The sequence below is a fragment of the Scomber japonicus genome, chromosome 2 (genome assembly GCF_027409825.1).
Source record: "Scomber japonicus isolate fScoJap1 chromosome 2, fScoJap1.pri, whole genome shotgun sequence".
NCBI classification, from domain to species: Eukaryota; Metazoa; Chordata; class Actinopteri; order Scombriformes; family Scombridae; genus Scomber; species Scomber japonicus.
In genome coordinates this window covers 16,642,292-16,714,380 of record NC_070579.1, presented here as the reverse complement: position 1 = coordinate 16,714,380, position 72,089 = coordinate 16,642,292, and the positions used below count along the sequence as shown (strand labels likewise).

At 38.9% G+C, this 72,089-nt stretch overlaps 4 protein-coding genes across 5 annotated transcripts in view; 1 reads left to right on the top strand and 3 right to left on the bottom strand.

The window, feature by feature from the left end:
• Positions 1 to 10,406, bottom strand: part of tbc1d9 (TBC1 domain family, member 9 (with GRAM domain)) — a 24,775-nt gene extending 14,369 nt beyond the window's left edge. The window contains exons 1-3 of the mRNA XM_053330147.1: positions 9,989 to 10,406; positions 3,059 to 3,169; positions 928 to 1,046 (exon numbers count right to left, since the gene is read on the bottom strand). Coding sequence (XP_053186122.1) covers positions 928 to 1,046; positions 3,059 to 3,169; positions 9,989 to 10,109 — 351 coding nt within the window. The 5' untranslated portion in view covers positions 10,110 to 10,406. The remainder of the gene's footprint in view (positions 1 to 927; positions 1,047 to 3,058; positions 3,170 to 9,988) is intronic.
• Positions 10,407 to 14,708: 4,302 nt separating this feature from the next.
• LOC128365518 (aminoacyl tRNA synthase complex-interacting multifunctional protein 1-like) lies at positions 14,709 to 23,975 on the bottom strand. The gene is made up of 4 exons (XM_053326273.1): positions 23,504 to 23,975; positions 20,139 to 20,347; positions 17,227 to 17,395; positions 14,709 to 16,224 (listed from the first exon to the last, which is right to left on the bottom strand). The coding sequence occupies exons 1-4, from the start codon at positions 23,973 to 23,975 to the stop codon at positions 16,058 to 16,060; spliced, it is 1,017 nt and encodes a 338-aa protein (XP_053182248.1). The 3' UTR covers positions 14,709 to 16,057.
• A 7,411-nt stretch (positions 23,976 to 31,386) lies between these two features.
• Positions 31,387 to 47,655, bottom strand: rnf150a (ring finger protein 150a). The gene is made up of 9 exons (XM_053326267.1): positions 47,639 to 47,655; positions 46,248 to 46,405; positions 45,574 to 46,120; positions 38,799 to 39,049; positions 37,031 to 37,102; positions 36,769 to 36,851; positions 36,489 to 36,585; positions 36,116 to 36,326; positions 31,387 to 31,550 (listed from the first exon to the last, which is right to left on the bottom strand). Exons 3-9 carry the CDS (start codon positions 46,025 to 46,027, stop codon positions 31,387 to 31,389), a joined length of 1,332 nt encoding a protein of 443 aa, XP_053182242.1. The 5' UTR covers positions 46,028 to 46,120; positions 46,248 to 46,405; positions 47,639 to 47,655.
• Positions 47,656 to 48,187: 532 nt separating this feature from the next.
• znf330 (zinc finger protein 330) lies at positions 48,188 to 59,804 on the top strand. 2 transcript variants are annotated; one of them, XM_053330990.1, is made up of 10 exons: positions 48,188 to 48,258; positions 48,632 to 48,809; positions 49,389 to 49,408; positions 49,629 to 49,699; positions 50,341 to 50,417; positions 51,513 to 51,639; positions 51,741 to 51,845; positions 52,008 to 52,054; positions 57,177 to 57,294; positions 59,353 to 59,804. In XM_053330990.1, the coding sequence occupies exons 2-10, from the start codon at positions 48,690 to 48,692 to the stop codon at positions 59,619 to 59,621; spliced, it is 954 nt and encodes a 317-aa protein (XP_053186965.1). In that variant the 5' UTR covers positions 48,188 to 48,258; positions 48,632 to 48,689; the 3' UTR covers positions 59,622 to 59,804. The 2 variants fall into 2 exon arrangements, with proteins under 2 accessions (XP_053186965.1, XP_053186966.1); XM_053330991.1 differs by having other exon boundaries at positions 48,205 to 48,258; positions 48,629 to 48,809.
• Positions 59,805 to 72,089: the final 12,285 nt, after the last annotated feature.

Below are 72,089 nucleotides of genomic sequence, written 5' to 3'. Positions count from 1 at the left end.
AACTATGTAAGATAATACGTGTCCATTTAGTACGTTTGCCATCATGAATATGTAATATGGGGCGTTTCAACCCCAGTGTGCAAAATACAGGGAGGAGAAAATGCAAATATGTTATTTAGTACGCGCATTGTGATTTTCTGATGCTAACTGCGTCTATAAATAATATCTTTGAAGGGTAGGTATTAACCGACTGCGCACTGCATAAAGATGACTTCTGTCACTGTGGTGAGGAAGAGACGGAGGCACAACGACAGAGTGGAATATTTTTGGTTTTACAAACAGCATTGACTTTGTCACCAATACTCTCCCACTGTCTGAAGTCGGTTTTTCTGGTAATATTTGTTTTTGTTATAACTCAATATAATTGTTAACCTCTTCCACTAGAACCTGATCACATTTCATTTGCGCTTGCAGCTTTCTGCTCATCCAAACTCTCCATAAAAACATGCAAAATCCTCATTTAAATACTGCTGTCTCCACCCTGTTGCCCCTGTTTTCATTTACGCAGTTATTCTTAGTAGATCACCCGCAAAACGCATGCAAACTAAAAGATCAATCTATTCCACTGTGCACGCAATTTAGTACCCACTATTTGGGATCTTAGTAAATCCGGCCCTTAGTCTTGTTTCTACATTTTATTTAGACCTTTTTTTCCACTGTATCTTTACATCTACTTCCTTCATTTTCTCAAATAGTTTGTCATTTTACAGAAGTTTCAGTGTTACTCAGCACTGCTCTGATTGGTCCAGTTTGCAGGCTGATTGACTCATACACTTGTTCAGTGCGTTTATGTCTATGTGAAATATACTACTTGTTCACCTTATGGTGTTTATTAGAAAATACCTCATATTGATCCTTCAATTTGTTGTTTGATCTATGACATCCTTAAACAAATGAATGTTCTGACTGTAGAGGATAGGTGGTTACCTGGACCTTTCCTTTGACAAAGGTGGTAATGTCATTCTCATTTTCAAAGATGGAAAGAGTCTGCAGCAGGTTATGTTCCAGCCACTCCCAGTGCTCCGTGATCTCTTTACGGGAGGTTCCTGCAGAGGAGGGAGGAGGGGAGTCAGAGCACTGAAGGTGTTATGTTTCAGGAATAAGTAGTTGCTATACTGTAGTCATGATCACACATATTCATTTCTAAAAGAAATACCACGCAATGATTTAGCATTTTCTTATCAGAGCTATTCAGATAGTTCATATTTTTAAAGAGTTAAAGAGATCCAGTTTGCCTATTTTAGGTCAGGTCCAAGCTAATGACAGCAAAAGAATGAGCTCAACAAAATGAAATGTGTATCTTCTCTTCCATGTTTAAACAGGAAGACTAAATGACGGTTTTGTCATTGTTATCAATCAGCAGTGAGGTTAAAACAGATTTTTTCGGCCAGAGGACAAATTGACTGCAGTAATGGCTGACATTGTGGGCCATTATCCCTCAACAGTGCTGCAAACAGCCCTTCAGTGAGTGCACATCTACTGCATTAGCCATGTCTTCCAGGCTGCTCCACTCTCCTGCTATCTCTGGCATGAGGAATTAAGAACTGGGAGGGGTGGAGAGAGAGGGGGGGGGGCATTACCATTTCATGTCTTTTTGTAGGCCTCCATTTCAGATTGGAAGCACGAATAATGTTAATTTCATATTGCATGGTTAATGTACACATATCCCTAAATTAATTCACCTTTGCCACAGTGTCTTAACAGTGTCCCATCTTAATTACATTTCAAACTACGACTAATAACAGCCTTCCATTACTTATAATCAGATTAAGAACCATCTTGATTCAATTCTATGCTTCCCAAAGGTTGTGGGGTTGCATGTGATTGCTCCTGAAATCACACATACTGACACTGTATACTGTATACTGTATGCAAACATATGTAATTAAAAGCATTTCAATTACGGTTAAACATGTAGAAGACATGAAAGCAGATACTGTACTGAACTACTGTACATGTGTAAAATGTAAAGTAGGTCAGCACACCCACATCACACAACACTGAAAAATTTGAGGTCAAAACCTTATTTCCAAAAAAAGGCTTTTAACTTATTTATGTCTTAAAAGAGCCCTAGATTTTTCTCTCTTGGTTATTTTTATTTTTATTCAAATGGTTTGTGTAGAACTGGAATGAATAGTCAGTTTACCAATAAGGAGTACATATGTCTATAGGTTTGTATCGATTGTTCTAGATTGTCTTGCATATGTTAATCGTTTTGGACATTGAGATCGGAGACACAGAATTTTGTTCTTCTTTGTATTCTTTGTATGGTCTTGAGTGATGAAGTTTAATTTGACTTTAACTTTTAAGGCAATCAACAGAAGAGGAATTAGCAACATTTTAGATAATCAATTAGTTGTTTGAGTCACTTTTTTAATAAAAAGTGTCAAAACATGAACTGGTTACAGCCTCTCAGATGTGACAGATCACTGTTGTTTCTTTGTCTCCAATGATAGTAAACTGAATATCTCATATCTGATGGACGTAACAAGCACTTTGAGTATGTTAATTGGGGCTTTAAGATATTTTCACCAGTAGACTCATAATAACTGATAGGCGCAGCCCTAGTTTTGTGCTGGAACTGTCAAAGACTGGGGAAATGTTATATCCGGTGGCTTAGTCAAAAAAGAGTGCCGCTTCTAATCAGTCGGGTGTGCGGTTCCTAATTTACATGATTTATTTCCACAGACTGTCTGCTGAGCACTCTCACTCGTAAAAACAGGAGATCACAAATGTCAGTACATCATTGTGTGAAAACCAGCAGATGCCATGAAATCATAATGAAACCCCATCAAGTGATTAGCAGAGACACACACATACACACATCTGAGTGTCGACTCCAGCACCCTGTCGCCTGTAATCCTGCCCTTTAAAACCACCGGGGCATGATGTAATGCTTGGCATTCGGCAGCACACATGGGAAAAGGCAGGATGTTACCACATCATGTGTTGTGGCTGTGGTGGGGGGCGGGGGGGTCGTGCAGAGGTGTAAAAATCACAGAGGGGCCTTCCCTGAAACATACCTGAATCCCTAAATTATGGGTTTAAGTGTACATACCATGAGCAATGATCCAGTAGACTAAAGAGTCAGGGGTCTGGTACAGAATCCTATATGGGGCCATTCGAGCACTCGAGTCCAGGACGACATCCAGGGTCCCTACCAGCAAACCTGTGAGAGCCGAAAATACTGATCAAAGACTGAGAAACACACAGATAAACCTTTGTCTTCTTCACAGAAGAGCTTTTATGCTGTTCCAAGTTCAAACTCTTTTAAATGAACCTATAAATTTGTTCAGCTGTTAAACAACAAACCCACAGATATAAATGCTCATAGGCATCACCAAAGTCATAAATGGCCATGTGAGATCCCTTACAAATCAAGTCGTTTAATAGTTTTAGACCAGTGTTTTTGTGCTCGGGGGAACAGGAAACCCATGAGGTATTGCGGTTTAAGATTTGAGTATATGAAACACATCCTAGGGCTTAACTGTCTGTGCTCTACATGCATTTAGGCCACAGATATATAAATGCATATTTCTTTGTTAGACTTGGTAAGTGTGTGATGTGATGCTTACGACTTCATGTGATTTTGGTATTAGAAGCTCTGTGCTAAAAACAGGCAGCGTGAAACTAATTGACAGGTTGATTGAGTGAAAGAGGATGAAAGACTCTTTGAGAAGATATGTAGAGCCACAATACATCCCAACAGACATCAGTGATTCTGCTGTTTGCATGAGTCACAATGAACAAGGCCATGTATAATGCAACAGAAAAACTAGTTTATAAAAGATGCTGCACTAGAGCTGCATGGCATTGACAAAAAGAAAAATGTGTTTATGTTTAATACTTGTTAGCTTGGATAAAAAGATCAGAATCACTTCTTAAATAATTCATCCTTAAAAAAATGTTTAAAGGTTCTAACTAATAGCTTAATGGTTAATAAATCAGCATTAAGAACCACTCTTGGTTTGCCAGGCCGAGAAAAGAAAAATCTTTTTGGCTGCTGTTTGTTTAACTCTGCTTCCAGACCTCTGAATCAACACCCACATCTCTGATTTGGTCAGTCTGATATTGTGCCCGCTGATGGCCATCTCCATTAGCTGAATAAACAACCGACCAATCAAAGCTTTGTAGGTGAGATAAAGGAATGTTGACAGCATTTTCCTGCGGAGCCAGCAAGCAACCAGGCCACCTTCATGACAAATAAGCTACAGAAAAATTGCCACAAGCACCTCATGTATTGAGTCCACATACAGAAATAATGACTCTTCAATCAACATGAAAAACAAACATGAAGTTAACTGCTCCCAGCAGCAGCTACGGCATAATCTTTGTCAAATAAAATGACATTGGCGGGACAGATGCTTCACTTACTGCTAATTAGATAGGACAAAACTAAACTAAATAATCCAGCTCCCAACAAGAAATCATCTAACATAAAAACAATGTCAGGCTGAATTAATGAAGTGACACTAAACAGCAAAATATGACTATCAGGCTAAAGTCATCTTCCTTTAGCTTTGTCTTTTTAGCTAGCTCTTTTTACCCCCCAACAGAAAATTTGATCAGTTATATTCAAAAAAAGAGCTAAAGAGCATCGGGACCACAATCCATCTTAATCAATTTATTAACAGTAACAACAGCAGACTTGATGGGATATTATATATTTCATTAATGGTTTATTAAAATATATAAGTGTAAAATGAACTTTGAAAAATGTCATCATTGATCATTTTTAAATGACTTATGAATTTCCATTTTTCACAACCTTACAACCCAAACACTATCATTTCCACAGTTTATGGCCTATGAATCACCTCAACTTGAAAATATTTTAGAAATAAAGTACCTCAATTACTTGCTAGTTGGAAACCAGTTAGCAATACAGCAATCGTGATACCATTTCCCAAGCACTTGAGCATCCCTGCACTGTAGGCTGTTGATGAGCTCTGCCCTTGTAACTGTGAATATTCTCCATAGTTCAGAGTAGCTATAGGTTCAACTGCCATGAGAGAGACAGGTTATTTTTGTTCAGCAGCTCATCAGGGCAAAAACAGAGTGAGTCACGCAGAGAGAGGAGGATGGGGAGAAAACAAGAGAAGTGAGACGTTGAAATGTTTTCAGTATTTTCAGAGGAAAAACAAGCAAGACGGAGGTGTCGAAAGCAGTAAATCGGTGCGATTCACGCTCACTGATGTTATTAAAAGACTTTGGGCTGAATTCTTTGCTTTAATTGTCTCCCTTCTACTTTGACTTGTCATATACACTCCCGCTGTGCTCCTTTTTGCCTTCTTTTCTATATTTATGTATCTTCCATTTCCTTTAGTCACACTCAATATACCACTAAAACTGTGTTAAAGCAACTTAGGCCTTGAAGAACAGGTGATTATCATGCTAAACTGTATTGGCCACCTTCCTGTCACGTGTCATGATGGGAACTGCTTTGCATACACAAATAAGGACGGCAAAAATAACTTGTATTTGTTACTTAACCATATCTACAGGGTGAAATTAATATATAAAAGACTATCAGCTGCAGTTGACCCTAAAACTAATGAGATAATACAGCATAACACTTTGGTTAAGTGTCTTTCTGAGAAACAAACAACTGTTGTTGGTGTGAAGACAACTTCCTCTTTAACAAAAAGGAAAAATCACAAGGTTAGCAGTCATCACAGCACCACAAATAGTCAAACTGCAACGGTTGTTAACACGTTGACCACAGAGACGGGTTTGTATGCATTTGCCAGTAAGCTTCCTTTTCACCCTATAACAATACTTAGATAACAATCTAACAGCCCTGACTCGCAAGCAAAGATCACAGTATAGGTTGAAAATGTATCCAACAAAAATGACTTATAGTTAGGCTACATTTACACCATCCAGCGAATGGAGTATTTATTACCCAGGGAAGTGACACAGTGCAGATCACGTCAATATAAAAAGGTGACACATTTCCATTTAAATAACTACAGGACCAGTTCACTTCCAGTTTCTTTGTTGTGGTGATTACTGTTGCCATGATGAAGTAGTATAGTTTAAGAAAGCCCCCAGCATGTGTCAAGTGATCATTTTAACCAAAACCATGACCTTTCCCTAACCCTAATCAAGTGGTTTGTGTGCCTAAAACTAACCATCCCATAATCACAGTTCTGTCACACCATAAAAACATCATTTTTCTGCATGTTTACTGTTGATAGAAGCATATTCATTGAAAACACTCCTATGGGTCGTTCTGGGGCGCAGGTTTAAATGGTGGGAAAATTCATGAAAAGCAGTGATTTTGGACTTTCACTGAACTGCATGTAATGAATGGTGCAGCCTACGACACGCACATTGAGGTTTGACGCAGGAAACTCGGGGGTTACGCATAAGAAACAAGACCGCCTAAGAGGTGTAAGACCACTTCACAACTTTTTATCTCTTTTGTTTTATCTCCTCTTGTCAGAATTATGCAAGCGGAAACCGAAACAGAGAGCGGGAAAGCGAGTTGTTCTGTCACATCTGTGTAAGATTCGGGAGTTTTCCAGCAATTTTAAATTTTTTTATTAAATTTAATAACATTGAGTTTGTTGTTGTTATTCAACAGGACACCCATGAGACTACATATTCCAACTCATAACCTCACACCCTTTTACAGTGATAATTTCCTTCTACACGCTGTATGAGTGGGTGCACCACCAACAAAACAAAGAAACCACCGGCCCAGAAACAAAGCAGCTATAAGAGTAGATGTTCCATTTATCATCTCTGGGTTTCTGGAAATACCTCATGGTGAAAAGCCTCCTCCTGAACAGAACGAGCTATAAAATCATGTGATGTTTTTGAGTTTCTTCTCCACTCACATACAAAAAAACGCAGTCAGAGCTCAGTGTTTTAAAAGGAAAACAGACCGTCTTCTCTGTATCATCAGTGGGGAAAAACAACAAACCAAGAGCATGAAAAAAAAGCTACTTGTTTTTTTGATTGTTTATCTTTCTATTAATAAAAATATCTGCCTGGGGAGGGGAGGGGGGGGGGGGTGTTGGTTACTGGTGGAGGATCATAATCTCTCCCAGACTTAAAATCGATACCGTTTCAGATAACAGGAACATGAGCCAATTCTGGATCATCATCATCAACATCACCATCACATGCATGATTCAGTGCATCCACACTTGTAATTAAAAGTTTTTTCCACCATTTCTCAACACTTCTACATGTACTGACATAAAGTGCCAGTCATATTCAAGATTACCGATTGGCTGACAAAGAACAGGGTCTGTATCTTTCTGACATAACACACTTCTAAACATACAGTAATTACCAGATGGATTGTGAAATATTAAAATGATTGCGCAATTTTTTATTTTTTGCTATAACTGCCCTAGTGTGCAGTTATCCAACAAGTGACATGATGGCCTGTTTCTGAGGATTTGTTGTTTATAGTTCAGTTTTCTCCCTTTCAGAAAGACATGTTTATGAACACATTCAGAGTGTGGATTCAGGACTTCCAGCTTCCTCTCTGCACCCCATCTGCATTGTTATTAGAACTGAGCTTGCATGTGCAGTCTAAGATAAGACTCAATGACAGAAGCTGGTAGCATGGCAGCATACTATATACAAATAACATCAAACTTACAACTGTGCAGACCTCTTTTGTAAGATAAACAGTGTCTTCATGTAGTATTTTAAAGAAAGCTGCGTTATCATGTGAAAGCAGAACATTGTTAATTGGTATGAGCACCATTTCATATAAGATAAATCCTTCATAAGGTTTGTTTAGATAAATGGGGTGAAGGGGAGTTAAGAAGGAGCAGATGAGGAGTTAAACACCTTTGAAAACAAAGACGAGGATCATGTTTGACTTATCAGCCTCTGAGGTTTCATGGGAGTCTGTAATTAGCAAAGAACCAGCTTCCATTTCTTATTATGTGTTAAAAAGACGGGGGATAAGCACATCAGATCCTTCACAATTTCCAGATCTCTCTCTCTCTCTCTGAAAATCGGAGGCTAGTGGTCTGCTGGGTAAAAGCCCGCCCACATTGGCCATTTTTCACCAAAACCCAGAGGACGTCTGCCTGCTCGCACATTAGAGCTTGAAACCCCCACAAGTTAAGTGAGATATGCAGATTTTGTTGTTGATGTCTTCCCCCTGACTCTGGAAGAAAAGCTTGTGGACAGTGCCAGTGTCGCTGGTCGCTGAGTGCCAACTGGCACACGGTACAAGTCAGCAAGCTCAGCATTTACATAACAATGACATCATCCCCTCGCACCACTTAGCACACTTTGTGATGCCACAGAAAGAACTCACCAGATAATTTTGAATAATTTATATCAAAGAGGATCAAATCACCAATATTCTATCTTAAATTTGCTGCCAGTGAAATCGATTGTGAGATCTAAAAATCTATTGTTCTCTTTAAGCCTTTATTAGGCGGATTAGAGCTCGGAAATATGGCGATATGAACTGGAAAACAATAACAATGTGTTGCCATCATCAGAGCCCACCATTACTTTATGGTTTTAGAGGATCTGTGTGTCAATGTTATGCAATATCTTGATTTACCATGTATTTAATTATCTGGAGAAACTAAAAACAGACATTTCCATCATGCTATTTCTCAAATGTGTGTGTTACTTTATCAGTGGTTCCCAATCTGAGGGTCAGGAACTCCACAAAGGCTCACAAAAAGAATCTAATTATAGGTGTTTTGTGTTTTTGCTCTTTTCTCATGAAATACTTTACAGTTTTATCTTGTCAGAACTCTTCAATTGAACCACTTTCTATTCCTCATTTTTATCCATATATCACCATACCAACCACCTCTAAGCCTGCTGGTCCTAAGAAGCAGAGATTTTACTCGCATCATAGTTATTAGTGTTAAAGCTCAATAAGTAGTGGCACTGATTGACACACAGTGAGAAAATCTCTGCAGTGAACAGAAACTCGGCTAATCAACAGCGATCAATCAGCTATAGATTAATCCCTTTCAGTTCAGCTCTGAATCAAAAGGCAATAACAATAATCCTGGTTTCTATTGCTATAAAGTGTGACCTCTGGCTGCATGCTGAGTGTAAATGAGTGTACCAGATGTAAGTACCATAATTTAGACCTGAACAATTGAGGTTTTCAAGCATCAACAAAAGTTAATCATCCTCTTCATTTACACAGTTACACTTTGTAACCAGATCTGTTCAGTTTGGTCATAAACTTGAACCAGCTGAATCCAGGTCAAGAAAATAACATTTCAAGACTGTAAAATAAAAAAACAAAACAGTCGGCTGTTAGATGTGAACCTTAGCAAGTGATTTCTATAACCTGCCCTCACTCCTCCTTCTCCTCCTCTCTTCCTCCTGCTGCTGCTGCTTGACCCATTTTGGATAAAATAAGCAAGAGAGAGGAGGAGTGAGAGAAAGAAGAAGGGGAATGATTCAGCATGAGCAAGCAAACAGACCATGCCTCTAGTTGGTGGTCAAACACAGTAGATTCACTGTTGTTGAGACTCCTCGGACATCAGCAGCTGCACAAGCAACCCAAGTGCTATTGTCTGCATTGTTGTGATGCTTAAATTCACATTTTCCAAGCAGATAAGGACAAGTATTTTCCTATCTGCTAGGAACATACTTCCTAGCAAGCAGCTCATTTGACTTTTAGTAGAATATTTTATGGATGAATTAAGACTTTGTACTTTGTTATCACACTTGGTCAAAGGTTTTGGCCTTCTTTATTTCAGGCTGACAAGGGTGTGGACAAATCAATTATTATTATTTAAACAGAGACCTTAAGTCTTCTTTACTAAAGGCACATTCAGGCCACCTGTGACAGCTGATTTGTCACATGATCATCACATTATCTTTCCCATGTGTTTTTCCATGTCCTCCATCATCATCATCATCAACACACTCCACCTGTCACTCAGTCACCTTTTCATCGTGGCTTATATCTGATTTTTTAAAATAAATATCGTTTGTTATTCATCCATGAAAGCAGAAAGATGGGACTCACCCGCCAGTCCTCCGCCTCCACCCCCGTGGCCCTTCCGTTTCTGGAGGATGAAATACGGATTTGCTCTCTCTGTGATCCATAATGCGCCCGCCAGTAACACATCTTCGGGGCTGACCCACATAATTGTCCTGTTTGTTTTAAGGGGACATTGAACAGACAGGGTTGCAGACGGCGACCATAAAAACAAGCCCGATCTGGATGTGTGTGTGTGTGTGTGTGTGTGTGTGTGTGTGTGTGTTTGTGTGATTGAGTCCACAGAGGATTATTAAATTATTAAAAACATCGATGGAGGCCTGGTGTTCTCCTGAGCGATCCTCCTCTGACCCTTTAAAAAAATCGCTTAATTGATGGATGTCCGAGCGAAAGACGCTCACAGCAAGTGTCGCTACTATAATTAAACCTGTCCCACACGGATCGGATCAAAATGGCCTGTGACAAGCGCTATATCTCGGTCCAAACACCAGATTTCGTGCACGTAAACCTCCTCTTGCAGCAGCAGCGTCTCTATGTGCAACACAGGCTTGCAAATAAATGTGTTTATTGGAGGTTTCGTCGGCTCGGTTTTGCGTCACGGCGCACTGCTGGATCGGTCTTTGTTGTCCATGCTCCGTGTCAGGTGCGACTCAATGCAAGCCTGCGCCGATGTGTCGGTTGTTTTGCGGAGAATAAACCGCGATAAAGTCGATCGAGATGAGCTGTAATCACGTTGTATGATCTCCCAGCTGCGACGTCTGTACGTGTAGTGAAGCGTGAAGACGGCACTTGCACAGTTTTAAACCCGACAACACCACTGCGGTCCTCCTCTCCTCCTCTTCCTCCACTACTGCGGTCAAAAGCGCCCCTAAATGTTGTGTGCGCGCGTGTTCTGACATTTACGGTACGAGCTGACAGGAAGTGAGAGACTTTTTTTCCCCTGTATGTCATATAACACTGGAAGAGAGTTATTATTCAACTGTGAAATAATACACCCAGCAAGACAGTTCACACACACACACACACACACACACACACACACACACACACACACACACACACACACACACACACAGGTTTTCTTGTTAGGACATTGCATTGACCTCCATTCTGTGGACAGTGTAACCAAAACCCTAAAACCTAAACTTAACTTAAACTCTATTGTCACACCTTATACCAGAAATGGTCCCAAGAGGTCATAAAAACACTGAAACACACAGCTTGGCGGTGTGTCTGTTTTCTTTTATCTTCTTTTAGCTCCTGTGGATATTATATAATATATATTTAAAAGATACTGGGACTCAAATCAGCAGGTTCAGAGACAGTAGCTGTGACAGTCTGTAGCCTCAAGTCATCATGCTACTGAACTGCTGACCCTTTTGCTTGCACCCAAACACACCATACATACACACTATAGTAACAATGGCACACCATACTATGACCCTTACTTCACACATCTGAAAGGTGTTAAGATTCTGACAATCTTTACTGCTTACCATCTATTGTTTTGTTTACATTGCTTACATACACTAAGTCACTTTAAAAACATCAGTATTACACTGCATATCGGTTTTTACCAAGAATATTTAGTATACTTAAGGTATGATGATGATGATGATGATGATTATTATTATTGGTATAATTATTATTATTATTATTATTATTAGTAGTAGTAGTAGTAGTAGTAGTAGTAGTAGTCGTATATTTTCTTAGATATATTCTTTAGGTGAAGACATGTATATACTATGTAAACACTATTTTATTTTAGTCACTAAATTCACTAAATAGGCAAACTTTTTATGTATTCCCCTCTTGCCTCTTTGACTTATTTTACGTTGAGTTAGCTCGGAGTGTTATATTTTCATTATGGGTAATGATATTGTATTGTTACAAGTAGGCTACATTACGATAAACTTGAAACTTGGAAGTCTGAATCGATCAATGTGTCCTATACCAGTGTTAACACCTTATTTTGAAAACCGGATGTAATCACCTTTTATAGCCTAGTGCGCCGTAAATTGTTAATTGTAAAGGAAGGGCTCGGTTAAAATAAAGGTGTCACCATATATGTCTATGGGTGTCACAGCTTCTCTTCAGCACAGAGTTTGATCCTGCAACACTTTTCTTTGGACAGAGGGACATCTGACTGAATCATAGGACTGAATAAAGTTGCTATGCATTTACCATACAAACGAGAATACGCGCACACTCAAATTTTAAGGGTGGCTTTTGCGTCGACTCGACTGTCAAACGCGCGACGTCAGCGGGCGAGAGGTGGAGGCACGTGAGAAAATAATCAATGAATCAATAAACTCAGACAAGAATAAACTCAAGTTATCTTCAGCTGTATAGTAGAATCAATCTTGTGTTTTATGTATGGCTCCAAAAGTACACTATGAGTTATTGTTCTTTGCCTGTTGATGAGCTGTAAATAGTGGTATAACCTGCCCACTCTTTCCACTTAAAGTACTCATCTTATGAGACTGTAGAAACAGGGCAGCTTGAAACCTTGAGGTGCACCATGTAACATTTAAATGTTTCCTGTTTATGTTTTCCTTTTCAAACCAGGCCAGAGCCAGATGAGCCTGGTTCAGAGCCCCGGGGCAAAAATGAGTGGGCCCTACACAGTGTAAGGTGAATAACACAACAACAAAACATCACTTCAAGTAAAGTTTCACTGCGCTAGATATGATATATTTTTTTAATTACTTCAGAGTTCATGGCATGGGCTATGGTTAAATATCTCCAACAGGCAAGAAGGTTCTCAGGGAGTGATGTAGGCTATATACAGCTCAGTGCATCTGAAAGTATACATACTACTGTTTATTCACACTAAAGTATGTTAAATGATAGTACACATATTGGGTATTTAGTGTATAATATGTGATTTTGAATGTAGCAACTGTCTTTTTAAATAGCTTATCTATAAATAAGAAACAAGGAAACCGCACCAAATACCACACAGCACGTAACAGCATGTATTTTACTACTACTATCAATGTGCTAAAATTACTTTAGTTGTCAGCTATCTAAATTTGGAGGCCAAGGCAATATCATGAACTCTCTGTAATGATCCTCACACCATTCCTGAAGTTTTGCTTTGTGGCATATTACCCTGCTGAAAGAGGCCACTGCCATCAGGGAATACCAATACCAATGTCATCTAGACCAGGTCACCTTCTTGCATTGCTCCATGGTTCAGTTCACACACTTGCCCATTCTGATGCTTTAGGCAGTAGATAGTAGCGAGAATGGGCATCAGACCTTCACTTCCCATGTGCATCAGCCTTGGGCGCCCGCCATGACCCTATCGCAAGTTCACCAATTGTCCGTCATTGGACCACTTTTGGTAGGTACTGACCACTATATACCGGGAAGACCCCAAAAGACCTGCCATTTTCAAGATGCTCTGACCCAGTCATCGATCCATCACATTTTGGCCCTTATCAAAGTCACTCAGATCCTTACGCTTGCCCATTTTACTCCTTCCAACCAACACATCAACTTCAAGAACTGATAGTTCACTTGCTGCCTAATATATCCCGTCCCTTGACAGGTGCCATTTTAACAAGATAATCAATATCATTCACTATGCCTGTCAGTGGTTATAATGTTTTGGCTAATCTGTGTATTTAAGCATGTCATGTATTAAGGTTCAACTATAACTATATAGTCTTAAAAAGACAGATTAAAATAAGTTGACCATATGAAAATGTACTTCATCACAATGTTCATTTTGTAGTATTAAATATACTGTGACTGTGAGTTTACACATGTAGCCTAGTATTAGTATTCTGAATATTCCAGATTCATTCAGGCTGAATGTGTGAAAATGTGTATAATATCATGTAACAATGCTTGTATTTGATCATAATTAAGGATAGGACAAAAAGAACAAACAGTAAGGCTACGCACCTGTGAAAGAGAGTTTTGTTGGGTTTCCTGCCCTTTGTGGTGTTGCAAAAACAGGATACAGAACGAGGGGGAGAGGGGTTTTCTTCACAGGTTGACTAAGTGCAACCAAAATCTGACTTCATGTGGTTGTTTACAAACTTTCCCCTCCAGTAAACAGCGTTGAGTTGAGCGGATGCACACTTTCAGGACGTATAGCGGTTGTTATTGATGGTGGGCCAGAATGAGTGGTGAACCTTTACAGTGCCTGCACTAACTCCAGTATGGTTTTCTCTATGGCTTTGCAAATGAATAGCTTGCACTGTAAGTGGGTGGGGGGGTGACATGACATTAATTTCAACTACCTTTTTTAGTATTAAATGGTTGTATTAGTCATCCTGTGATATTTAGTCTACACACAGTGACGCTTACGATGAAAAATGTCTTTCTCATGCTTCTGTGGGCGTACTTCCCTATAAAAACTACTAGGTTACAATAATCTGGTTGTATACGTTATAAAGTATAACAGCAAAAGAAAAGTTGCTAATAAAATCCATTAATACTTTATATTGTCACATAACAGAAAGAGGGATATGTCGTCATCCACTTTAGATTTCTAGCTTCCTATTCCAGATGACAATGCCAGTTTACAGTGTGACACGGTAAAGAAATATATTTTTTGTCCATGAAAAGTTATCAGCCCTCTTGTGCTGTCATATAATTACCAGCAGGACATTTTGTTCCATTTCTTAGTTCCTGAATCACATCCCCATTCTTTACATGCATGTTTTCAGTTCTTCCTTTAAAATAAGGAAAGAAGAACTTGGTGCGTTTGTCTTCGATGGAGTTTACTTTCTCTCTCCTCCACCCAAGGGAAAGAACAAAAGACAGTTTATTTAAACACAAAGATGTGTTGGTTTATTTTTCGTTTTTCACTCTCATTAACCTTTCTAAGAAGAGGGTTACAAGCAATCATGAAAGGAAGCTGAGACAAAAACATAGCAAACTTAAGGTTCAGTTAAGCGACTGTGGCTCAAGAGGTAGAGCGGCCGTCCACTTATCAGAAGTTTAGCAGTTCGATTACCAGCTCTTCCAGTCAGTCTACATGTCAATGTATCTTTGGGCAAAATATTTAACCCCAAATTGCTCCCGGTGGCCGTGCCAACGGTGTATGAATGTGAATGTTAGTCTACTCCTGATGAGCAGGTTGGCACCCTGTATGGTAGCCCCTGCTACATCAGTGTATGAATGTGACATGTAGTTTAAAAGCACTTTGAGTGGTCAAAAAGACTAGAAAAGCACTTCATAAGTACAGTCCATTTACCGTTTACCATTGAAACTGTAATAGTAACAATAGTAACAATCTACAACAGCTGCACACAATGCATCACAGGTGAAGAAACAGTAAATAAAAGTTCATTGCACATCCAAATCAATGATTCAAAACTGTATTTGATTTCCTGGAAAACTGCAGATAAATGCAGGATTATTGAGAACAACCTTGTCTGGATCATATATGTAATGAATTAGATAGATTACATAAATAAAACATGTTCAAAGGCTTACACATACTGATACATGCTGTGAGACATTTGAACTTTTCATCCTATCAAAAGCAAAACTATTAAGTGTTTCTGTTTTAAAAAGGGATTTCTGCACTGTGGATTTTCATCCATTGTTCTGTGGAAATGATCGCTGAGGCGTCAGGGGAAAGCCTTTACTGTATATATATCCTCGAACATTCCCCAACCAAATTCTTCTGCAGAATTTCATTTCCCTTGTTCATTTTACCATACTGGGTATGACTGTACCTATTCCTGGGAATAACTATACTTGCAGTACATTCTCATTCCCACATGCTTCACATCATCATTGGTACTGTAGTGCCATCCTCTGACCAAATACAGAAGTACAGCTTTTCATAAAAATGGTGCAGCAGTAATGTTCATATCTGTCCAACAGGGGACAACATACTGTTTTCACTTCTCTTGGTTTACACTACAAAAGTATGTGTACACTCAAACATGACACCCATGTGGTTGCTGGACGTGTCATTCCAAAACCACCAGCATTAAGATGGAGTTGCTCCCCCCTTTTTGTTGCAATAACAGCCTCCACTCTTCCAGGAAGGCTTTTTCCACAACATTTTGGAACCTGTCCGGCTGCAGGGATTTGTGCTTAGCTATTTCAAGCAGTTCTGTTCGTTTATTTGATTTCACTGTTGCTCATGGTTTGGGCTTTGCACACTCCCTTGCCATCGACTTGAAAGGCAGCTCCCTTGTAGGTTGCGACACATTGGCCGTCTGTGCGTAAATAAGACTGAACCTGCTCCCACACCTTCTTTCTAGGGTTCAGCTCTTTGTCGGGTTCACCTGCAATGAAAAAGTCAGTTTAATACATTAAAACCTCCTCTGTTCTTAAGTAGACCTCAACATATACAGGATTAATGGATCAAGGTCATATACTGTAACTCTTTTGTGGTGTCCTCGCATGACCTACTCAAACACCAAAACCACGGGCAGTAATATGTTACTGTAATAGCCTCCAATCTTCTGGAAAGGCTTTCCACAAGATTATGGAAACTGGCTGAAGGAATTTGCTCCCATTCAGCTGCAGGAGATCAGTGAAGCCGGCAGTGAGCTTTGGCAATGAAGCTTGGCTCACAATCAGCATTCCAATTCATCACAAAGGTGTTTGATGGGATTGAGGAAAAATATTTCTTTGTGGACCTTGTTTTGTACACGGGGCATTGTCTTTTTTTAAACAGGAAGCTGCTTGTGTAGTGTGGTGTGTGATGAACACCTGGTATAAACAGAATAAACTAATGTAAACAGAGACATGCTATTAACTCATATCATCCATCTGCACCCGCCTGACAATGTAGTACACAATAAACAAACTTTGGCCAGAGCGCTGCCACCACTATGCGTCATGGGGTGCTTGTGTTTAGCATTACAGCAGCCTTCGAGTGTACTTTGTCATTTCATGTTGTAATCTGACGGTAGCAGCAGTCACTTTGTGGTATTATGGGCCTGAAATCTGAATCAGAATTGACTGCTGTTGATTGACGCTTGGCTGTTTTTGGTTAGCAAGGCTGTAAATTGACAGCCAGTTGAAGGGTCTCATTGTGATGTAAGAACAAAGATTTCTGTCACAACTGTCAAGTTTTATCTGGAAGAGTCCAAAATCACACAGTATGAAGGGGCATCAAGTTGCCAAGTGGAATTTTGGAAATTTTGTGGAAAGTTCCTTCAGTTCAGTTATTCTGTGATAATCATTGATAAGTCACTTATTAGTGAGTATGTATCCCTTGTGTCTGGTTGGATGGAAAAGATTCATCAGTTTTTGGAGGTAGAGTATATGAGTAATAATACCTGGAAAACCCTGGAAGGTAACTCTGTCCCCTGGTGCTGCTCCACTCGGAGGATCAAGGATTTCGACGTTGTCTGGAGATCTGGCACACATGACCATTGCCTGGGACACAACTCCACTCATCTTGACTGGTTTCAGGTTGCACAGCAGAACTGCCATGCGGTTCTGCATCTGTGTGGAGGACAGAAAATTAAAAACATTTTTACAACCTAGATGATACAGAAGAAAAACAAATTATACCTAATTTACATAAACGAAAACAAAAACACCCTCAACTGATGTGGTCTCAGTACATGCCATGAAAATTTCATAATCCAACACAAACAATGAAGCCAATTCTAATCCCTTAATTCAATTTCACTGTCTGAGGGTCTATTGTTTGGTTGCCTTTTAAACCTGTAGCAAATAAAGAAAAGAAAAAAATACCAGAGGCAGTTGCAAGGGACAAATCCAGCATTTCATGAGATGATGTATGCCGGATCTTAGGAAATAATAACATCCCTTGAAGAACATCATTTTATGATTATATATGTTTATTATATGAATCACTTGTGTTGTCATGTTATGTGATGCAGGATTTGTGCAATTTTGTTTTATTTCTGTGTTTTTTTTATTAGCAATATGTTATAATTTGTGATCATTGGATTCTTTATTTAATTTATATTTATATATTAGAATTGTTTCTACTCTTTATAAATTTACTTTTTGGTATTTGTGATTGTATCTAACTTTTGTGTTCATGATTGTTATTTCCATTAATACCAAAATGATCCATCTATAAAATGTCTATATGGGGAAACCTTTTACAGTGCTGCATACTGCATATGATAATTATATATTTAGAAAGTAGAACTAAAGTGATTCATTACAAGATGATTAAAAGAATAGGGTGAGAAGCTCAGGTATCCGGAGGGAGCTCGGAGTAGACCCGCTGCTCCTCCGCATCGAGAGGAGCCAGATGAGGTGGCTCGGGCATCTAATTAGGATGCCTCCCGGACGCCTCCCTGGTGAGGTGTTCAGGGCACATCCTACCGGTAGGAGACCCCGGGGAAGACCCAGGACATGCTGGAGAGACTATGTCTCTCGGCTGGCCTGGGAACGCCTCGAGATCCCCTGGGAAGAGCTGAACGAAGTGGCTGGGGAGAGGGAAGTCTGGGCTTCCCTGCTTCGGGGTGGGGTCGCGGGGGCAGCCCGACCCCAGGTAAGCGGAAGAGGATGGTAACGGTAACAGTAAAAGAACAGTCATATATTTCCTCATTGTAATTTTCTTAAAAATATAGTTAAAATCTCGTCTCGTCTCGATCTCGTGAACCCAATATCGTGTCTCGTCTCGTGAGCTGAGTGTATCGTCACACCCTTAATAATAGATAGTTATAGAGTATTTCCATAAAACACATAATGTATTTATTTTTTGCTTGACACAAATTCCTAATGGGTCATATAAAAAGAAAGTCAAACAACAATTTTTAGATTTATATGTGCTTTAGGTCAGGACTCTGAACTGTCCAGTCAATTTTTCCAAAATCAACAAACCATTTCTTTGTGGGCTTTGCTTTGAGTGTGTGTGTGTGTGTGTGGGGGGGGGGGGGGGGGGGTTGTCATGTTGATACAGGAAAGGGCCTCTCCAAATTGCTGCTGCAAAGCTGGAGGACAGACAGGACAGCATATAATGATAAATATGTGTTCTGTAACATTAAGATTTCTTGTAACTAAGGGGCACTAAACAGACAAACAGTACACAAAAACACGTGACTGATAAACCATCCAGAAGGCAGCAGGAGTCTGCTTTGTATTTCCAGCTGCAGTCACAAAGCACCTATTAAGGCTGTTCTACTATATGCCATCACTGTAACCCTGTCAGCTGCTTAATAAGCAAATGTCTTATGTTTGTCTTTGTATGATAAGGCCACCCCTTTTCCCATTTTTTAAGGTTTTACAGCTTTTATGGCAAAATCAGTCGTACACACATTTCTGTTTTACATGACACATTATATAGCCAAAAGCATGTGTCCACATACCTTTGGCCTGGGGCCTTTTCTCTCTCTTTTTCTCTTTTACAGTAACAGCATACAATGATATTTTATTCAATAGTGTGTTTCCAACTTGATGGCAACAGGTTAAGAGAAGGATTTTCCTGTTTTATCATGCAATTCCCCATGCATAAGGAGCCTGTCTGCACCGACCGTTGATCTCAGTCCCACTGCAACTGGGACTGGGACTGCAACTCTGACAGTGACTCATGCCTAGGAATCAGAACCTGACCTCTGTAACACTCTGGAGGCTGAATGGAAGTCCTTGCAGCCAGGTTCCAAAACATAATGAAAAGCCTTCCCAGAAGAGAGAAGGCTGTTATAGCAGCATACTTGTGCTCATGGTTTTGTAATGAGATGGTCAACAATATTATCACATATTTCTGCAATGTTCAGCTGTAACCATGATTAGGTGTGTCTACACTGTAGATTAATCATTAACTGTCACTTTTCAAGCCATATATTTGCTGGTAAGTGTGTTTTTTCTTGCTTTTATTTGTTTTATATCATTGTTTATAGAATACATCTTGGTTTTGGACCGTTAGTCTGACAAAGTAAGCCGTTTTGGGTGTCATCTTGGCTTCAGGATGATTGTGATGGGTGTTTTTCATAATTTTGAGGCTAGATAATGTTTGAAAATGTACATATTGTATACTTATTTGTAATCATCTGTCAATGTTAGTAATCTTCTCGACGGTTTTGGCAATATGGAATTCTGATCTGTCATGCCAATAAATCTTAAAAAATCTCTAAATTTTAATTTGAAAAGAAAAAAAAACATTGTTAATCTGAAATAATTGTAAATTGAAATCCTATTAATCAAAAATAAATAATTTTCTAGAAACTCCTTAAACCCACTACACAAATGATACTGATAACTGTACCTGGTCTACAGGTACATGCTTGACCAGATCGCTGACCACCGTCCGTGGAGAAGCCTCTCCAACATCGACCTCCTCCCTGTACAGACTGTCAGTCCCTGGAAGCTGCAAGGCTGAGATTATACGTCCAACACGCAGGTCCAGATGAGACACATCCACCTGGGCCTCATCTGGGCAGGCGGCTGCCTGTTTCGTCTTTGCTTTCTTCCTTCCTGGCAAAGAAAGGCAAATGTTGTTCATATTTCTTATGTACACAAACACACTGCAAATTGAGCCTCAACATATTTTTTCATTGCTGTTTATTTGCTTTTAATTTGCTCTATACAAATTAACATATGCATATAATAATATGCTAAGGTGTTGTGCATTTTAGCACAACTCAGACAGCAGGTGTTCATTAATTATTGAGGAAGGGATTGCTGAAGAGAGCCCTTAGAGAGTTTTTTATAATACGAAATGTGCATAATATATGAAGTGCTGCAGCCATCTGGAATCTGCAGCATACAGTATTTTACAGTAGCATCCAACTTGTGTCAACTTTGCATCAGCAGTTAGGGGGGAAGACCCTTTCCTCTTTCAACCGACATTGCCCCTGTGGACAAAATGAGGACCATTACAGATGGTTTTCTCAGTTTGGTGGGAAGGACTTGACTTGACTGCACAGAACTTTGACCATAACTCCAACAGCCAACACCTTTGATTTGAAAAGCTGACAGTGAGCCAGACCATATTGCCCAAAATCAGTGTCTGACCTCACTTAGGCTTTTTTTGTGTGTGAATATCATTGCAAATAGACCTAAAAAAATTAAATCAGCTCCTGAATCATTTCCAGGGAATTTTTTATGTCATTAACCGATTCATTGGGTCTTTTTAAACTTGAGTTTTTAAAATCAAGGGCTTTTAGCGATTTTAATAACCCAGCAAACTGATGGTGTGAACATTTTGTCTATTTCGTCTCTGATTTTCATGTTTTAACCATCTGAACTAGTCTGAAACATCTTTTGTTCTCTTTAGTTTTTGTCACACTTGCATCATCCATTTCCTTTACGCTTTTCTGTGGTCTTGCTGGCCTCGGCTGTGGCACTTATCTCACCATCGTTGTGCTCAGTCACAAGACCAAACACCCAATTCATTTATCAACAAAACAGAGGCAAAACTAAGCTTATGCTACGTTTGTTTTAATTTGCATTATCTTGTTAAAATATCTTATAGGCTGTGTCAATATTAGGGTATTTAATATGTAAGAATTTATACATTTATTTATTTTGCATATTTCCCACTGGCCATTCTGGCCGACATTTTAATCTGCTGGACAATAACATGTGATACTGGCCAAAAGCTGGCATATAATGGCTAACATTTTAGACAATAGTGTGTTTCCAACTTTGTGACAACAGTTTAGGGAACTCTTTCCTGTTTCAACATGGCAGTACCCCTGTGCACAAAACCAGGTCTATGAAAATAACTTAAATCTCAATAAACACCTTTGGAATGAACACTGATTGTGAGCCAGGCATTATGGCCAAACCTCACTGCTGACATTACTAAAGGGCAGGTGCATAATTTTTCAACTCTGTCTTAAAACAAAAGTCAGTTTCTCAAATAAAGACTGAAGTAGGTTTTTCTTGCCTTTATTTCTCCTGTTCATACAGACCATTAGAAGATCCCTTCATAATCCACTCACAGTGTAAGTGATGGAGGCCAAAATCAATGTACAAAACTATATTTAAAAGTTTATGTGACACTAATATGAAGCTTCAGTATCCAAATAAGTCAAAACAAGAAGATATCTTTCAATGAGAGATACACTATATGGACAAAGGTATTGGGACACAACTCTTAATCATTGAATTCATGTATTACATTCAAACCCATTGCCACAGGTGTATAAAATCAAGCACCTAGCCATTAAGTCGAAATTTACAAACATTTGTGAAAGAATGGATTGTTCTGAAGAGCTCAGTGAATTCAAGCATGGTACTGTCATGGGATGCCACCTTTGCAATAAAGTCAGTTGAAAAGTAGAGGCGTTTAGGAACAACAACTCAGCCACAAAGTGGGAGACCACATAAAGACACAGAATGGGGTCAACAAGTGCGTAAAAGTCGTCACCGCTCTGTTGACTCAATAACTGCAGAGTTCCAAACTTCCTCTGGCATTAACATCAGCACAAAAACTGGGTCTTACATCATCAAGCACAATGCCAAGTATTGGACAAAGTGGTGTAAAGCACGCTGCCACTGGACTCTGAAGCAGTGGAAACATGTCCTGTGGAGTGACAAATCACACCTCTCTGTCTGGAGGTCTGATGGACGAGTCTGGGTTTGGTGGATGCCAGGAAAACGTTACCTGCCTGACTGCACTGTGCTAACATTAAAGTTTGGTGGAGGAGGGGTAATGGTATGGGGTTGTTTTGCAGGGGTTGGGCTCTTCAAAACTAAGACATTTTTCGACAATTCTATGCTTCCAACATTGTGGGAATAGTTTGGGGAGGGCCTTTCTCTGGTCCAGCATGTGCCCCTGTGAACAAAAAAAAGGTCCATTACGTTTTTGTTGTTTATCGTTAGGTGAGTTTGGTGTGGAAGAACTTGACAAACACACAGCCCTGACCTCAACCCCACTGAACAACTTTGACTGAACAACTAGAACGGAGATTGCGAGCCAGGCATTCTCGTCCAACATCAGTGCCTGACCTCACAAATGCTCTTCCAAAGCTACAGCTGCAAAGGGGGAACTGACTCCATACTAATGCCTTAGATTTAGAAAGGGATGTCATAAACACTCCAGTAGGTGTAATGGCCAGATGTCCCAATACTTTTGTAGCCTACATATAGTGTACTTCCACCAGCTCAACAGGGAAACACTCTCCCAAGAAACACACAGAGGGAATTTGATGCTAAGACTGTAAAATATGTCCAACTCAGACTGCTGAAGCCTCATATAAGCTCCAGGTCAACTTTTTAATGTATTTTTGCACAAAATGACTGCTTAAACACACAGTTATGTCTCCCATAACTTTGAAAACACATTTGAAGGAGGTATTTTAAAAGCCAGACTGAACAAGAAGAAGGATCATAGCGGGGAAGGTGGGTCTCTGTCAGTGTTCATATGGACAGCTGACTACTGTTTTAGGACATACTTTTAAAAAATGTGGACCTATCCTTTAATGCTCTTGTGGATGAATGGGAGCAGATGAGGTCCAAATCCAGCAGAAAGCCTTCCTTGGAGGGAGAAGATTGTTGCAGCAGTACAATGGAGAGCACCAAATGGAGAGCAATGCACAAATTGCATAAGAGAAATGTGTGCATTGCTAAAACTAAACCCATATGTTATTGAAGCTCTCATGCCCCCAAATCATGTGAACCCACCTGCGGGCTTGTTATACGTAGATACTCTGCCGCGGAAGCCCATCTCCCGCAGCTCCCGGCGGATAGTCTTGGGGCTCACCTCGACTCCGGACGCGCTTTGAAACTCAGTGGTGAGAGCATTTACCGAGGGCAAACACTTTTCCACCGCGATCTGCTCCAGCATTTGACGGTCCTCCTCCTTCAGCTTGTGCGGTCGGCCGCTCCGAGGCAGAGCCGTGGTTATTCCACCGCGTTTCCACCTCAAAATGACGGCGCTCACTGTGGACCGTGGCAGGTTTAACAGGGCTGAAATCTCACGCACTGACTTTTTACACTGGTGGCATCCTACGACGGTGCCACGCTGAAAGTCACTGAGCTCCTCACTGCGACCCATCCTCTCGCCAGTGTTGTAGCGATATCGTCCATCGATCCGTCTGCTCCGATCTTCCGCCCACTCTTGCTCTTCTAGCAGTGCAAACGCTGCTGGGTGCATTACTGCCATCTACAGCATTAAAAATGTTACTGCAATTACAATAGCTGTAACATGCAGGAGCACAAAGTCCTTTCAATCTACAGTGGTGGAAAGTAAATGCATTTACTTAAGTACTGTAGTTAAGTATACTGTTGAGGCATTTCCATTTTACGCTACAATGTTGAGGCATTTCCATCTTACGCTACTTTATACTTCCACTGCAGGCTACTATATTTCAGAGGAAAATACTGTGCTTTCTACTCCACTGCATTTATTTGACAGAGCTGTAGTTACTATCCAGATGTAAATTTGACAGGGATAATACAGCACCACACTGTTGATGAAAAAAGATGAAAAGATGAAACCAGTCTTTTCCAATATTTTTGGATTTTGACACCTTACAAAAAGCAGTGTGTACTCAGAGTCACATTTCAGATGTCTACAAGTTGTCTATGACCCTTTTTCACACCTGGCATTAACATGCATCTCAGGTGATCCAATCCCAAGTGGACAGCACTAAATACATGTGTAAATGAACTCCAAGACACATTGTGATTTGATCACTCAAACCACTTGCCAAGGTCCTATGTGTAGTTTTCCAGCAGGTCTAGTAATATGTTCTGGTTGAGTGTGTTGAATACAGTACCAAGATCCAGTACTACTAAGACTTTCTGTTTGTGTTTAAGTGTATGTCATTGAAGACCTTGATAAGGAAAGAAGCAGTGTCAGTGCTGTTTCTAAAATAGAAAAAGAACAGATGTTTCCAGGACCAGGGAGACCCTGACAGTAAGATATTTTTATCCAGTGTATAGCTATGTATGTGTATACCCAGACTGGCCCACCAGGCAGTCATTGGATTATCCTGTGCTTCTCACTCCTCACCTTGTTGAACTGCAGTTTCCTGTCAGTTATTAATTATTTGATGACCTCGTCTGCTGCCAGCTGGAGGGCTGCCTCCCTCCTCAGAACCAAGGCCTCACAAACAAACTTTCTCCAACCTTCACCCTGTTTATGAACCTGAACACAAGACAGTGTGAAAAGGGTTGAAAAGTTACCCACTTTTGAATCTGAGACCAGGCATGATGTCACAACAATGTAAACGTGAGGATAACACAAGTGTGTATTGTATCTCCAAGACAGTTGCCCACCTAAAGGGTTGGATTAAAAACAGTGGTAAAGAGTGAAGGGACACAGACAGTAGTGTGTCTTTTCAGCTGACATTGAACAGAAATAGCTATCAACTTCTTCCCTGAGGAGAAAATTTACTACCACTGAAGAATGTGAGGTGGGGGAGAACAAAGAAAATTACAGATTTAGAGGGGGTTGAAGTACACAATACCCTGGGTCATGTGGCAGGCCTGTTTGGCCAGTGATGATGAATTTGATTGAGTTCCTGTTGTGCTGGCTGTACATCAGGACAGACACCAGATTCTTCCCACAAGGCAAAAACCAGGACACTTACTGGTGGGGCCCCTCTGCCATCCCTATCTCTGCCACACTACCTGTCCTGGGTGGCTGCAGCAGCGTCCTTCTTTGCAATCTTCTTATTGCAAGCTTCTGCAACAGGAAATGTTCCCATTGAGCATCACCTGCATACGTGATCTGACACAGGGTGAGAAAATATATAAATGAGACAGTGAGCTGTCTGAAAGGCGATTTGTTTTGCACACAAGCCAAGTAATTTTCATTCTTGATGAAGCCTCATGTGTCTTCATTAAGGCAGTTTTACTTCACAGAGTTTGAATCAATAGATTTGCCAGCAGGTGCTTTGCAGAGAAAAACAACCGCAGGTGGAAAAAAAAGCACTATAAAAATGCATCAGTATAGTATAGTGAAAACAACAGACAGCACTTTAAAGTGACACTCTTGAAGTGCCGTCTAGCTAACTTTTCAACATTACAGCATAAATACACAGAAATATTGTGTTGACTATATTAACAAAATTCATTTAATGTTTTACAGTAACAAATAAATTCTGCGACTAACCTTGCCTCATGGGAGGGTCCCACCTGGTCAAGGAGCAGGACCTCACACTTTTGGCCCAAATACTGTGTATTATCCATAAGACCCCTTAGGCCTCTTCAGCCTCAGCTCCTGTATTTATGCCCACAGGTTCAAGAGAGGTCCAGCAACAGTTCCAGCCAGTCTATCAGCGTCTGTCTGACAACAGAATACATTTCAGAAGTTTCTTACGCACAAATGTAGATAGAAAATATTTTGAAAATAATATAAAAAACATGTCTGACCCTCAGCTGTTGTGTTCGGAGGTGGGCAGGATGTTATAGATGCAGGAGTCATGCTATGATATTCTATCATCTGGTAGTGTATTTATAGAGGTCTTTATTATGGAACAGGTTGCTGATGAGGCTCTGGTCTGACTACAGCACACCTGTCCCATTCACACAATCACACACAAATAAAGAGACAGAGGGAGTGCTGGGGGAGTGCTGGAAGGTAAGGGAGACACAGGATGGGAAGCAGAGGGATTAGCAGGTTACATTGCAGGATTGACCTTCTTAAGTAAAAAAAAAACAGGTTAATCGAAGTTGAAAAAACCTGATTCAAATTTATTATAATTCACAATCATAGACATTCCTACACGTGCATCATGGTACAAGAAAAGGACACCGACACTCTTAATCATACTTACAGTTCATTTATATAACAAAATAGCAATGCTGATATTTCTGCTGGGTATAGTGTGCAATATATTGATAGTCCCCCCACCCCAAACACACAACAGTACAGATAAAAGATTACAAGAACATTACACAATAAGCAACACATGGGTCACGTGCCATGTTCAATACAATAGCCCTCATTCTCAAAAGCTGTACATAAAAAAGACTTTCTCAAGCTGTTCCCCATTCACTGGAGGGATAAAGTGCAATATAGGAAGATTTACACAACCAGAAGAAAAGAAACGTGACAAAGAGAACAAAAAGAAATGGATGACAGCCTTAATTATCTACCTATGATAAAACTATGTTGGGTAATGCTTTATCAGACAAGTGTGTAATTTCCAAATCATCTCTTAATACTTTATAAGACTTTTCTTTAATTCATGTAATTTGGTACAATAAGGAAAAACAGAGAAAGTGTCCATTAATTTCTATTTGAATGAATTGCTATGGTAACTTTAAGAGGTTTTTTTGTAAGTTCACAGGTCAGAAAGTGAACTTGTAGGTCAGCTGAAAATGCAACATTTATTTACATGCCAATCCAACCATCTTTGCAAGTGTTATTTTGTATTGCCTTACTTATGCAATGTGGCAAACTGCAGTTCCATCTGTTACACAGTGACATTATTTACTGGCGGATGCATACTGTAACATTTTGTGCATATTAATTATACTATGTGTATGAATTTTAAAAGATAAGCCATGTTAATACAACCAATGAGTGGCTCATTTACAGTTTGTTTTCTGTTGATTAATGTGTGCTGTCCCTGTCAGATAAACAAATAAAATATATACATTTTTTTTAAAAAGTTCAGATTGAGATTTTTTTCAAGGACACTCCTATTCTTATAATAGTACCAAATTACATAGTTCTTCGCAACAATCTATTACTTCATAAGTACATTGAACATGATTACATTGAGTGCACTCAGGTCTATTGTGTCTTTTGTGTAAATTACCATTGAATTCTATTTATTTCTGTAAGATAACTCCTATTGAAATGACTGAAATAAAACACTGTAAACAGGCAAAACTAATATCTTCTGTAAAAAGAAGACCTTGAATAAACTTCACACACAAGCACGTCCTATTAGGCAGGCCAGCCAGAATCAAGTGATCTGTTTGCTTTATCTTATCGCTATGGTAACCAAACAAATGGTCAGATAGAGACAAGTGTTTGGTGTAATTGTGTGCAAGTGTGAGAAGGAGTCAACAGAAAAAGAAGACCAGACCTCAATGTGTAGATACGCTGGGGTAGTGGCGGCAGGTTAGGGAAACACAAGATGGGAAGGAGTGAGGAACAAGACAAAAAGAGCAAGTGAAATCAAAGTTGTGTGCTTCTGGGTTATCTCAAGTGCTGTGCTGTCTCACCCATGTGAGCTGTTCTAAACATACAGAGACTTAAAGGTCCTGAATCTGCATTCATATCAGGCTAGCAAGAATCAAACCCTCCCTTCACTTACATATCCAAAAACTAGAGAGGTAAACAATGCTTGAAAAGCCACCACATTATCTAACAGACAGTATATGAAATGTACATTCATTAATGTTTCCATGATGCTACCACACATTTCAGTCATGTTACAATTGTAGATTACCTGTAGAAGTGGTCAGTGTGTAGTTGAATAAGTGAGGTAATGTGTTAAACTGTTAATTTTTTCCCTGGGAAATTTCTGCAACTGAAGACAGTATTTCACACTGAAACACTGCAGTCAGAACCAAAATATTTTAACTTCATCTATAACGCTGCTACAGCCAAGAACAAATTCTCACAAAACGCCAGAAGAAATAAAAATTGCAATGTGGCCCCTGCTAACACCACAGCTGTCATGAAACATCTGGCCATACATTCAATGATCCTTCAGTGATTAACCCAAATAGGGGAGTGTGGACATGTGCATGTTACATAACAGTCCCAGGTGGCTGCAGGACATAATGGAAACAGGACTGAGAGAAAACTCCCAGTTAGCTTTCAGTGTTTTTGGGTCTGTGCTTCTAGAAAGTCTGCAGGAATGTGAGAGGAGACCGACTCCATCAATTGTTCATATTACTGAAATGTGATCAAGAGGTGATTGACAGAACTACAACATGATAGAAAAAGGAAACAAAAGAACTGTAACATATTATGAATGTGAATTAACAGTCAGCATTAACATGGAAGGCTAAGAGTGTGTCCACACTAAGCTAGCTAAATTTGAAAATGCATCTTTATGTATCTGTTTGGGTCCTCTGTTCACGCTGCACACCATTTTTCTGACCCACAGGCAGAGATATAGCTAGCTGTGGTGTATGTCTCTGATGTAGATGCTACAAGTGTGTCAAAATGCTACAGTATATTAGCTGACTTACTCTCCATCTTACAGTTAACATTGCTGATCTTGCTGGTGGCGATAAAGGTTTGATGATGTTAAAGTAAAAATAGTAGAAAATAAAATGCTAATCAAAATGAAAGGATTGTTTATGACTCAAACTATTTGAAAAGTAACAAATCTGGAGGGTTAACTTTGTGTTACATTTTCACATTCAATTTATAGTTGATGGCTATTAAATCTGTGTGCTGTGTAATAGTCATGGCTCAGCCTGACTACCCCCAAACAATGAAAAATGGCATTATGTTAGCAAAGCAGAGCAGTGAATGTGTGAACTGTGTGTGGAGCTAAGGACTACAGTACATCCGGAAAGTATTCACACCTCTTCACTTTCCCCACATTTTGTTATGTTTCAGCCTTATTTCAAAATGGTATATGAAAAAATCATGAGCTAACATCAGCTCAGGCAGAAAGTAGAAAAAAAATGTTGGAAACTAAGTGTTCAGAACACTCTAAAACTGGTGCCTTTTGCTCATGGGGAGTACTTTGACATTTACACGTTGGCCACTTTTACATTCTGACTTTATGTGTCTGAAAATAAGGGAAAAAATAATAGGTCCCCTTTAAGTTAGGTAGCTACGTGTTAACTCAGTGGGGGGTGCTGCTTTAAAAAAAGAAAAGAAAAGGCTTAAATGTCAATGTTGCTGATGACACGAAAAAGATGGTTTCTTTCATTTTCCTGGATTAATTCTTATCAGGTGAATTTGCAATCATAAAATTGTGCTTTGATTTCAGTGTACCAGAGCAGGAATTGCTGCTTGCCTTATTAACAGGTAACATTTATGTTGAATATGTTCCTATTGTTCAGGTATTTTAATGTGGACAGATATCTTTTACCAAAAAACAACCTTAATCCTGAAAACAACAAGGCGCATGCATTGCCAAAATGAGCAGGCTTAGTGAGGATATCATCCAAACCAAACTTCTCAATTATTCTACAATTGTAAACATGTATGCCTTTTTTCATCATCTACACAAAAAAAGAGACAAGCTTTCTGTGCTATTAAAACATCATACTACATCAAATTCCTGAAATTAAAACCCTGACCATTTCTAACTTGTCTCATTTGACAGGTTTCCTTTTATACCAAAACACAGTTTGTCTTTCAACCGATGTAAGTCATCCAATTCTGTCTCCTTGTATTGTTTTGGTTTCATATCATGCACAGATTATAGTCTGTTTGACAGCCAAGGGAATCAGTGCGCATGAAAAAATACAACACTACTGATAAGCTTGGCACAGAGACTTTTTGACATATTTATATTGGCTGGCTTGACAAGTGAAGGTAATCCGTCTAAAGTACGTACTGTACACTCTGCCAGACATTTGGCAGCGACAACTTGATTTGCCAGCTGTATTTTTTCAGCAGTGAGTACATACAGTAGCTCATGTTAAAATGTCCCTCCTGACAGCAGGGTGTGATTACTAGCACGTGCTGTGAAAACTCGTAAATCAGCAGCAGTTTTTAAAAGGGCAGTGGGTGACATCACTTCAAACTGCTTGTGGAAAGCTACGATTGTCATACGTGAGGACAGAAAATATTTAGCTTGTGTTTGGTTATTTCCTCTCCACAACAGGAATATACATAGTTGGTAAAGTTAAAAATGAAGATTTCAGAAAATAGTGACAGGAACAGTTACATATAGAAATTCAGAAATTGTGCATACATATTCCAACTCCGCAGTGTCACTTGACCACATGAACTTAAAGACCAATGCTTTATAATTTCAAGGATAACAAGTCTAAAGTTGGAAAAATTGCCGGCGGGAATGTGCACCAATTCTTCAAAAAAACTGCTGCTTTAGGCTCTATACATATCACATCAATACAGCTTACTTCTGGAATATTTGGCAGTGATCTTAGAGAAATTAAACCATCTGCGCATGTTTTTACGTAATTAAACTGCAATCTGGCATTAAGGAGGTCCTGCTACATCCATGCCCTTTATTGTGTCCAACAGCAGTTTTGTTTGTTCCTAAAATGAGGAAAAACATATTTTTGCCATCTCAGCACCTAGAAGGGCTCAAAAATTGCCACAGCAGTTTCTGTATATAGAATTAAGGATGTGAAACAGATAACGTGGACACAATTTGGGCCACCACAATGTGAGAGATGTGATTGTCTGTCTGGTTGCTAGGTGATCAGCTGTCTGGCCATGGCAGTCAAACCAATTAGATGGTGAAGTGCAACTGCAAGACAACAAGCAAGCAACATGTCCACAGATGTAGGAACAGATCTGTTTTCCAGTCAGTAAAGACAGAAGGGGATGTTTTTATGTTGCTATGGATTGTATTGCTCGTGTGCTCGTCTCCTGTGAATCACTCCTTCCTGCGGTCAGAGACGAGGTGAGTCTCTGGGCGTCCCAGTCATATGGTTCTGCTTCAATCCTCCTTTTCCTGGTGAATTTTTATTTGGCTCCGATTAGCTGAGGATTTGGCCCCGTCACGTTCCTGTTCCGTGGAAACGTCAACTTCAGACATGCCTACCTCCCCAGTCATGATGAGAGAAGTGTCTGATTCACTGCTGAGTGGCAGCTGGTGCTCGCCTGAGGGAGTAAGGGAGATAAGTCATTAATTACTCATCAATACTTAACCAGGTATTGCAGGATGCAGTTATAATTAATCAGTTGTTGTTATACCAGTGCTTTTTTTATATGAATCAATACATTGCAGGTGATGGGGTCAAATTCACAGTATTTGCTTTGTGCAAAAACGCATTCTAAAAGATAAAAATAAAGTCAATTTAATGATTCATCAGTCTGAGTTAGACTAAACTAATTGGACAGTTTCAAAAGTTACAGGTTTTCTCGTTAAGGGGCTGGTATACTCTGTCAGATGTGCTTGCCTGATGGTTTAATTACTTCAGAAACCCCCTTCCCTGACACCTTTCCAAGGTCAGATTAGGGTGGGCTATGCAGGACCATTTCTATAACTTTCTGAAACAGACAATCTGACATGCCCACCCACTTCACGCTGAGATTCGGCAGCACTGTGTCGAGATGAAAAAGTCTTCACATTTTTAATATAGTACTGTACAAATACTGTACTGTATAAAACATGCAGTGTTATCCTCATATTTTAACAATATAATATATGCCCTCTCTATGACAGCCCACTTTTCACTCCACCTTCAGTGTAGATGAGTACTCACACTTTTACTGCTGCTGAATCCTCATATTAGCTTCAACTAAACCTTTTTTTTTTTACATGAAATAACTATAGATTTTGCATGGTTCAACAGTGAAGCTTTCCTGACCGCCCAGGGCAAGTAAAAACAACTAATCTAAACCTGATTGGGCAAGTGGTTGCTTAGATTTGCTTTGGGCATTATTTTTGTGCTTACAACATTGTTTCAATAATTTTTTTGATTATTGTGGTATCATAAATTATGATCGTGTTCTCTGTCACACAGCATAGACCCCCTCTCTTGCACGCATCGGAGAATATTGGTATGCACTGTTGGCCGATCAAGAATTGAGCAGGCTAAAAGTGTTATGCGTGAAACAAAGATCTTTCAGGATTATGTGAGCACTGCCAAATAGAGGTATCAGTGGAGCATGTACTTGCTCACTGCCATATATACTCTCCAGATCAAGAAACATCAAATCAGGAAGCTTCGAGTGGAGGAAAGCAGTCTAAAAAATGTATTTTCCATCGGGTTAGGGAATATACTCCATTATTTGAAAGAAACTGGCCTGATCAGAAAGTTTAAGTGAAATATTTAATGGGTCATACCATTTTCGATATGCAAGTAGATTTCTGACCCACTTGCCCAACTAGGTAAGTGAAAAAAACCCCCACTGTTGAACCCTGTTTTGTCCTTCATATGATAGAATGCAGTTGCACTAGGATGAGATCGTGTAATAGCCTTCAGGCATAGGAGGAATGATCACAACATTCAGTAACTCTTTCAAATGCAGCATGTAACTATTGGATTAAGAGAAATTTGAACCTATAATTTATTGCTCATTAGAGCTCTGCCAAATGGCAAGAAGGAAGTAAGAAAACATGTCCAACATTCCAGCAGCAACAAATCAGGCTTTTTTCCAAACCCTGACTGCAGCACACACCCAATAGCTGGCTGACTCTGGAAAGAATGATAGCGGTAATATCATTACTGACAGCGCTCATTATTCAGGCTAAAGATTCAATTCAACTGGCATTCCATCATGGCCAACCCACAGCGGCAGAAATCATGACAGATCTGCTTGTTCCTCTCATGCTAACTGCCTGTCAGTGTCACCGTCTTCTTTCATTTATTAGTGCTGCGATATACGACAGATGGTCTCCAATTTATATTCAAATTAGTCTTGAGAACAATATGAGCTTGAGGGGAGCTGATCTACTGCTTGTCAAACACATGAACGTAAACATGATTCTTTGTGCTTGCAGCAATACAGTGGCTTATGGTAATTGTAAGGCAAATTGGAAAGCAGTATATCTTAATGATGCAGCATTTGCATTTTTTAAAACAGTTGATTATTAAAAGATATGTTCACAATTTTTCAAGGTCAGGTGCCTAAACAAACACTGACAATTGTTTTTCTTGCTTTAATAATTCCTCCTGTTCATACTGACCATTAAAGGCCCAGTGAAATAGAAGTTAAAGTGTATTTAGCTTCTTTACTGTGATATATTTCCTTTGCATTTTATTGGACTGCTAAAAGGTTTCTCGGGTTTGAGCTTAGTGTGATACGGAGCTGCAGAGAGAAACAGGGAAAGGACTGTTGACTCCACACACATCTGCCTCACCTGTTGTTAGATCGAGTAATGGATTAATCAGACCTCACCCATATTGTTTTGGAAATGAAAACAAAGATTTTCCCACTGATATTCAAACACATCTCTTTCCATATTGCTCTGTTAGCTACAACAACCCACAAATGGTTAAGTGTAGTTTTATATGGCTGATGTAGATGGCTACTTGTCTAAAGTCCCATTTGATTGGATGTAATTTTGTAAACACCCTGATTTTTGACTATTTGACATATACTGTAACAAGAGATAAATAAACCCAGGGTCACCGGATTAAAATTGGAAAAAACATATTTTTCATTTCATGGAGCCTTTAAGAAATCTCTTCACAATGCAGTTCCAATGTAAGTGATCAGGGACGAATTTCACAGTCCTCCTATTGTATATTAATATCTTAAAAGTTTGAAACTAATACAAGGCTTCAGCTGTCCAACTTAGTCAAATCAATTCAATACTTTTTTTTTTTTAAATTACAGTCTTTTTCGTGCCACATTCCCTCTTTTTTGCCATCCTTTCACTGCTGCTGAACAGGAAATCACTGTCTGGCTTTGCATATAATCCATCAAGTAGTCACATGACATGCAAGTCACCAAATACTTAACAATCCTCGTATTTATGTTCTGAAGGCTAGCAGTCAGATGCTAGGGACCCCTGCTCAGATCAATTGGTTAGTTAAGCACCAGCCAATCAAGCTGGGAGGTAATTATTTTCTGGGTAGTTGCAGATAAGTTTTGGCATGGAGAGATAAGAGTTTTATTCCACAATACAAGGAAGCTTAGCCAGAATGTCAAAGGAAGTCGATAAGAGGCAGACTCAGAGGTTTGCTAAATGACATAAATTTGTATGGGAATATAAAGGATTTGATCCCTGTATTAAATCTGCCTGCAGATAAGGGTAAGGTTTGCCAGTTTTGCTGTAGTTATGTTTCAAGTTGTTATATTATGTAAAAGAGTTTAAAGGTGCAGTGTGTATAATTTTGTGGCATCTAGTGGAACAGACTTGGCAGAAATGGGATACAATATTTTAAATAGTGTATAAACACCTGCAAATAAGAATTATTGTGGTTTTGTTACCTTATTCTCTTCATCTACATAGGGAGCAAGTCCTCTTCTACTGAGCCTGCCATGTTGAACTGCCATATTTGTACAGTAGCCCAGTAGCAATTTTCGCAGCCCCAACAACACACATTTTTTGGTTAAATGCTTTCTCTTTATCGTGGTTTATAGCTATTAAAGATCATCAGTCATTTTCTTATCAATATAGGAATTTAAATATAACAGTTACAGCAATTTGTCTGTATGGGTCATAATATCCTTTATTGTTGTGACAGTGTGCAATTTATGTTCTATTCTGTATTATTTCTTGTACACCCACATGTGTAAATAAACAGGTGTGTAAACATAGATCTGTGAAGTTACACCTATGTTCATGTGTATTCCTACCACTGTTTCAAAGAAATCACAAAATTGTTAACCAACTACTCTACATGGAAATTAGAAGTCCATGTCATAATAACCTACTACAAGCTCTGTCGTGGAGATTTTTTTGGCTTTGGAGGCAAAGTGGCCCAAAAACACACACACTGCTGATAGCTAGGAAAACAGCCCTAAGGGTGGTTAAACAGGCTTTAGTTGGGCTGGACTAAAAGGGCTAAACTGGTTTTTTTTAACTGTTCTATTGTATTTGGGTTAGCTTGTGACTTTCTGGGAAAGGAGGACTATTCTTCCCCTCCTGCATTGCCCAGGAGGATTTAAATTGGGGAACATTGACCAGGTGGCCACTAACCTTGGTTTAAGCCTTCGAGTAAAACATTAACCCCTGAAAGCAAAATAAAACCAGAATGAGCACACTGGTAGAAAACTAATTTCCGCTGGCAAAGACAGATGTTTCTTTTAACAGAATTTAAATGTGTGAAACTGTAGCTTGGCTTCACTGTATTGACTAATGGAGGTGCAAAAATAGATGAAGACCATGTGGTGCTCATTTTGACCGAATTAAGACTGAATGTACCAACTTCTACGTTTAGCTGTTAGTCCTCCTCACTGCCTGCATTTTATTAACTGTATGTTAAATATATGACATCTGGGTGTAAACCAGATCCCCCTAATAATGACCAATGGTTGGAAATAGTGGAAAGAAATTTACGTGATGGAGAGGATGACATTTCACATGAGACTGCAGGAGGAGCAGGGAGAGCAAAAATGGGACTAATGGACACAATTTAAAAACACAGTTCCTTTCTGTCCTTTTGTTGTTGCTTGAAAAAAGGCAAAACTACTAAAAATGAATTACTTAAAAGGCCCCATGAAATGAAAAATATGTTTTTGTTATATATATATATGACATCTGTACATACTGCTGGCGATGATGTGGCTCTCTTCTGCCTGAGGTTCTGTCTCTGCATCAGGATGGAGCAGCTGCAGGCCTATTGCCCTTCCGGCTGGATCCAGCACCACTGAGCTCTCGTTCACTGTGATTTCGCTGGCACCACTGATGGGGTTGGCGGGTGGACCCCCAATAGACATCTCGTAGTCTGGAGGAGCATCATCAGAGCAGTCTGCGTTGAGCTGGATGGGTTAGGGTTAGGGTTAGGGTTAACACACCACACACATCACTTTTATGTTTTGCACTTTATAATTCAATTAAAGGTTTGATGAAAGAAAAGAGTGCAGTCAGTTTTATAAATATTTATATTTGTGGATATGAGTTTGCAAAAATAAGGAACTTACCGGGATTCCCAAAGCTTTGAGGATGTTCATTTTACACATAGGACACGTCCGGTGGTCCTGCAGCCACGGGTCTACACAGTGCTTATGGAAGACATGCCTGACCAAACAAGATGGCAGAACACAAATGATTCATATTGATTCACAATAATGTTACAATGCAGAGAAATATGAAATATCTAACATGTACATCATGTAGTGCATTCATTCCTTCATCCACAAAACAAATGGAGACAGTTTGTTCTTACTTATGTACATTAATGAGCAATCATGCAAGCCTTACCTGCACGGTAATATCCTGACAACGTCATTAGGCTTATAACCTTCAATGCACACTGCACAGTTGTCGAAGTCTGACTCTGTCTCCTAAAACACAGAGCAAAAGCAAGAAAAAACAGGCATAATTAATATTTCAAGAGATTAAAATATGAAAATAAATCTACATTTAAATAATTATTTTTGGTGAATTCATGTGTATTGTAGACCTTATTGTGCAGCTAACCATTTATATGAAATGTACTGTCTTAAGTCTGGGGAATATTCACCTTGTCTCCTTTCTTAATAGTGCGTACTTGAAGCTTGCTGATGGCCTTTTTGGCAGCGTCTCCCAAACGTCTCTGCAAAACATCAAAAAGTCAGTTTTTAACAGTGGCCAAATGCCAGTAAATGACACAGCAGTATGCAGTTATCTCACTGTTCTGACTATTTTACAGCTGGAAAGTTGAAATACTTTCTTCTTACATCACATCACAAGCCTAAATGTTTGTGTGAATGCACCATCCTGACTGAACATCATGTCTCCGAGCAGGGACTCCTATATGTCAACTTTAAAACTTTATAGTCTATAAAACACTAAATCTTTTGGCTCCCTAGTATATTTATGACCTGCTCATTGACTACAATCAAGTCAGATCTCTCAGGTCATCTTGTGGTGGTTTTCAAACTGAACCTAGAATAAGATTCATATCTGGTGATGGCACTTTAGCTATTTCAGTTACCTCAGATCTTTAATAAATGTGTTCACCTTCAAAAGTAACCTGAACATTTATTGGTAAGGTATTGTGTCTGTTTGTGTGTGATTTGTTAATGTCTTTTTTTAGGGTGGGTGGTTGTCATTGTTGTATGTTCCTAAGTTTTGTCAGGCGCTTTAGGAACTTAATGTTAACACACACTGAGGTTACTTATAAGGAAATGTACTACATAAATAAAACAGTCTTGCCCTGCCTTGCTTCATCATATTTGTTTAATCAGAAATGAATAGAATGTTGACATCACCTTCAGTGGACTGAGCAAATAGAGAGGAAAACACCGCCATTGAACCACAGTTAGAAAACCAGTGAACCAGTGACAGTAAATCAACACCAACCACTTCCTTTTAATACAAAGTGACTTTAAAAATGAGAAATTAGGTCAACTTCAACTGATGCTGCCAGGATAGTAGAAGTCCCTGCTTTGGCTTTAAAATGTGTTTTAGAGTTATTGATTTCCTGGTATCTAACAGTGTGTTACTTTGAGATTGTGTGTCTGCCCATTAAGTCCCAACAGAGGCAATAAACTGGGTAAATATACTGCAATGTGTGTGAATACAAGGGAGCTTTGTGTATCTGTGCATTCTCAGGAGTGTGAAACATCTGGGATTATCTCTCCAATTTAAATGATAACAAACCAAATACTTGTTTCTTTGCATTAAATGAAATAAAATAAAATAAACTATAAAACACTGGAGAAGTAATAAACCAGGATAATGGCAACAGATTCACAGAGCTGGCAGGCAAATGGAGACAGTGAGAGTTTTACAGTAATTATCTACCAAACAAACTTTTCATGCTGTAACCATTCAAAGTCTGTTTCACCTTACTTGACTGCATTGGAAATAAATTGAAAGCAGATTTGCTGCTATGAGAGAATTCCTTTGTCCAACATAAATCAAGATAATTCAAAGTGAAAACACAAACGCAATGGTTGTCACGGTACCAGTGCCTATCATAACAGGCACGGTGATGTATTGTCATTACAGACGTCACAAGAACGTCACAGGCGGACACTCATAATACAAAGATGGTGAGAGCAAGTATTTGCACTGTCGGCTCAAAGGGCCAGAAGCTGAGCCGGTTGATGGTTCACTGGTTTGCCATGTTTCTGTTCGGCCAGCTGTCGGGCTAATTCTGGCTTTTCGTTAAAGACTTACAAGGCCGACACCAGATGGAAAAAAGGCATGGACTAATAACAAAACTGAGACCACAGCACCACTGCACTGTCAATCTCCCCTTTTAAACAGACATATCAGCACAAACAACGAGCACACAGTCATACCTGATTTCGGTCTCTGGCATTAGCATAGCGGAATCTCTGGATATAGTAGAAGACAAGCCAGGCGAGGGAGATGATCATGAGAACGATGAAGGAGATGGAGACAAACACTACCGACGTTCTGCTCACATACTTCTGCAGGTTGCGGGTTCCTATAGTGATGTGCAACATGACCAAGATGTGCATATCCAGTAAGGCCACAATCTCCAGACCTTTAGGCTCTGGGATCATGATGACCACAACATCACCTGTGCCTGCACATACAACACAGATAGTAGCAGTTTAGACATTAGTGGATAAACAAGGTCATGCAGTAAGCACTGTGTGTGTGAATTTGGGAGTTTTAACTATTAACAATTACAGACAACATTATACAAAGAGGATCATGAAGGCTGATATTTTAATATTTCATATTTTCAGACTAACCAACTTAAAATAATGTGTTTTCTGAGACAAAAAACATCAAATTGAATTAAAATACAATAGAATAAAATCAAGCAATATTAGTCAAAAAAGTCATAAGAAATCATTAGCCAATAGAAAGTCAACTGATCCCAAAAATACCACAACAGAAAACGTGTTTAAAAGAACAACCAGGCTCAAGCTACAGCTTACTGTTCAAACTAGGGCTGCAATTAACATTCATTTTCATTAATCTATTTATAAAGTAAGACTACAAATGATTAGGAGACAGACCAACTAAAGCCTCACTCTCAATGTCAGAGCCCTCCTGCCAGGAGCCATCTGTTGCTTCGCTTGACAGGCACAATGAAAGCTTTTCGCATTACAGAGTCACCAGGCACCTTTCACTTCTCCCATCCTAAGGACGACCAGGAGGAACGCCACCTTTACATGATTTATAAGAGTTTCTAGCACCATAGAAAAATGACCGTTCAGGACTTAACAAACACATAAAATATATACTTTTCTGAGTATACTTCTTCTCACACTATTAGCTAACGCCTCTCAACAGTTCAATGTCCTTATGTGACATAAAAAATATTTGCACTCTGCTTCTTGAGCTAAAAGGCATCTAGTGTGTTATAAAAACAAACTGCAAATTTATTTCAGCTTCCATATCTGATCTAATGGGTCATTGTCACACATACTGTATGTCTATAGTGATACTGAATTTCCGGCACAAAGATATTTTGAGATCATTTAGGAAGTGTTTTTCATAGTTTCTCCATAAATGAATTAGTTTATTTTTCAGCTGTAAAATGTCCATGTTTTGTAAGTACATATTTTGGCCATAATTTTTAATGATCAAATTTAAGTCATCCAGAGCAAATATTTTGTTAATGTGGTAAGTGATTATTAAAAAAACAACAACATTTTATTTTTTAAAAAGATGTATTGCCAGTGTGGTAGTGGCAGAGAGGCCAACAGGAAACATTTAGAGAGAGAGAGAGGGGGGAATGACCTGCAGCAAAGGTCCCTGGACAGATTTGAACCAGGGACACTGCCTGTAGCCCCTAATTCCACAAGTCCTCCTAAAAAGTATATTTTGACTGATTTTATATTGGATTTTACAAAGCCTTGAGGACCCATTTCCTCAATCAGCTTCTTACTATGAGTGACAGCTTCCTATGAGAACACACGATTTTCTGCTTTAGTTAGAACTGTTGTGGTTATTATACATAAACAGATTTCTCTCTGTGCTTTTCTTGCTGGTTTGAAGTGGGCGAGAAATTGAAAAATAAGAGTGTCACATACATCTAAGCATAATCGAGATTTGGCAATATTTAAATCTAAATAATAGTTGCAAGATTGTTTGTTTATGTTGCCAGCATCGACAATCAAATGCCACTCAAACTTTAACTTTGAATGTTGCTAAATTAGTCATAAATATTTAGAGTTCACTCAGCCTCCACTGTACAGTTTTTTGAACTTGTCTGTGGTGAGTGAATGACACATGCGACATACAGTAATGACAACAACTCAACAATTTCTAGACATAATAAGAGAATAATCATTTTTTCTTTCGATGTAAAAAACTAGGTTGATATTTCCAGGAACTGCATCAACAGCCTGAGCACAGTTACATCATATTCCCTCTGCTGCCTGTTTATGGCTCTGGTTGCACGGAGTCACAGAGGCTCCCTGCGGTGCCTCACTCCCTCTATCAGTCACCATAAACAGTGGCTTTATTCAACCTGCCATCATCAACAGCTCCTCCTGTGTAGCCTGCCAGATTCACAGCGCTGTGACAAATCCTCATGCCCTGCACAGAGCTATTTTAACATTATACTCTGAGGTGATACTGTCACAGAAACACAGAGACAATGTTTTGTGTTTTCCTGAGGAGCTACACGCTTTAAGTCTGACACATTTGGTACATTTTCAGGCTGTAGTTGCAATGCAATGCTGCTGTCATGCTCATAAATCCCTTTACATAATCTGCACAGCTGCTACATTTTATGCGACCATGGTCTAGTAGTCATATTGAAATTATGTCTTTTAAACAGTTGTATTGTCATGCTTATGCAAGGATTATCAGCTGAGCTTCTTGAAATTCAATATTTAAATTCTTGAGAAAATACAATTCAAGAATATTACTGTTCATTTAATTACATTACACACAAATGAAATCAGTATATTTGGACAAAAGCAGCATACTTAAACACATTTTTCAATGAACAGCTTGTTTTGGTATGGCAGCATGCTTCATATGTACAGTACCATCCTCTGTTAAACCGCCAGATTCTCAACCAGGTTTATCCTTGTATGATGAAGGCTTCTCACTTAAACTTTGTGTGTTTTAGAGCTTTTAAAGCAAACTGTTCTACAAACAATGACAGAGAAAACAAAAGCTTGTGTTTGGACAGCAAACAGATGGTAATACGCTGCCAAATACCACGTTCTATACACAGCTGTCACATTTCTTCATTGAACTTGCCTGTCTGCTTGGTATGAACATTTAAATAAAAGGTAAGCATTTGGTTGGAAGATTATTTCACAGTTTTTATAATCTTTTTCTCAGCAGATGCAAAAATATCTCCCCCAACAATCCGCTTGAATGCAAATAAGACTCCCTGACAACATAAATATATGCTCTTTTTCTAAGCCTCTTTTTCCATGTGTGTAACCTCAGATACACACACTCCTGTTGACCATATGGTGCAGAGGGAAATCATTGTGATGTAAGAATTCCCTGTGTAAACACAAAATAAACCCACATCTAATATCAAAAGGCAAATAATTTCATGCATTAAACCAATGCACTCAAATTCTTTTAAAAAATGGCTGTGTATGGTCAGCTTCAGTAGAAATAAGTAAAGGCATAATAAGGCATGTAAGATTTCCCTAAGCCTCGACGCTTATCTCCTTCTTCTGTTCACTGTGACGCAGCCAGACCGGACAAAAATAGCTTCCTCTAAAAACAGGAGGGTAATGTCTGAGACTGAGGCTGAACTTGTTAAAAGATGGTTTCAAACCCACTAGGCCAAAATGTGGGGCAAGAAGAAATATATACTAAACGGGTAAACTTAGTGTATGCCAGCCTATTCCCGTGTAGTGAATTTGATTTATTTAGCAGTCTAGCTTCAGAGAGGATTAACACTCAGGCACAGATTATCACAGAATTAACTGGATACCTGTTCATTAACAACCACATACTTACCTGAAGCTGGTAAGACAAAGTAGGCAACACTGCAACCTTAATCACACAAGAATATTATACAAAGCTCCAGAGTATTAATTCATTAATTATTTAGCCTGATTGAATTGATGTAAAATGGCATCAAAATCGTGCTGGGATAAATTTTGCTTTTTAACAATGGGTCAATGCTATCTCAGGTCTGACACTGTTCAGCTTTGGTACAAAAGGGTTAAATTAAACCAGGGCTTAGAGGTTTGTGGCTCTGGCAACTGTGGATTTTACAGCCCAGCTGTGTTGGCTCTGGACAGAGAAGAAGTTCTCCATTCTTTTATTTGGCAGCCTCACATTCAGTCTAAACATTAAGACCCTTCCTTTTTGCCACTGCACTCTGTCAGACTGTGTTACCTTCCTCCTCTCTTCCAGTGTTGCCATCACACCTCCCCTGGCTGCCTTATCTGTCTTTTAAAGCGTCTCAGTTTATATTTATGTCATGGCTGGAAGCAGGTCAGGTCTTTGAAATAGTTTGGCGCTCTCCTTCGTCTTTTACCCTGCAATGTGTTACCGAAACTCTTGTTTGATAGTTCAAGAACGGAGGAATAATGTATGTTCAGTGGTTGAACACAGCAGATATCAAAGAGGACATGCTTGCAGACTTGAGTGAAAATAGAAATACATCAATGGAAAAATATTCCATTTCAAGTGAAAGTCCTGGAGTCCTTCTATAGGCCAAATCGTTCATGAATCCAGTCCTGAAGCTCTACAAGTTTATTTTTATTTAACCAGGTGATTGATGCAGGTATACTACACAAGATACAATAAAATATGATGAAAGTGGTACAATAAAATTTGTTGTGAAGTGTCTGTCACTGAATCTGAGCTGCAGAGGCTTCACACAGAAATGAATGATTTGCTTATCTTGACAAGCATCTGTGACACACAGTACTAAGGGGACGTCTCTTGTGAACAGCTTCTAGTTGAAAACAAGTCGCAGTCACTTGACTTTTATGCCATCAGGTGTTTGTATGCTTTTTGTTTGAACATCTGTTTCTGTGCAGATCCTTTAGTCAAACAGCCGTCAGGCATTGTGTTGTTGTCCAGCGCAGGTGCGTTGGTCAGCCACACCTTTATGAAAACTAGCAACAAGCTGAGGAAACATTTCCAATGGAAATATCTAGTCATTCTAGTAAAAACTTTTGGTCTTACAAGTAATACATTGTTTTAAAAAAATAGAGAGGAGAGAATAAAACTTAAGAATATTTTAAGTTTTGAATAAAAAGGTTAATCTTAATTCTTGGACAACTGCAAACGTATCACAAAATGCAAGATAGTTAATCTACATATATAACCTGCTGTTTTTCAAGAAATAACTTTTTTTTTTCTTTTACAAAGCAGATCCAGCACTCAAATATTCACTGTTTCTATGCTGATGAAGAGCACATGAGCTAAATATCATTGTCTGTGAGCTCCAAGAACAGTAACTTCCAATAAAGATCAATGAGGGGTCATATTATTCATAAAAACACCAGCTGGTTATTTTTACTTGACACCTTTTCACTCCTTGCATGGGAGTTATGGGTGCACACACAGTCAGTGTTTCCATCAACTCATTTTAAAAGGTATCTCCTCTGTGACTTACTGCCATCTCTTCAAAAAGCCTCTAGTTAAAGTAAACCGTGCCATCTGTATGTGTCTAAGATTGATTTTAAATATGATTTCTATACTTAGCACATACGTTTAGGCCACAGTTTTGACCTGCAAATTGAACAGGTAGCAGGCTGATCTCTATGCTACTTACACAGCAAGTGCTTGTGTGATAATGTATGCAGCAGCCTGTTGCCCCTAGCAAACAGTGGACAATGTGACTCTGCTGAGGAGAACCGGATAGTCTGGAGTCTGTGTTTTCAAGGATATTTTGCATGGATTTGTTAAAAGGTGTGTTGGGTGTCCTGTTTATTGTTTATTTACAAGTTTCGTCTCTAAAATGGGTGCTTTGAGCAGTAAAATGACAGCGTTGTCTGCAGCCTGTGCTTGCCCACAACTTTTTAAATTGTGTGTCTACATACTGCCACTAGCTCCTTTCTTGACTCATAAAATAATACTTTAGAAGGAGATGTGTGAAATCGTAAAGGGAGACGCCGCTCAACAAGTGAATGTAAACTGACCATTCCTGCGTTTCCTGGCACATCATGAAAAGAGTTCCAACAATATTCTCTAATATTTCTTTTTACAAAACAAAGAAATGAGTAGCCATTAATCTAATAAAAGTAATTTCATTCTAAAATTAGAACAGTTAAGTTATTTGTTCTTATCTTCTTCAGTGATTGAACACTTTAGGAAAGAGCTGCAATGATTAGTCAATTAATTGATTAGTCAATCAACAGAAAATTAATCAGCAACGAGTTTAATCAGAAACTAATCATTTCAGTCTTTTTTTTGCAAACGATTAAAAAATGTGCTGTTTGCTATACTTGTAAAAATGGACTTTCATGGGCAATTTTTCACTATTTTCTGACCTGTAGACAATATAAGTAATTGAGAAAATAAGATTAATCAATTGTAAAAAATCATCATGTGTTGCAGTAGGTTGCTTAGTAAATAATCATTATGCTGATACAGTTGCATTGTCTTGGACAACTACTGTTAAACTTAATACCCAATACTTAAACCCCACCAGTGAAATCTAGACACATGGAAGGACTGCAATGAAAAGGAAAGTATTTAGTAATGTTATTGGTATCCATGCAAATGTTTGGCAACTGGGGGGGAAAAACGACAGTGAGAAACCTCAACAAGACCAACAACAAATCCTGTAGCCAGTTTGCTAATTCAGCAGATCTACTGCAGCGGATGTCAGTCCATCTGCTCAGGAAGTCAGTGCATGCAAGTTTTCTACTTTAACAATTGATTATTTTGCTGATTACAAGCCGAAGGAGAGCTCTGGGGCCTCAGCTTGGAGATGAAAACCATTAATCGTTGCCAGAGGTGCTCAACACTTAAGAAGCAAGTAATGAATGGCACTTGTTCTCAGACCCCCATGATACTGGACACCTGTTGTAGGAGGATGCTTGGGCAAGAGCAGTTTTTTTTTTCAAAACTGTGATAAATGTCAGGACAAGAATAACAATGCATACAATGACTGTAAAAAGTGGACTTGCATGTTGTCAGGGTGTTTCTTACCTGGATGAGGCATGGTGATGGTGTCATTGGCACCGCTGGAGCCCACATTGTATATGATAACAGCAGAGGCGTTGAGATTTGCAGCATTACGGATCTTCTCTCGGTATGTACAGTTCCCCGCAGCCACCAACGCCACCCAGGCGGTGTTGGGGGGGACAGAGGGGAACCTGACGGCTGGATCGCACGCCTGTCTGTCCTGCAGGAGGGACGGCACCAGGACCAGTCCTCTTGCTTCCCTCTTGGGCGAGTGCTCACCATACCGACCGCACTCGGTTTTCTCTGTCCTGACTTCCGAGGCGACGGGGTCCAGGTAGGTGATGTTGACGAAAGCCGTGTACCACTCCTCCTTCTCTGCAACCGTGAAGTCCAGACACAGTAAGTGCACGAAGCAGAAGGACAGCAGCCACGTCGAGAGAGCCAGACTGCGGCAAGCTCGGATGAGGGACGGTGCCATTGTGCTGTTGGCTGGCTGAGGATGGATGACGAGCTCCGGAGGTCTCCACCTCAGCTGGAGAGAGCTCGCTCCTTCTCGTGAAAAGGAGGTTCACTTTAAAAAAAAAAAAAAAAGAAAAAAGCATTCAACTCATTTAACGTCACTTAACAAGTCAGCGCCAGAGAAACCGACGTCTTAAACAAGGTGCCCAAAGAGTTTGTGTGCAAAGTCTACTACACACCACCACCTGCAGGAGAAGAAGACGGTCAGTGTTGTTGTTCATCGTCAGCTGTTCACGGTGCGCGCTCAGGATTGGCTCCTCGCTCATCGGCACGTGATCTGGGCGTGGACAAGGTGCCAGTGACGCCACACGGCATGTGGAGCAGCTGTCATAAATCACTGCGCCCAAAGTACAAATCATTTTCTTCTGTGATAAGAGCTATACCTTCAGGTGTAATTGAGTTAATGAAATATCACTTGGTCTATCAAAGTGTTCAAATGCCTGATCTGATGATTAGGGGAATAGAATTAACTAACAGGAAGTGTACGAACAAGGAAGCATATAAGAGCTTCAATAAGATTACACTTAGAGGGAAACATTTTTGGAACTCACAATTAGACAACAAACTGGCGTAAAGCATGGATGTGTCCCTTTAAATTCGATATTTCAAATAAGATAGATAAGAAATTCATTTTGCATAAAATGTATCCTTGTAACATAGCCTAATAATTTCCAAATTTAATGCACCTTCTGTAATAGCTACTGACCCGGAGACTATCTTACATTTGTTTTATCACTGCCCATCCTCATCTGCTGCTTTGGAGTGATATGGAGAATTGTGTGTACACCAAAACTGGACTTTCTATAACCATTATGCCTAAACATATTATCACAAAATTTGAATCGGACAATAAATCTTTAAGTTACATAACAAACCTCATGCTTGCAATTGGTAAATTCCACATACACAAAGCTAAATTCTCTAAATCACTTCCAAACTTTTTTGATATATGTAAAAAAAAAAAAAATGTTTTAAAGAAAAGCAAGTAGGCCAAGGGAAATATTTTATTGGATGAAGTGGCTACACATCAAGGCTGAGTGTGTCACTGGAATAATTATGGAATTTGACAATATCTAATCATAGTTGGGTTTTTTTTTAAATAAACTACCACATTTAATAATAATGTCTTAATAAACAAACTCAAGCAATAATAATAATGTTAATAAAAGGAGTATTACATTTGCCATTTTTAATTAATCTATTTATTTTAACAAAATCACTTTTCAAAGGCTTCATTTTGACTTTTTGGTGTTCCATCTTATTCCATTATAATGAATACACAAGTAGTCTACAATTAATACAGACAGGAAAATTAGTCAAATCAAGTAGATATTTTTCAATGTTACAGTCTTTTTAGTGCCATACCCCTCTTTTGTTACTATTCTTCCACTGCATCTCAACCGGTAAAAACTGAATAACACAAAAGGGAATTTGATCCTAAACAGACTGTAAATGTGGCAGAAACACTTAATATGACCAATTCAGTCTGTTGAAGCCTCGTATGAGCTTCAGTTAAACTTTTAAATGCATATTTGCACAAAATGACTGTGTATTAGCCCCCGTCACTTACACTGAAAGGAGATATTTTAATAGTCAGTATAATCATGAGAAATCATCACAGCAAGGAAAATATTTTTCAGTGTTCGGTTCATATGGACACCTGGCCGATGTTTAAGACAATCTTGAACAACCTATCCTTTGACAAAATGTTATTTTTTATGACAATACAATTTAAGTGAATCTAATGGTGGACATGTACCCTGGACATATACATCTAAAAATCCTTTAGTTTTGACTTTGGGGAGACCGAAGTCCATTTCTGCCAGTGTGATGAAAAAAAAGCTTCTGTAAGTCAAGTTAATGAGAAACTTTTTCAAAATAATGACATAGTAACTCAAAAATAGATACGTCATTATTTTGAGACACTTTCTCATTTGAGATATTAAGGCTTTTGAGATAATATGTCATTATTTTGAGATAGTTTCTAATTATAATGACTTAACATATTTTTTTCATCACATTGGCGGAAATGAATTTCCGTGCAAAAAAAAAGTCCCGATGATGATAGCGACGTTTTTTCTATTTATGAACACGGAAATCAAAACTAGGAACCATTGTCTTTACTGTATGTTTCAACTCGAACTGATTTACAGGACGGACCTCGAAGCAATAACGGTGGTGATCATTTCGGTAAAAAATGCGTTCATCAGACTTGACATTTTAAATGACACTTTTATATGACATTCAGGAGTCAATGTAGATGCTTGACAAGCTAAATATTACTTTTAAACTGCGCTACTGAACGTTAATTGATTTGATTTGCCACGTGACTCTTCCTGTCAGCTAACCCTAACCCTAGCCAACATTAACCAAACACTTTATAAACATTTCTTTGTCCTTAATGTTCGTCACACATTGTTGAAAACCTGCCTTATTCATTAGATATGTGTATTTAATGATGACAGAAGTCAGTAAAAAGTGTTACAGTGATTAATGGTCGTTTGGTTAGCTTGTTCATAGATAGCTTCGTATCCTCTACGTCAGTCTGTCTGTTGTTCAGCAGGTGGCCTGAAAAAAATCCGACCGGCAGCTTGTGATAACATCAACCTGTTGAACCAGAAATGCCCAAAAAGAAAACAGGAGCCCGGAAAAAGGCCGAGAGCCGTAAGGAGCGAGAGAAACAGAGCCGGGCCAACAGGGAACATGTTGAGGTGGCCAAACACCCCTGCAACATCAACATGGTATGAGTAAAAGTACAGCAGTGTAAAATACCCCATTACAAGTACTGCATGAAAAAACCTTCGTATGTAAAAGTACAGAAGTATTAGCAGCAACATGTTGTGTAAGTAATACAGTAAAAGTAGTAGTTTGGTTAATTTAATATCAACATCAGTGTGTAAGTAGCATGTTACTGTTGTAGTTGCTGGAGCTAGTTTAGTCCAGTGGTCAGGCTCCTCCAAAGGGTCACAAGATAAATGTGAGGGGTCGTGAGATAATTATAATGGGAGAGGAAAGAAGAAGATACACAAATCTGTTTTTTGGACTGTTTCTCTAATCTTTGATTTTTTTGGTAAAATATTGGATCATTTAAGCATTTGATAAAATTACACCATGTGAGAAGTTTAGAGGGAAAAATCACTATTTGGTTGCTGTTAGGAGCAACTCATAGACATCTGAAATGTGACACTTGAGTAAATGTACCTATTTACTTTCCACCTCTGGTATGTAGCTTCTGAGGCTAATACATAATGGAAATGCTTTAAGTACCACAAGTACTGTTGTTTCCTACATCCTTAATTTGATTGTGTTCTGTGTTGTAGGAATGCGACAAATGTCAGAGGTAAGTACATTTATTACCTTATACAACATATATTCAGGTATAATTACACTGTAAAAAGTAAGCTCTTTCTGAGTAATAACAAAAAAACTGGTGGCAGAAAGGAAGCCCACAGATGTAAAAACAAAGACACATAAAGATGGGAAAATAGGGTCCAGGTTGAAAAGTGCAGAAATTTCCTTTTTAATGCATACATATTTGTCTTTGTAATGCTCCCTTATAGAAAACAGAAGAACAGAGCGTTCTGCTACTTCTGCAACTCGGTGCAGAAGCTGCCTGTCTGCGCTCAGTGTGGTGAGTACACTGCAGTGAATGTTTCCATCTGTTAATCACAAAATAGACAGTGGGTTTATCAAAAGAGGCACTTTGCACTTTAGTGTTGCACTTCCATAAAGTTGTGAGAGACAGATTTTAAAAAGAAAGGTAAAGATGTCCGGACATTTAGCTCTGAGCACAGGTTCCAAAAATGGTCCTACACTTCCCATAATGCACCAGCATCTTTTGTTAGACCCTTTCCGTCAGGTAAAGACCTATGTCTCTCAAACACCACACCTCTAGTTTTCAAAGCAGCTTTTCTGTAAAAACAAAACAAAAAAAGCCTCAAGTACAAGCCAAGACAACCTTTAATGACATCATCACTTTATTTTTGCAATTTATTTTACAAAGTTCCCAAATAAGCTTCAGTAGACATAGTAGCACTCACCATAATAAGTTAGCTAATCTTTTGTGGAAGTTTGCACCTTTAATGCCACTAATATTGTATCTCTGAGTGTTAGTATAAAAAAAGACACTTTGGCAGACAGTAATATGAGTTATGTATGTACTGGAAAGCATGCAGTATCAGAGTAATTTGAAATATGTTGTCATTAAAATACCTTATTAATCACACCTTATTAAACTATGACCTTTTTTAATTTATTTCTTTGTTTTATAAGGTAAAACCAAGTGCATGAAGTCATCAGATTGTGTCATCAAACATCCTGGGATCCACAGCACTGGGATGGCCATGGTGGTAAGTCAGCAACATTTATAACTGATATAATTTCATAGCAAGAATACATCTCCTGTCGACAAATCTGATTTTGAAAGTATTGAGCTATATAGAAAAATATTGGTAATATTTAGTCTATGAATCCCTGGTGCGGTCTTACATATTTGGTAGATTTATTGTGCAGTGGCATAAAATACAATGAGCAAATATCCTTCCCCCATATAGATCCTATATCACACAAATACATAAATAGGACAACATAAATGTGAATTGTGTTTTAATTTGGTAGTGTGACTCATTTTACTTTTTGCATCATTAGGCTACCATAGGTGCACTAGATCCCCCGCTCCTCCTACCCCAGGCTTTCAGTGTAGAGACCCGAGATCAATCTACCCCCGCTCCTCTCCTCATTTCCTACTTCTGACTGTGAGATCTTCTCAGCAGGTAGAAGCTGTTAGTTCACAAACTAGAATGAGGGCGCCCACTGCAACAAGTTTAAGACATTATAAAAAGAAGATGTGACATGCAAACGACGAACGAAAACTGATGAATTTTTTTTTTACGTGCCCTGTTTTGCCCCCGGTAAGATGCTCATATCTAAAGCTGCCACTGATGCTGCAGTTGGATACTATTTCACAAGACAGCTTTTTCCTCGATGAGAAATATTGTCATGTTTTAATATCGTAAGATCTTGTGGCACGGTATCTCGTTATACCTCTAGTGTACAAGAATATTAATGTTGAAGCTCAAAGTCCCTGAGGCTAATAGTAGTCCAATGATGTGTGTATAGCTGTATACTGCTACATTTAGCTTTCATAGTCAAGTCAGCATGAAGAACAAAGCTTAAACAAAGTTTAAAGAGGGAATTTTGAACAAAGAAGTTTGAAACTGTGGAAGAAAAATGACTCACGTGGCTTAAGTCTCATATCAGTTTCAGATACATTTTTAAATAGATTTTTGCACAAAACTGTGGATTTTGTCACATAAACAGGAGGAATGCTCACTTCAAGCAAAACCTGTTTCATTGTACATGTAGGCACCTTACTATTATTTTAAGACTGGGAAAACAGCTAAAAAAAAGCTAACTTTCATTGTAATTGTGTTCTTACCCATAAGGGTGCGGTGTGTGACTTCTGTGAAGCTTGGGTGTGCCACGGCAGGAAATGTTTGAGCACCCATGCCTGTGCATGTCCTCTGACTGATGCAGACTGCATCGAGTGTGAGCGTAGTGTCTGGGATCATGGTAAGAACCCCCCCCCCCCCCCCTCCCCCTTTGAAATCCATCAGGTCACATCAGTTTCACATGAAACATGACCGCTGGGTTTTTTTTAACTTCCTGTATAGGAGGGCGTATTTTCCGCTGTTCCTTCTGTCAAAACTTCTTGTGTGAAGATGATCAGTTTGAACACCAGGCAAGCTGCCAAGTCCTTCAGGCAGAAACCTACAAATGTGAGTCATATAGTTTTCTTTTCATTCTGTCATACATACAATTTTTGTGGTTAATTGGGAAAGTAAAATGTATCTTAGTTGTGCCAGAGAAAAATATCCAGAGGGTATATGTGCAGGAGTGACAACGTGGTTGTTCACATTTTGTCTCACATTCCATTTTAGGTGTTTCCTGTAATAGACTGGGACAGCACTCCTGCCTGCGCTGTAAGGTGAGAAAACATCTGTATTTACCTCAGAGAACACAGTGTCTATGTCAGACATTTATACAAAGTTTATTTGCACTTCATGCTGCACTAAGCATGATGTTCTGTGAAATTACACCCTTCATGTCAGCTCAAATCACAAATTGTGTCCCACATCTCCTAACTGATATTAAAATGCTTCCAGCTGCATCCTGCTTTTGGTTTGCTTTTGCTTTTAGTTTCCTTTTTAACAGGAAATAATCCCACCATGCATGAAACATTAAAATGAAACAAAAGGTTAATATAATAAACGGTTCCCTCCACACCGATAAAGCTGGACGTTCCCACATACAGTGGATACTGCTGCCAAAAGATATTTTTTTATTAGGCACTGTTAAATTATTCTACTTGGTTAAACAAGTCAGTTATGTCACGGGTTATTAATTATCAATAGCTAAAAGTGATTACACAGGAGTAGTAGTAGGCAGTAGTGTTTTACTGATGTGTCACACATGGGTTTTACATTAAAATGCGTACAGCAACAATCAGCAACAACACAATAGTATATAATAATAAATAATGAATCAAATCTAAACAATTTTATCTTCCACTTGCATGACAATTAACATCACTATCACATCATTTACATTGTATATCACAAAAACAGCAAAAAAGTCAGCAAAAGGTCAATTTGTGATTGGTTAAAGCTGCAGTTGGTAAGTCTTATAAAAGTAACTTTTTGTCATATTTGCTAAGACTGTCACTATGTACAGACAGCATTATATGAAACTAGTAATCTGTAAAAAAAAAAAACAGGCTCATTTAGCCCCACCTACTGCTCCTACTGCAAATTGCCAGAATCCACTGCGACCGGACCAAAAAAAACAATCAGAGCCAGGATTGTGTCTGGTGGAGTGTCTGACAGCTATCAATCACTGCTCACACGCACAGCCCCCCCCCCCCCCCCCCCCCCCCCCCCCCCCAGCTCGGTCAAGCTCATATCTCTGAGTTTCTAGGTAAGGTATAGCCATGTGAAAGTCACTGTAAAGCGTTTTATATCTAGCTGTGTGGAGTGTAGTTCATGTATTACCGATTGCGTGCACATCCATGGTAGCATGCCGTGTCGCGCACGTCAGCCTCCTCTGGGGGAGGGACTTTGGAGGCAGGGCAGGAGTGCAGCGGAGAGGGATCTGAAAAGTTGTACTTCTTCAAATTTGATGCTAAGTCCTCTCTCTAATCAAAGTTACCAACTGCAGCTTTAACACAAAGCAAAGCCAACAACCAAAAGCCTGTAAAATAAAAAGAATAACAAGAGAGCTCTGAGTGTTTTCAGAAACAACCATTCATCCAGAACAAACTGACGCGGGAGGTCTGCAGGGTCTGTAACAGATCAGGAGTCTGCATGTCTGCATCCAACACACAGACACAGATGCAGATAGCAACACACACACAGTAACTAATCCCACCATGCATGAAACATCAAAGTGAAACAAAAGTTTAATATAATAAACTGTTCCCTCCAAACAGATAAAACTGGACGTTCCCACATACTGCTGCCAAAAGATTTTTTTTTTTATCTGTCCTTGATTAGGCACTGTTAAATGATTTTACTTGGTTAAACAAGTTGGTTATGTCACAGGTTTTTAATTATCAATAGCTAAAAGTTATTACACAACAGTTTTAATTAGGCAGTAGTGTTTTACTGATGTGGCACACATGGGTTTTACAGTAAAATGCGTACAGCAGCAAATAACAACACAATAGTATATAATAATAGATAATAAATCAAATCTAAACAACTTTATCTTCCACTTGCATGACAATTAACAACACTATCACATCATTTACATTGTATATCACAAAAACAGCAATAAAAGGTCAATTTGTGATTGATTAACACAAAGCAAAGCAAACAACCAAAAGCATGCAAAATAAAAACAATAACAAGAGAGCTCTGAGTGTTTTCGGAAGCAACCATTCATCCAGAACAAACTGAGGAGGGAGGTCTGCAGGGTCTGTACCAGGTCAGGAGTCTGCATGTCTGCATCCACCACACAGACACAGATGCAGATATCAACACACACACAGTAACTAATCATCAGCTCAAAAAAAAAACTGTTTTTAATAGTAATAATGATGATAGAAAACATTTGCATCACAATGCGTTTTCACAGGATAGAAAAAGGAGCTGCAGAATAAAGAAACAATACACATATGAAGAATCCACTGCAGGAAAATTCCGTCTCAATTAAAGGATATTGTTGAGTACCATTAAAGAAAGTGTTTTTCTACTGAGGATTCCTCCCAGTCCTTCTCGAATCCTCTCACCAGGTGATTACAAATCAGAAGAGACAGGTAGAGAGCAGAGACAAAAGCGAGAAACAGAGACCCCAATAGATAGATCTAGAGTTACTGCTGTATATAATTATTCCTCCTCCTGTGTAAAAAAAAAAAAAAAAAAAAGCTTTCCAAATATCAAATACTTCAGTGAGGTTTAGCAGTTGGAGTCAGCCAAAATCAAGTTCTTATCTCTGGACAAAAAAAAACAACCTGCATGTGACCAGCAGGAGATATCGCTGCAACTTTTGCTGGGTTTGGGAAAACACAGAAGAGGGTATTTTGCACAATGAATAGTATAATTTGGAACATACCCACTTCAGCTGAATTTCAGCATATATTTTTGCTCAAAAACATGAGGGGAAAAATTGTTTATCATGTAAGCAGCCAAAAAAAAAAGAAAACCACAATCACAGCTGTAACAGGCCAACATTCACCAAAAGTGAAAAACCAAAAGTGTGAAAAGTAATTACCATTCATCCCTGTGAGGTTGTTGACTTTTGCTGTTACCCAGACCTGAAATATAAAAATATCAATAGATCAGATTGTACAGGAGTAGAAAAGAAATGTTTAAAAATCCCCAACAGGGCAGATGAGAAGGAGCTCAATGGAAAAACAGACATGAGTAAGTTCCTTTTAAATAGACCTTAGTGGTCAGAACTGGTCAGAATGTAGACTACCACAGTTATGAAGATGCCATGCAGATATTTAGCACTGTCCCCAGATGACTACAGTCCAATAGAGTCATTGTGTCACTGTTCAGAGCAGCTTCAATTAAATCAGAACAAAACTGAGGTAGTTGTTTTTGGCAATAAAGAGAAGAGGATTGCTGTCAGTACATACCTTGAGTCACTCTCTTTAAAAACTAAAGACCAGGTCCGAACCATTGGCATGCTGATCGATTCAGATCTGACCTTCAGCAGTCATATCAAATCCATTGAGAGGGACCCAACTGCAGTTAAGATGGCTGACCAGGGCGCCGCTATGTATCTAATCCATGCCGGAAGTCCCAAGCGGAAGTTTCTTCTTCGTGTAATGTATTGCTTTTTCGGCGTCCATAATACATCCATGGTCCATATCCATTAGCGGTTAGCACGTTATTTAAATATTGCACAGTGATGGTGATAATGGTGATAATGCAGTGAGTAATGAGTATGGACAATGAGAGTAATGATATTGCACAGTATACGGACATTGCACAGTATTAAATTACATTAAATATTGATAAATTAATATTCATGTGAAACATGAATAAACATTCATTTATTGGTTGTTTAAATATTGTATTAATCCCATAGACTGTATAGAAGATGAATCCTCGTTTTATTTAATCTGAGAACTCTATTCAATCTTAGTTATTATTCAGTCCTATTGTGAGTGTGTGTTCGTGTGTGTGAGAGAGTGAACCCCCCTACCACCACACACAAACATAATATTCACATTTGTATTCATAATGTTGATATTAAAGTTAAATCCATGAAACGTTAACATTATAACTTGATTAGTGTAGGCTGAGTTTTTACAGTAGCCTATAAACTTATGGAGTCAATTATACCGTTACGATAAACATGTAACTGCAACAATGTTCATAGAATTATGTGTAAACGACGTATGAGTTTTTTAGCCCTTTATTTTTGTTTTCGCTCGGAGCGGCGATTAACTTCCGCCTGACACTTCCGGCAAGGATTGGCAACATATGAGCGGCAATTGACTAACTACAGCTTGGGACTTCCGACAAGGATTGGATATATGGCGGCCTTGTTGGCCATCTTTACTGCAGCAGCGTACTCTTGAATCAATCACCAAAACAGCCTTCTACCAGCTTAAGAACATATCCAGAGTGAAGGGTTTTATGTCTCAAACAGACCAGGAGAAGTTGATTCATGCTTTCATCTCAAGTAGACTCGACTACTGTAACGGTCTTCTGACTGGACTCCCACAAAAAAGCATTAAACAGCTGCAGCTCATTCAGAACGCTGCAGCTCGAGTTTTAACCAGAACAAAGAGATCAGATCACATTACTCCAGTTCTAAAGTCTTTACACTGGCTCCCAGTCAGCTATAGCATAGATTTTAAAGTTCTGCTACTGGTCTACAAATCACTGAATGGTTTAGGTCCAGAATACATGAATGATATGTTAGTAGAATATAAACCCAGTAGAGCTCTGAGATCTACTGACTCAGGTCAGATAGTTGAGCCCAGAGTTCAAACTAAACATGGTGAAGCAGCTTTTAGCTGTTATGCTGCACACAACTGGAACAAACTACCAGCAGAACTGAAATCAGCCCCAACTGTGAACATTTTAAAATCCAGGTTAAAAACATTTCTCTTCTCCTGTGCTTATGATTGAGCTCTTTTAAAGCACTTTACATTTTAATCTTTCATTTGCACTCTATGTCCTTTTAATGATTTTATAGCAAATCATTATTTTATGCTGCAAACTTATATTTTATGCTCTATTTTATTTTATTTTTTATTTTTCTCTCTTTTTCTGTACTGGTTTTTTATATATTATTAGTGTTTTTTTGTTTTTAATTGTATGTTTTAATGTTTCCAATTTTTACTATTATTGGGTTTTATTTTTATTTTTTCAAATTGTACGTTTTTATGTTTTTTTGTTTCCAGTTCTTACTGTTCAATGTTTGTTTTTATGAAATGTGCTATATAAATAAAGCTGCCTTCCCTCGCTTAATCCAGCCTGAACAGAGACTATTTAGTGCTCATATTTCAACTGAAATTAAGACACTATCATGTGTGTGCAGTTGACACTAACATGTGATAATTTCAGCTTTTTCTGATCATGTCCTTTCAGGCCTGTTACTGTGACGACCATGCCAAGAGTAAGGTCTTCAAACAGGAGAAAGGCAAAGCGCCACCATGCCCCAAGTGTGGCCATGAGACCCAGGAGACCAAAGACCTCAGCATGTCCAGTGAGTTTCACAAAAACCTTTACAACACTAGAATTGTTTGTATATTAGGAGGAAGTTACATAAGACTTGACATCCTTCCTTAGAGCCCCTAAAATGAAAGTGAAACGGTGTAAAAACTGATGATAAATGAATAATTTCCCAGAAAGAGCTTGGTTTACACCGAGACTACTCTGACAATGATTAACTCACAGAGAACTCACTCTCACAGAGCTTTTTTTGGTGATACTGATCTTGTATGGTCTTGTATACATCAAATCCAATCTTGACATTTTCTTAGTCCTGCTCTGTCTCAAAGGGCTCTGCTGAAAATCTACTGATGAATCTAATAACTTAAATTACTCATAGAGCTTTACTGCAATGCATGGCAAAAAAAAGCAAAATTACAGTTTGAATAAATGAGTGTTAAAGCAGAAACATCCCGATCAATGTGCTGAAATATCCCCCTTAATTTGAGAATAGCGCTTTATTTGTCACTATAACAAGTACAAGTACAAGTACAGCGAAATTTCAACAATCACCCGTCCATACATATACAACATACTATACATAACAAGACAGAATCGGATGACTGAGCATATAAAGAGGGGGAGAAAAGGGGGAAAGAAACAAGGAGAGAGGGGTGATAAAAAAAGCAGCTCCCAGACTGTGCTCTCGGGAAAAAAAACCCCAGCAACATGAGCACATATAAGCACATTTTACAACATAAAAACACCACAAAAACTTTTGCACCGGGGGAGGGGGAAAGGGAGAGGGAGGTGTTCCAGTTCCAGACAGGCAGCCAGCCGATTGAGTAACCAACTAAAGAGTACTTGAATAGGCATTGTAACACATCAATAGCAAGACCTGAGAAGCATGTACACACTACTGCATCCAGTCCATTCAATCCACACTAAATCCATCGTCCGCCTAGTTGTCCTGGTAGCAGCTGCTCCTGAGGACAGTGGCTAGCCAGACTGTCTTTACCAGGCTCACTGACGAGAAATGTTCTTGACCAAAACAACTTTCCAGTACAGCTGCAGCAATTAAGCAGTTAGTTGGATTAGTTTTGATAATTGGTCAAGCCAGAGATGTTTTAAAGTGGGTGGTGGGCTTCCGCATTGGGGGGCTACAGACAGGCTCATTGAATGGAACTGAAAAAAATATTAGTTTAAAAAGGAGATCCATATTCTAGCCTAAATGTGTGAGATTTGGTTAAAAATATAATTTACAGATACAGTAGTTACTGGGACTTTCCATAGTCAAAAACAAATAAGTTAAACAATCAGATAGACTTTTTTATGTATTTGGTGTAGTCATAAAAAGCATGTTAATGTGGTGTTGGTGGGGTTTCCAAGCTTAGTCTCAGACTTTGAAAACCCCTGTGTTAAGCATTTTGAGTCATTTTTCTAAGGAAACAAAAGCTAAAACTCTTAGATTGCAGCTTTTGATATCTGAATGTTGTTTGTTCTATGATAATAAACTGAAGATCTTTGAGTTGTGGACTGCTGGTTGGGACAAAACAAGACTTTTTAAGTTTACATCTTGGTCCCATTAGGAAATTGTGATTGACATTTTATGGACCAAAATTGATTAATGAAGAAAATAATCAACAGATTAATTGATAATAATCATTAATTGCTGCCCTACGTTACAGTAGGCACCATGAGGCGAATATAAAAAGTAATGTTATTATTGTATATTGATTTGTTTATTTTATTTTACCTGTTATTGTAGGAGGCAGGTGAAATCTATCTATCGTAAATCTCAATCAGATCATGTCAGGCATCACCAACCAGAGAAAACAAACAAGAAAAAATGACAAGAAAATCCAAAACAATTCAAGGCATTTGAGGAGGTGTTCCAAATTTTGTGACTGCGATGACTGAACGACAAATAAACCTAATATGTCAAATTATCTACAACTATCCCTTGCAGCATCTCTAGAAAAACAGCCTATGTTTGCATGTACATAAATGAATAACCATCATCAGGCGGCAAATTTTGTTAAAAAATTTAAATAAAAAAAATAGTAGGTGCTTTAAACTCAGATTTAAGGTGAGCTCTGTGTGTTTTCCGCAGCTCGCACATTGAAGTTTGGCCGCCAGGCTGGTGCCGATGACGATTATGATGACGATGGAGCATCAGGGTACGATTCCTACTGGAAGAATCTAGCGTCTGGGGGGGGCAGAGACCAAGATGACTACGGTGAGGATGACGACTATGAGGAAGATGAGGATGACGAGGATTCTGATGATGATGAGGAGGAAGAGGAAGAGGAGGAAGAGGGTGAAGAGGAAACAGCTGCTGATTCCCTGGCCGGTCTCAAATTGGACGGGACTGCTACCTGAGATGGGACAAAGACTAGGGGTCCTGACTGGGGACCTGCATCTAATCTGAGGACCCCTCCTGGAGTTTGTCTCAATCCCCATAGTTCTTTCAAAACCTGTTTACCTATGAAAATATTTTATTAATGCCAATGTTAAATATTCAAATGTTACATTTCATTGCCTAAATAAATTGAGGTAACAAGACATCACTGGTCAGACTTTCTGTTTGATACCAAGCTCTAGAGATGACTTTTTTTCACATTTTGGTCTATTCTTCACGTCCTGTTTGTGGTAATTTAATTATAGACTAATGTATTTGATGATAAGGAAGAGGACACGGCTGTTGATTCCTTGGGTTGATCCTGTAACCTGTTTTATTCTGTACATTTGGATGCATAATAATAATCTTTGAGGCTGAGGTTGCTGTCAGTCAATCAATCAATCAAACTTTATTTGTATAGCAGGTACATGTGAGATGATGGAAAAACAATCCAGTCCGTCCAGTTTGAGTAATTAGAGCCATCAGTTTAAGATGTTGAAACACTGCACAGTTGTTCATAGAACTCAGCACTCTCAATACAAACTCTGGAAAGTTGATACAAGACAAACATTACATGAAATGTTCTCTGTCACTATGTAAAGTCTACAAAAATACAAGATAAGAGAGGGGTAGAGGAGGGAATCCAAAATAGAGTGAGAGCCATGAAAAAAACTTGAAACAACTTTTGTTCATATTTTATTGTCAAGTAAATAATACTTAGCAACAATAACAATGTGAACTTTGCCTCCCCCTGAGATGTTAACAACATGTGAGGACCACCTCTGCAGTACTGCATCCCAGACCACAGTTTACATTTCGAATAAACTGGGATAGGTCATATGTTTTGGACAGCATTTTTTCCCATCGGCAGCCATTGGATTTCATTCTATAAATGTCAGTGATGCATACATACTCTTTGACAGAGCAATCCCTCACATCATCCACTTAGTGCCTGTGTTTTCTTCAGCTAGCTTTTTAATTACATTGTGACAATGCTGGTGTTCTTTAAATTCGCTCCAGTATCCTGGTTATTATTAGATGTTTGATGTATGAAAATAACATCCTGTTTCCGAGTCCTTCCTGGAGTACTCCAATAGGAACATTAACACTTTATCCAGGCTTCTCAACTGTCTCGGTAGAGAAGTGGGGGCAAGGGGGTAAGGTGTTCAAGATAAAACAGACCGATGATCAGAAAACCTGTGTACTCTTAGAGTTACGAGTAACCAGGTTTCTCATTTTAACTGTAAACATATCCAAAATATGATCAAAACCAGGAAACTCATACATTATGATCTCCTTTTAATATGTTAACCCTATTCTGCTGAGGAATTACTCTAACTTATTGTGTTAGCTGTGTAAAAGCAACACAAACGTTTTCCAAACATCTTGAAATATATGATCCATGTAATTAACTGCACATGTTGATGTCAAATAATGAAATCCTATTTAACTGAGCATTTTTGAAATTAAATCAGTTATTACTATGACTTGAGGACAGGTTGGGTACACTTAAACGTTGAGATAAAACAATAATAAACTAAATGTATACTACTGTTTTCATTCACAGTGAAACCCAAAGTGCTATGGTATTAATAACAGAGAACACACAGCATACAGAAAACAGTAATAAAAATAGTGCAGCAGAGCAGGTAGCTTGATCGGCCATGGTGCAGAGCTAAGAACTAGGGGTCCAGATGAACATAGCTTGTGGTATGATTGGTTCCTGTAGGTGTTCCAGTAGATAGGGAGATGCATGTCTGTTGATGGATTTGCATATGAGGTGTATGACTTTTAGTCAACCCTGAAGGAGACAAAGAGCCAGTACAGTGGAACAGAATTTCACGCATCTGGATCCTGGCATGTCTGTTCTGGACCTGCTGGAGCTCCTGCCAGGGATCCTTGGAAATAAAGGCACTATTACGTTTCTCTCCATCTGACAGGGTTGGACAGGGGTACAGTTTGAGATTTGTTTGACTTGGTTGGGGTTGGGTTTTTTTTTTTGCATAGATGTCTTACCAACGACCTCTTGACAGCTCCTCTAGTCTATGCAGTCTGCAACAGTGACGAATCATAGGGGGAGTGACTGAGTCAGCATGACGATAGCTGGGCGTGTATAAGTCACTTTCTGGAGCGAAATCATCTGCACGCTCGCCTCAATTATTTCTCTATTGCTGGAGAGAGACCAATGAGACAAAACAGCTTTATGATCAGGAGTGAAATGCAAAAATGTGATCTTGAACTGGTGCTCCGCTGGTTAGGAGAGAAACCGCTGCGCAGATGACAGACTTCATGAAAGCGCTGCTTCAGTTTACATGTCCCGGAGACCAGCGAAAGGTAAGCTGACTATGTGTGTGTGTGTGCGTGTGTGTGTGTGTGAGAGAGAGAGAGAGAGAGAGAGAGAGAGAGGGAGAGCGGGATTACACTGTCAGCTTTCGACCTGTTGACGTAGAAGCTGCGTTTTCACGAAAACAGGTAGAAAGGTGTCAACGTTTTCACACCGGCAGGGAATACCTGGTGCGTAATGATCGGAGGTGTGTCAACTCCGTGATCCACGTGCGTTCTCTGAATACATGTCAGCTGCTGTCGGCGAAGCGTGTATCATTATGGTTATTTTGTTAAAACCAAACAACAGTTCTGACACTGGTTAGTTTCACTTTCAGTTGGTCAAAGGAACTTGATCTGCTTCAAACAGACTCCTCCTCCTGTCATCCATCACAGCTCTGAGGGTGCTACAGTACCAGTCAAATGTTTGGACACACTTTCTCAGTTGTGCCATAACCAGGATTGGGAAGGTTACTTTGGAAATGTAATAGGTTACAAATGACAAGTTACACTATTTAAAATGTAAAAAAGTAATGTAACTATATCAATTACTTAATTAAAGTAATGTAACTTATTACATTTGATTACTTTTCTGATTTTCTAATGATGGTGTTCAACTTTTAGGGTAGGTGTACCTATTAAGCCTACCAAAATCTAAGTGTTTTAATGAATACTGACATGATGTATAGGGGAGATCATTTCTTATGAGGCAAGATCTCTCATTTGAAAATGTATTCATTAGTTCATGTAGATTTTGGAATATAAAATTAATTGGTACTGTGACACCATTTAAGCCCATATCATGATTGATTCATAAAATATAAAAAGTATTGTTTTAAAAAAAATTAAAACCCACAATATATGTATTCAGTAACATATTAAATATTAAAAAATGAGGAAAAAACCCTCCTCCTGTGCAAAATCTTAACGGTCTGACTTCAGATGTAATCCCCTTTGTATTCATCAACATCTTATAAGAAACAAATTTAATTACACATTTTTTCTGTAACGGATTACAGTTACATTTTTTTGGTATTGCACTGCATGTATTTAGCAGCTTTACAGATTTATATTGATAATAAAATATATAATCAACACATATAAACTTCTGATGTATTATTATAGCTAAAGCTACCAAGAATTACATGGAGTATCACTAGTCCAGTGATCCTGTACTTCAGGAAAAGTAGTGTAATGTAAAAAATACACCATGACAAAGGTAAAATTTCAAATTTTACTTAAATTACAAATATTACCAGTTAAATGTATGATGGGTTAAAGCGACTCTTACCCTTCTTGCATTTCACACAGCACTTTGAAAAAACTTGAACAGCAACAACCCCTCCTCCCTCCTATGTCAGAGTTTTCACAACATATTATGAGAATGGAATAATGTTTAGTTTCTATGCCTGGTGGATCTCTCTAACATTTTAGAGAGCCATTACCTTATTAACAACATTTTAACCTAAACAAAAAAATGTGTAAAAATGTAACAAAGGTAAGGGTAACCACAATGAATATGCACTCCCCTTTCCTTTCAAAGTATATTCAAAGTATTGTGTTTATTATCATCATTATTATTATTATTATTATTGTTGATGCATTATCTTGTGAACAGCATTTTCAAGATCCCCTCCAGGCATGTTTTCAAATAGGCTGCTTGGAATAATATTTTTGTGTCTGATATAGTTTCAACACATAAAAAGTTTCAAGGTACAATTACCACGTTAAATTATTTTTTGGACATTTCCTCATACATTGAAAAGACAGGCAGGTGCTTTAAACTCAGATTTAAGTTGAGTTCAGTTAAACTTTCCTCCTTCATTGGATGAATGTGAAATGAAAAAACAATCCATTGTCAAACTCTGCCTATACATCATTCTGCACAGTGAAGCTCAAACATCTTGTTAAGGTAAAAGAGCAAAAGTTTTGTGAGTGCAGGGGGACAGATATAGCAGCATTTTGAGGGTATCTGACCTTTGTGTGGTGACGTATTTCTGATTGGAACAGGAAAGAGACAGGGACATGACAAAATGTTGAAAAAGACAAAAAGATAACCATACTGGAGGGGCGTGTGTCACACCTGGAACAATACTCCAGGATAAATGACGTAATAGTCAGCGGATTGGAAACCAGGCCCCGGTCAGATGCTAAGGCGTTGTTGTCAGTGGATGGAGAGCCTACCGAGCCTGACTTGGACTAAAGCACCCCTAAAAAAAGGGTCTAAAATCGCCCCTGGTTTAAACCTAAGTAAGCACAATGGATGTAGTATAAGTATACTGTGCTGTATACCATACCAAAAATGGTGGCCTTTCAGTTAGAACAGAATAGATCTTTATTGTCATTGTCACAAGTACAACGAAATTTTAAAGTGCTCACCAGTCAGTGCATCATTCATTCATAATAAAAAATAAAAATATAAAATAAAACAATATAAATAAATAAAAATGAAAGAAAAAGATAATCAATAGGCAAGGCAAGGCAGTTTTATTTATATAGCGCATTTCATACACAATGGCAACTCAATGTGCTTTACATAAAACAGAAAGAACATGCATGCATGAAAGAGAAATAAAATGCTAGAATAGAGCATTAAATATAAGATTGCAGCATAAAATAATGATTTGCTATAAAGTCATTAAAATGACATAGAGTGCAAATGAAAGATTAAAATGTAAAGTGCTTTAAAAGAGCTCAATCATAAGCACAGGAGAAGAGAAGTGTTTTTAACCTGGATTTAAAAAAGTTCACAGTTGGGGCTGATTTCAGTTCTGCTGGTAGTTTGTTCCAGTTGTGTGCAGCATAACAGCTAAAAGCTGTTTCACCATGTTTAGTTTGAACTCTGGGCTCCACTATCTGAGCGACCTGCCTGTTTTCCTCTTCCGTATTACATAATCGTGCACGCTCCCCCACCGCGAAGAGGGTCTGTTGTGGATCCACAGTATTATGATACATCCAAGATCCATGGAGACAGCCGTAAACAGACAGTAATGACTGACAATGGCCGACAAAAGCGGGCCATGGTTTCCACCTCCAGCCGCTCCCCCGGGAAAAAGAAAACTATATCAGAAAACTACTGCAGTGCGAGTTTGTGGAGGTGGGGGGGACTCCACATGTCATAGCCACTCGATCGGATTCATAACTTCCAATGGTCACAAAATAACTCAGCTCTTCCAAGTAGGACCTGAACCAGTCTAGGACTGTTCCACTGAGTCCTGCCCAAGTTTCCAACCTGTTCAACAGTATACTGTGATCCACAGTGTCAAACGCAGCACTGAGATCCAACAGGACCAGAACTGACACCTTGCCTGAGTCAGTGTTCAACCTTATGTCATTTAACACTCTAATAAGAGCTGTTTCTGTACTGTGGTTAGGTCGGAAGCCTGATTGAAATTTGTCAAAAAGGCCACTGGAGTTCAAGAAATTGCTGAGTTGATTAAAAACCACTTTCTCAACGATCTTGGCTATAAAAGGAAGATTTGAGATAGGTCTGTAGTTGGTTTACATGGAAGCATCCAGCACTCTCTTTTGTAAGAGTGGCTTAATGGCAGCTACTTTTAGGAGTTTAGGAAACGTGCCTGATTGAAGTGAGCGATTTATTATTTGTCGCCATTCTGTTTGGACAGAGTTCACAATAGTTTAAAAAAAATCTGATGGCATTGTGTCAAGACAGCATGTTGATGGTTTTAGATGCTGAACTGTTTCTTCTATGGTTTTTTGGTCAACTGTTTTAAATTCTGACATTGCAGTTATTCCTGGGAGGTCTTAGGGATTGCATCATTTTATTGTTTTGTTGATTTGTGTTGACATTTAACCTTATGGACTGGATTTGTTCACTGAAAAAGCAAATTCATTGCATTTTTCTGTGGAAAGGAGTTCTGGAACTATCTGCTATCTGGGGTGTGTAAGCTTATCAACCGTAATAATAAATACTATACATAAAAAACAGCCCAAGTACATCCTGTCATTGCACAGCCCTATTCCAGTCTATTTGTAAACAGTGTTAATTAGCAGCATTGAGTGTAGTGATAGCTGTAGGATAAAGCTGTGTTTGAATCTGTTTGTGCTTGTTTTAACTGATCTGAATCGTCTGCCTGATGGCAACAGTTCAAACAGAGAGGAAAGAGCTCCTCTGGAGCGCTTTCCTCTGAGCCACTGTGCAGCTGGTGTACCATACACAGATGCAGTAAGTTAGTCGATGGATGCTCGGTAGAAGGACACCAGCAGTTTCTGTATGATGTTATTCTTCCTGAGTACTCTCAGGAAGTAAAGCCTCTGCTGGGTCTTTTTCAGCAGGAAGCGGAAGTCTGCCACCCTCTCCACACAGTCCCTGCTGATGGTTAGTAGTGGAGTGTCCAATTTCTTCCTCCTGTAATCTATTATGACGTGGATGATGTCGGGATCATTTCAATGAAGTCTGTGAGTACTTTCAATACTACAGAGATCAAGTTTAAACTCAACAAGGAATTTGAAGAGATGAGAGATGAGACCAAGAGCATCTTCACTTTTGATCTGTTCTCTTTTTGATTTTTTTTTTTTTTTTTAAGTATATTTTTTTGGGCTTTTTTGCCTGTAATGTACAGGACAGTGGAGAGAGACAGGAAACAGGCAGAGAGAGGGGGGAATGACAAGCAGGATAAGACCGCTCGGCTCGGGATTCGAACCGGGGTCACCTGCAACGAGGACTGTAGCCTCAACACATGCGGGGGCCCTACCCCTTGCCCCTGCACCATGCTGTCAGCCGCTCCACCTTGTCCCTGTAGGCAGACTCATCCCCCCAGAGATGAGCCCCACCACTGTGGTGTCATCAGCGAACTTCACAAAGGTGTTGCTATGGTGGACGGGGGCACAGTCATCTGTGTAGAGGGAGTAGAGCAGGGGGCTCAGTACGCAGCCCTGGGGGGAGCCAGTACTGAGGCTCAGGGCTGCGGATGTATGACTGCCCACTCTGACCCTCTGTCTGCGGCCCGAGAGGAAGCTATGTATCCACATGCAGGTGGAATGTGGAAGCCCCAGGTCGCCCAGTTTCACCACCAGTTTGTGCGGGAGGATGGTGTTGAATGCAGAACTGTAATCCATGAAGAGCATTCGCACATAGCTCCCCTGCTGCTCCAGGTGTGACAGTGCAGCATGGAGTGCTGTGGCTACGGAGTCCTCTGTGGATCGGTTCGCTCTGTAGGCAAACTGGTTCAGTCCTGTGAGAATTGCTCGGCTGGTGCATATGCCAAAAAAGGTTTCTAGCTTTTACTGCGAGAATAGTGAGACAAAGGATTGCAGGAGGTGTGGTCATCCTATGGCATGAAAAGTTGGACTCAGTCAGCAATAATGATGTGATGAAACACGAGTAGATTCTATGGCTGAAAAGTTGCTTGGTAGCAATGTTATTGACTTTTAGAGGACGATGAGTGCTCTGAACAGGGACGAAGCATTGCTACCAAGCACTTTAGAGGAAGCATCTGCTGAGCTGTGAGCCCTCTACAAAGTGGGTCCTGTTGATTGATTGATTTGATTTAATGACCACACAGCCAGGCTGGTGGAATCTGTTTTCAGTGCAGCTCTTGGTACAGGTTCCAACATTACATTAAACATATAGTACATACAAACAGACACAAACTTACATCACACATAAATACATACATAAATACATAAATACATAAGGGTTATGCAACAGTCCTCAGCGACAGCAACAACAACAGGAATTAGGAATTACAACTAATGAAGTCTATTCAATACAACAATGAGGACTATTAGCAATAGCACAGCTATCTGATAATAAAGTCAGTGGTTCAGATCTGCAGAGCACCTCAAATTTACAAGCCTAAAGGTTGCAGCTTTTCTTGCCATGTGTTTTACCGGTTTCATGACTCATTTTTTTCTGTGAGTCTATGATGTGTCATGTGCCTGTAATGGAGCTTGCATAACTTTAGGCCAATTGCCCTAGCCACTGTGATTTTCCTGGAGAGAATCCTTTTCGATCGGTTGAGGACCACAGATAACCAGTTCAGCTTCAAAGCTAAACATGGTACTGATTTGAATATCTATGCTTTGAAAGAAGTAACTGAAACATACAGACGACAAAATTCACCTGTTTTTAATTGGTTTTATTTATGCCTCTAAGGCTTTCAACTGGGTGAATCATCAAAAGTTGCTCTAGAAATTTAATAGGGGTGTGCCTGGCAGTGTGATAATAATCCAGGCTTACTGTTATGCAAATGAAAATTTGCAGGTTAAATGGGGCAATAAAGTGTCCCCCTACTTTTGTCTTGGAAATGGGGTACAGCAGGGGCGTGTGGGAGGTGGTACTTTCACCAGCCCTATTCAACCTGTACATGAATGATTTATCTGTACAGTTAAAAGGCTGCAAAACTGGCTATATGATTGGTAACACCCCAATTAACCATCTCATCTATGCTGATGCTTATTTTTTCTCAGAGCAGCGCTGGTTTTCAACAGCTGCCGAACACATATTCTGATTATGGGATCAAACATGATGTCTTATATAGTGTTAAAAAGAGTGTGGTCATGATATGTAGAACAAATGTTGATAACTTCCCAGACATTTTATCTGTCAGGGTATCATGCTCTCTGTGTGTAATAAGAAAAAATATCTGGGGCACCTTTTCACAGATCAAATGTTTGACGATTATGCATACTATATGCTCAAGCTAACGTTAACTTTTATCAGGTCAAGATAGCACTTTTAAGAGCATATTGCGCTCCTATTTATACTTCCCCCTTGTGGGTCAAGTTCGAAAGGAAGAGCCTGCAGAAGCCTCAGGTTGCCTATAATGACTGTGGATACTGCTCAAAAAACCTAGGTGGTGTAGTACAAGTGACTTGTTCTGTAATGTTGAAGTCAATACCTTGCAGTTTCTATTGAGACACCTGATGTTTATATTTACCTGTAGGCTGAATGATTCCCAGAATGCCTTTATTATGATCTTAACAAACTAGTGTTTTAGTATTTTTTGTGCTGCCGATTGCCTCTGTGGAGGCACTGGCATAGCTGCCTTTTATGAATGTCGTGTGTTTTTTATCCTGAACTACAAGTCTGTAATAAAGTTGATGATGATAATGATATAAAATATAAAAATAGAAAGACATTTATGTTTTGTATTTTTTTGTATGTATTTTTAAATAGGTGTCCAAAATGAAAGGAGGTGTGATCTACAAGGGTTCAAAAGGCATTTTTCATTTAATCTTGAAATTTGAAAGCAGCTAAAATAATATTTTTTTTCAATGTATCAGATGACAATGTGAAATCTCATAGACATTGTAGTGAATTATCATCCAACTCCAAGGCAAGGCAAGGCAAGGCAGTTTTATTTATATAGCGCATTTCATACACAATGGCAACTCAATGTGCTTTACATAAAACAGAAAAACATGTAACTTGGGAAACATTAAAACATACAATTAACCCCCCCACCCCCACCCCCCATAATAAAAACAAAGTACAGAAAAATAGAAAGACATAAATAAAATGCTACAATAGAGCATTAAATATAAGATTGCAGCATAAAATAATAATTAGCTTTAAAATCATTAAAAGGACATAGAGTGCAAATGAAAGATTAAAATGTAAAGTGCTTTAAAAGAGCTCAATCATAAGCACAGGAGAAGAGAAATGTTTTTAACCTGGATTTAAAAATGTTCACAGTTGGGGCTGATTTCAGTTCTGTTGGTAGTTTGTTCCAGTTGTGTGCAGCATAACAGCTAAAAGCTGCTTCACCATGTTTAGTTTGAACTCTGGGCTCAACTATCTGACCTGAGTCAATAGATCTCAGAGCTCTACTGGGTTTATATTCTACTAACATGTCATTCATGTATTCTGGACCTAAACCATTCAGTGATTTGTAGACCAGTAGCAGAACTTTAAAATCTATTCTATAGCTGACTGGGAGCCAGTGTAGAGACTTTAGAACTGGAGTAATGTGCTCTGATCTCTTTGTTCTGGTTAAAACTCGAGCTGCAGCGTTCTACCAACTATGCAAATGTGAATATGCTAAACAAATAACTAAAAACTAAAACTAAACTTAACAAAACAGACAAATAGCTCCAACAGTGTTTATTAAAGCTGCTACTCCCTCTCAGTTCCCAAACAGACAACACATTGCTGGTCTTACTGAGGTATTTGGCTGTGTGGAGAAAGCAGATAAATAATATACATTTTATTCTAAGCCACATAAGTGCCATACAAGAATCAACTATTTTTTATACCCCGAGTCATGTTAAAATCTATACTTTCTTGCAGAATTGGCAATATTGTTATATCTGACTATGCAGCAGTGAACTTTAATATTGCCCAAAAGTATCAGGGAACAGGTACTGGAGGGTAAATCCCTAGTATGCCTTAACTATTTTAGTTTCTAAGAGAACAAAGAAATCATCTGTGATTGGTCAAACCTTTAGACCTCCTAAAGATAACAAAACACATTCCATAAGACACACAGTGATGAGGCAAAAGCAGTGATCTTATATCCACATCTTAGCTGGAGAGAATTTCACTTCTCAAAATGAATATTCGTCCTTGTTTGGTGTTATCCTCATAAGAATTCCTTGTCCAAATGCCCTCTTTCAAACCTGTTTTTTTAAAGACTGCTGTACAAACCCCATAACAATTAATACAGCCAAGGTCAATACAGCGCATGCAGGGGAGAGTTGCAATAACATCTACCTTCACTACAATTGTTTTGAGATTCAGGTTTTAAACATTAGGACTCTGGAGTCCTTATGTACGGAAGCGTATTGGATTCACTTGAATAAAAAAAAAAATCTGTTTTTTCTGAGTAATTTATTTTTTGGTCTGTTTTTCGAGGTAATTCTTTTTGGATCGTTTTTTTCAAGGTAATTATTTCTGTTTTTCTGAGTATTTTGTTTTTGGATTGGTTTTTTCGAGGTAATTATTTCTGTTTTTCTGAGTAATTTGTTTTTCCATTTTGCAGAGTAAACTGGATTTTTTTTTTCAAGTGAATGCAATACACTTCCATACTTATGGGCTTTAATCTGATAACAGATTATATCAAGAAGAAAACTTCCTTTCTCAACAGTTCTAATGTCTCAGTGATTGAAAAGCAGCTCTTGAAGAAAAAAATAATGCAATGGATTGAAGACATTGCAACATAGAACTTATCTATCACCCAATAGTTTCTCCTAATTTAAAGCTGGCACCTCCCCTTTATGCACTACATGCAAAGTAAATATTGGTAGCCTGACACACTACCCTTGGCCCTGCCCCAAACCACTACAATACTGTGAATCTGTTCTTTATGAAATACAGTTCATGCTGGGAATGAAACATGATCTTGACCCGGTGTCTCTTCTCTTTGGTCTCCCCAGTATGCGTATCCAAAACATTCATTATAGAAAAATTGTTCAAGTTTCTGACCTTTTCTGCTACTGTAGTGGGTTTCTCATTAAGTCCCCACATCACAGGTTAATAATGGAGCACATTTCACTAGATTTCCTAACATGTCTGGTGCACTCTATGACTGCTAATTCCATCAAAAAGTGGCAACCATTGTTAGTGTGAATGTATCTGCCATTGCAACCACAGCTTTTATTTGTACATGTGGTGTGGCAGCAATTGATGAATGTTGATTTATGTCAGAAGCTGTTCTCAACTGCTTCTGTTTTCTTTGTTAAAAGAAAAATGCAATAAATATACTGTATATTTAAAAAAAGGTGATGATAGGACAGTGCTGTGTTCACAATGTGTTTCTGTTACCCTCAAGATTTTATTGTTATGGTCAGGCCCTAGTTTATCTTTCAGAGTTGCTGACCTATACAAAATGGGTGAGCAATGAGTGAAAAAATTGTACATAAAAACAGCAATTAACATACAGTGTTTACAGTATATGCAGGCTAGACTAAGTACACAAAGAATCTTGGCTCAGTTACTTTAGAATATGTTAGTGCTCACAATTATTTACTGTATATTTACCATAAACAAAAGTTTACTCCTGAACCATCAATTATCTAGAAGCCAAAGATCTTTAGTTGTCCAGTTGAGAGCTGGTATTCTTCTGCTTGCACTTGAAGTTAGTTGATTCAAAAACATCCAGGAGGAAAACAGATTGTGTGAGCTTTGTGAGCTTGGTGAAGTGGAAAAAGAGACCCACTTTCTT

Coding starts and splice junctions, on each gene's coding strand:
- rnf150a (XM_053326267.1), bottom strand. CDS start 46,027: ATGGCACCGTCCCTCATCCGAGCTTGCCGCAGTCTGGCTCTCTCGACG. Junction 39,050..45,573: donor CATCACCATGCCTCATCCAG/GTAAGAAACACC, acceptor TTGTATGTGCAG/GCACAGGTGATGTTGTGGTC. Junction 31,551..36,115: donor GAGCCACATCATCGCCAGCA/GTATGTACAGAT, acceptor TTACTCCCTCAG/GCGAGCACCAGCTGCCACTC.
- znf330 (XM_053330990.1), top strand. CDS start 48,690: ATGCCCAAAAAGAAAACAGGAGCCCGGAAAAAGGCCGAGAGCCGTAAG. Junction 50,418..51,512: donor GCACTGGGATGGCCATGGTG/GTAAGTCAGCAA, acceptor CTTACCCATAAG/GGTGCGGTGTGTGACTTCTG. Junction 52,055..57,176: donor ACTCCTGCCTGCGCTGTAAG/GTGAGAAAACAT, acceptor ATGTCCTTTCAG/GCCTGTTACTGTGACGACCA.
- LOC128365518 (XM_053326273.1), bottom strand. CDS start 23,975: ATGCACCCAGCAGCGTTTGCACTGCTAGAAGAGCAAGAGTGGGCGGAA. Junction 20,348..23,503: donor TACGTATAACAAGCCCGCAG/GTGGGTTCACAT, acceptor TTTCTTTGCCAG/GAAGGAAGAAAGCAAAGACG. Junction 17,396..20,138: donor AGCATGTACCTGTAGACCAG/GTACAGTTATCA, acceptor TCCTCCACACAG/ATGCAGAACCGCATGGCAGT.